The sequence below is a fragment of the Vombatus ursinus genome, unplaced genomic scaffold, assembly GCF_900497805.2.
Source record: "Vombatus ursinus unplaced genomic scaffold, bare-nosed wombat genome assembly UNPS02014797.1, whole genome shotgun sequence".
NCBI lineage: Eukaryota > Metazoa > Chordata > Mammalia > Diprotodontia > Vombatidae > Vombatus > Vombatus ursinus.
Window position 1 is genome coordinate 3,001,316 of NW_020954575.1, and position 71,618 is coordinate 3,072,933.

The following is a 71,618-nucleotide window of genomic DNA, read 5'->3' on the forward strand; positions in this document are numbered from 1 at the left end:
AGCTTTAGGGCAGTGTCTTCCATAATGTCAGTGTCTCTCTGAAGAACTTTGGAGTCAATCGTGAAACATGGGAGACACTGGCACAGGACAGCCAGCGTGGTGTGCCTGCATCAAAGAAGGTGCTGTGCACTATGAGCAAAGCAGAATTGCAGTAGCTCAAAAGAAACACGAGATGTGCAGATTGAGAAACATCTCTGCTCCAAATGTTCGTATGGACTATTTGTGCCTGACCTGTGGTAGAGTCTTCTGAGCTCATAATTGGTCTGATCAGCCAAAGTCGGACACACTGTACCTTGACCCCATTACAGTGAAGTCATTCATGAGCATGAAGGACAAGAGCCACCAACCAGCCCCCCCCCCCATAGACCATGTCCTGTGAATCTAGGACAGTCTATGGTAGTGTAGCCTGGTAGTTAGTCAGGACAAAAGAGACTTGCTTATGGCTGTGTTCTATGACCTTAGGAAAATCATCTAACTTCTTTGGGGCTCAATATCACTGCCTGCCAAAAGAAAAGATTACTGCTTGTTCCCTGGTGCTCAGAGGGGGAGACAGAATCAGAACGGGATGGGAGATTGATCTGTGTATGTGCTAAATCCTAGGGAGGGGCATTAGACACAGATGATGGAAGGGAGTCTTCGTGGGACTAATCCTCCAAGACCTTTTCCTGAGGGGAAGCCAAACGGAAACATATCCAGACTCCCAGAGCCCACCACTATCTGTGGAGCCTAGCTGAGGTTAAGCCCCCAAGATGACCAATGGTGACCACTCAAGGGTGTGATTTTCAGATAAGTCCAAAACCAGTACAGCCAAGGTACCTACAATCCTTGCATGCCTTACTCTCCTTAGCATGGTGACATTGTCCTCCTCTGACCCATGGTTCGTCGATCAGAGGGTGCTTGAATTCCTGGAAGATCCAAACTAGGGAGAAAACAAGTGGATTCAGAAGTGGTACCTCTCAGCAGGAGGATGATAAAGGTTCTGAGAATGGACTAGAAACTAAACTTGTTCCTAAGGAAAGAGACCCTGGACTGCCTCTCTCTCTAACTACTGCCCCTGTGGGTGGAGGAGGTAGGGTGAAGGGAAGAAATTTCTGAATTATCTGAAAAGGAAAATATATAAATAATATTAAATAAACATTAAAATAGAAATATAAAAGTAAAATTTTAAAAAATAAATAAATACCCCCCCATCAATGATCACACTCCTAAATGGTAGGGGATCCTGGGACCTGAACCCCTCAGACCTCTGCTTGGTACTCCATCTTACAGTCTTATCCCTCCAACACCCCCAAGGCTTCCTGGTGCTCCTAGATATAAAAGATACCTGTCCTGGTCATTTAAACTTTACATCTCCCCAAGCATCTACACACAGTAGGTGCTTAATAAATATCTGTTATTCTATGTTATATTTATGTCCTCCGGGTGCTTAGTGTGTGTGCTTGGCTGAGGAAGGGGAAAGAATGCCCATTTCCATTCATGAGAAACACCTTATAAACCAGATCTCAGCAGATCTGGGGGGAAGAGACTTCCCCAAAAGGCAATAGAGGAGGAAGCAGTAGCATTCTGACCACTTAAACACTGGCCAGTCTGGTCTGTCCTGTGGGGCTTGAGGAAAGGCTCCATCTCTGTTGCAAAAACTAAGGAAAAGTCTGGAAATGGAGCATGGCAGGGTAAGAGATGCAAATACACTCCTTTGTTTGATGCACCTGTGTGTATAATGACAGCCAGGGACCATGCTAAGCCTGAGATCCCTGCCACTACCAAGGGCCGCCTCTCTGTGCTATATTGGGACCAGAGGACCCAGATATTTCCACTCCAGCTAACAAGGTAAAGGAGCCAAGCCTTCCCCCTTCCTTTCAGTCTTGAGACTATGGGGACAGTGTGAAGGTGGGAAGGGCACAATTTTCTTTGGAGTTTCTTTAGGGCATTATCTCCCAACTGTGTGTAAATCAAAAGGGAAAATGAGCAGAAAGCTCATACTTTGTCACCTGCCTTTAGGGACAGGGCTTTACACATAGATTTGAAAAAGCCTTAATGTCAATAGTGTGCCAGCTCCACCCACTAACAGAGACTTCTAGCCCAGGTGTAGGGGAAAGCTTGCTGAATGTGGACTGAAGAATCCCACCTCTAACACTTTTTAACTGTGGGATTATGGACAAGTCCTTTTATCTCTCTGAGACTCCATTTCTTCCTCAGTAAAATAACAAAGTCTATAGTACGAGAAGCAGCATAGGGGTAGTAGCAGATTAGATCACAACTTGGAGACAGCAAAACCTGGGTTCAAATCTGTTCTCCTACACACACTGGCTGTGTGAGCTTGGACAAATCAAACTCTCAGCGCACCCAGACAATTCTCTGAAACTAGAAAGGAAGCGTCGTGCAAAGAGGACCTGAATTAAAATCCTGCCTCTAATATTCGTTATTTGTGTGACCTTGAGCAAGTTACTTAATATTCTGGTGCCTCAGTTTCCTTAACTTTAAAATGAGGGGGTTGGTGGTCCTTTCCCTGGAATTGCAGAATTGCAGAGCAGCCTCATTGGTAGAAAGAATTCTCCATACTAGTGAAATCACAGGTCCCAACAATAACAACAAAAAAATACCTCTGTTACCTATCCCCACGGGGCTATTGTGAGGTTCAAAGGATTGAAGGTATGTAATGTGCCTTGCATAATTTAAATGGTCATAAAAATGTCAGTGTGGCATAGTGGATAGAGAGTTGGCCCCAAACCCAGGAAAACCTGGGTCCAAGTCCACCTCACCTCTGACACATACTGGCTATGTGACCTTTAACCTCTCAATGCTCTAGGCAACTCTTAAGTTTTTATATTGGAGTGAAAGTGCCTATCTTCTCTCATGGAGGGAGTTTCTTCATTTGGGAGTTTCCTACTGCCAATGAAATCATATGTTCAGTCACTATCCTATTACTATTTGACAGTGTTCATGACTTGCCGAGGGAAAAAACAACAACAACAACACATTACCCAGCATCCAAAGTGGTAATGGCCTCTGAGCTCAGCTAGTTTAATAGATTCTCAAAGATCAGTCATGGATTTAAAGCTGGAAGCAAATTTAGGTGTAATTGATGTACAACCCTCTCATTTTCCAAATGAGAAAACTGAGACCCAGAGAGAGGTCTCAGTCTAGTCTCCATATCTCTCTCCCTCCTTCCTTCCTTCCCTTTATTTCTCTATGTCTCTTCCTCTTTCTCTTTTGTCTTTCCCTCCCTTTCCCTCTCTCTTTTGTCTCTCTTCCTCCCTTTTTCTCCATTTCTATTGTTTTTCCTCTCTCATCTATCTCTTCCTCCCTTTCTCTCTTCTCTCTCCCTTCTTTCTCTCTCTCTTTTTCCCTCTCTCTTGTCTCTTTCTTTCTTCCTCCCCCCCTTATCTCCCATCTCTTCTCTCCCATCTCTTTCTCTCCCACCCTCCCTTTGTCTCTCTTGTCTCTGTCTTCCTGTCTTTCTCTTTCTCTTGTCTCTCATCTCTCTGTCTCTCTTTCCCCCCTTTCTCTCTTCTTTTTTCCATCTCTTTGTGTCTGTCTCTCTCTGTGTCTCTGTCTCTCCCACACTTGGAAAGAGAGAGAGAGACAGAGACAGAGACAGATAGAGACAGAGATGAAGGAGCAGAGGTAGCTTTTGAACCCAAGGTTTTCTGACCCTAAATTCAGTGCATCTTCCCCTTCCTCCCTCTATCCAGTACCAGCAGTAATCAAAATCTTTCCATTTTGGTAGGACTTTCCAGAACTTAGCAGCCAGTGGTTCTGCCTTGGAGACCCTCAGGCTCACTTCCATACCATCCTAAGGTTAAAGGAGGATTTTAGTGGAGTTCCCCACCTCCCTCAACATATTTGGTTATGTTTCCATGTTTAAGACAGATTTTTAAAGAATGAGTCCCTAATGCTTTGTTCTCCTTCTCCCCATCCCTCCACTTCCTACAGAAACTTAGGAACGGAAATCTGGGTTCAGAATCCATCTCTGATACACCTATGTGATTTAGGACAAGCCACTTAGCCTCCCTGGGCCTCAGATTCCTCAGCTAAAAAAGAAAGGAGTTGGACTAGAATAGCGTCTGAAGTCCCTTCTAGCTTTCGTTCTAAAATCCTATATGCCAACCTCCTTCCCACCTAAGTTTTCTGAGTCTCAGTTTCCTTACCTGTAAAATAGAAGCAATAACATTTTCACTACCTGCATCAAAGGGCTGGTGGCGGGATCAAATGAACCACATTCATGGAATGAGAATGGGGCTTCTTAGGGCCGAATGCCCTAAGTAATGTGGTCCACCTGGAAACATTTCAGTTAGGTTCAGTTAGCTCCGTGTGCCTATATCCAGTTATACCCAGGGGCAGTTACTAACTCAGTCTCCTCAAGAGTGAAGTGGGCCAGTGAGGACACCCAGAGAGGCCCCTCCCTACAATCCTCCTCTCCCACCTTCTCAACGTGTGTGTATGTGTGTGTATGGGGGACGGGAGTTGATTTATTTCTTTTTGGAGCTTTAAGTGGAAAGAGATTACGAGTAAAAGGCAAAACGTCGGGTCTCCGAGGCCTCAGCAGGAACATTTTGAATTTGCTGATACGGGACAGCCCCACCAGCTCGTCTGCTTTGCGCCTCCTCTCCCTTCAGGCCCACAGAAGGCTTCCCTTTCCTCACTCTTCACGGCTTCGAGGTGTCTCTTCTGGCGCGGGGTGGGATTGAGGGGAACCTTGCTGGACAAAGAGAGAAAGAGGTTGTTTGTTTTTCTGGACCCCCAATTTTTTGCCGGTCGCGTCTGGGACGGGTCCCTCTCCACCGTTCACCTCCTTTCACCAGGTTTTCGTTGGAAGGTCACCCCTTCGGGTAACGGCGCAGGGAACAAAGGCAGAAGCATAGCCGCAGCCCCCGCCTGCAGCAGGTGTGTGGGCGCAGGGCCTCCTAAGCTCAGACTGCTCCCCCCAGCCACTGAGCGACCAGAAGGGAGGCTGGAACAGAACTGGGAGAAGAACCCGAATGCTAATGAAAACGGGAGAAGGAATTGTAAGGGGTAAAGGAAGAACGAAGTGGGGCCAAAAAAATTTTTTTTTAACCTCCACTTTAAAAGCTTTTCTAAAACGAAGCAAATATTCGGGACGAGGGTGGAAAGACCAGCTTTCCTGCCCTTCCCATGCTGGTTCCTGGGGCTCCTTCCTTCTCTACTCTCTTATTCGAGGCAACCCTTTCCCAGCCCTTCATTGCCCCTGTCTCTCATCTCTTAACCTTCTCTGATTCTTGGTTCTCTCATTCTGGTCTTATTCTCCATCCCTCTCCCCTACACTCTGCATCTTACTCTCCTCTCCTTGTATTTTCGTCTCTTATTCGTCTCTGCCTCTTTCTTCTCAGTTGTCTCCCTAATCCTCAACCCTCTTCCTGGTCGTGAGATCAGAGCTGTAGAGATGAAGAGGAACTTAAAAGTCATCTTGTCCAAGCCTTTGGAGAACATCAAGTCCTGGAGAGGCGAAATATCTTTCCCGAGGTCACACAGGTAGTTAGATGGAAGAGCTGAACTTGAACCCGGGTTCTTCGATTCCAAAGAAAGCGCTCCTTCCTCACTGCACCACCTCTATCTTTCTCTAATATCTCTGGGATCCTCATTTTCTCTCCCCCCATTCTTACTCCAGGGTTTCTCCCCCACTGTCTCTCATTCCTCTCGTTGTCCTTTTCTGTGTCTGGATCTCTAGCGTTATCTCCCAATCTCTGCCCACATTCCTGTCTCTCTCTATGTCTTTCCCTCTTTCTGTCTCCCTTCTCTCCTCTCCTCCTCCTTCCCCTTCTCTCCTCCCCCTTTCCTGTCTATCTCCAAGTCTCCCGGTTTACTCAACTTCCCCCAGGTATGGGGAGGGAAAGCCTACAGGTGGTAAGAAGAAACTGCGACTGCCCCGCATCCACCGCCACCATCTCCGAACCCCAAAACTGCACACAGCTCCTGTAGTCGCTTCCCGGGAAGAAAGTTTCATTGGCCTTCCTTGAAGAGGTGACGCCTCGACACTGGGGGCTCAGACAGAAAAAACGGTTCTGTCCGCCTCGTTGCCTTTTTCTCCCTCTATTTTTTTTTTTCCTCCTCGGCCTTCTCCTTCATCTCTCACGCTTCCTTCACCCTTTTTCAATAACCTTCGGGTTCTTCTCCCAGTGTCCCAGACGCCTTCCTGGTAATTCAGTGGCCCTGGACCGCGCTCGGGGCACTAGAGGCCGTATGTCCACACACCTGCTGCAGGAGAGGGCTGTGGCTGTGCGCCTGACTTTGGTCCTTGGATCAAATTACCCGAGGGGATGACCCTCCAACGAATCCCAGGTGAATGTGGAAGCTGGAGGGAGACCACATGGGACCCATGCAGACGGGGCATGGTGGGGAAAGCTGAGGAACATGGCCCTGATCCTGGGGGCGGCAGCCTATGGAAACTGGGGCTCAGGGCACACTTTTAAGCTGTGTTCACGAGGACTAAGGATAAAGCAGAGTTCTGAACTACCCCGGAGGATACAAGTCCGGGAGGACATCCCACAAACCCGTTATCATATTTTTTCCCCCTGAATACTCTGTCCTTATAGACTCAGCCTCCGACCCCTGAAGGTGGAGTGGGAACCGTTGTACCTTGGGTCTTGCCTCAAATGTGACGAAGTTTTCCACATTGAGAACGAAAAGCTCTTCGGCCCCAAAGAAAGGACGGAAATACACACCCTTTTCATCTTTGCAGAGGTAGGGAGCTAAGGAGGTAGATCTGGGCATAAACTCATACTTAGTTGACGTGTCAGTTTTATTGCACTGCTCTCTGACCCCCCCTTAATTCTTCATTGTAAGTGGTGGCTCTTTCTGCAGAGGAGGGGGAGTGATACAATGAGAAATAAAGGCGATGTAAAAACAAAAGATTTCAGTGAAACTTAAAAAAAATAATTCAAAGCTGCATCTATGGGGAGAGGGGCGCTACGGAGGAGAGGAAAGGTCACTGGGAGAATTCTCCGGATAGGGACTTGTCTGAGAATCCTATAAATGGAAAAAGAACCGGCGATCTGAGTGGTGGATGACTTCGATTTCCACTAGTGCAAGCCTCCGCTTTGCAATGGGCAGTGAAGACTCGGATCTGAGCTGGAGGCTCGGGGCTGGGGCAGAGGCAGAGCGAGAGTCTGCTGAGATCCTCAACCTTCATGTACCCATTGACATTAGTGGTGGAGACAGGAAGGGTAAGACGGGGAAGGTGAGAGAAGGAAGTTTTCTGTTACACTCAGGTCCCCAGTACACACACACACACACACACACACACACACAACCTGAATTCTAGTGCCTTGCCTCTATTGATTATCTCCAATTTATCCCGTATTCTAGATTATTTGCACACACTTGTTTGCATATTATCTCCCCCATTAGATTGTAAGCTTAAGAGCTGGGCTGGTTTTTTTTGTTGTTGTTGTTGCTGTTTTTGCCTTTCTTTGTATCCCCAGTGCTTAACACAGTACCTGGCACATAGTAGCCACCTAATAAATGCTTGCTGACTGACTGGCGTTCACGCACACATTCCACCACGCCACGCTACACCATGCCTGCACTCAATATGCCGAGACTGAAAATAGCCACAGGGGAAAATTTGTACCAGAAAGTTGAAGAATGGCAGGACCCGCGCAATCCTAGAGGACTTCCTGGAGGAGGCAGAGAGATACTAGCTCTGGAGAAGGAGCCAGTCTCATTATAAAAGTCGGAAGCGAAAAATCGATTTAAAACAAAACAGAACAAAACAAAACACCACCATTATACAGAGGGTGGTGTTGGCGGTCGTGGGAATGGCGACGGACAGGGACAATTTCTGTCTCTGGCCCTGTCTCCTTCCTCATTTCGGCCTCAGGATCATAGATTTAGAACTGGAAGGCACCTCAGACGCCGTCTAGTTCAACCCCCTTATTTTGCAAATAGTGCAATTTAGAGAGATTAAGTGTCTTCCAGAAGGTTCCACAGGTAGCGAGCAGCAGCCTTCTTTGGATCTCTCAGAGCTGTGCATTGGGGATCCGCTGTCACTCCCCGTTTCTCACGGAGGTAATTAAGGTACTGGGGGTGATAACGAGGGGCCGGCCAGCTCCTTTCTGAGAGTGGGGCTTTTAAAGCCATCACGGACGATTTGCCTAAGTGGTCGGGACAGGACCCAGCAGTTGTAGTGCCCAGGGTCACTGAGTGTCCCTCTTTCCCCCTGCCGAGGACAGAGACACAGAGACAGCAGGAGAGACAGAGACAGAGACAGACACCCATAGCGCTGGGCCCTAGGCTCTGTCTGCCTGAGGCTGGCGCCTCGGGCAACTTGGCTTGCGGCTAAAAATAGTAAGGGGAAAGCAGAGGGGCTAGAAGAGAGAGATAGCTGGAAAGTCGGATAACCGGGGTGGGTGGGGAGCAGCACGGGAGCTGTGGGGAGGGATCTAGGAGCAAATATTTGCGATCACATTGAGGGATTCAACCCGGCAGAGAGAGGCCCTGGGGTACACATTTGTCCTAGAGTCCCTAACCGCCTACGCTCCTCCAGTCCCTCGAGGGGTAGATAAATGCCGCGCTGGGTTCTGGGTAGAGGAAAGAAAGGGTCAGCAATAGGACTTCCCATCCCTCCGCCCGATTTCGTTGTTCGGGGGTGGGGGTGGGGGTGAAGCGCTAAACCAGAAAGGGCAAGAGAGCGGATTATCCGCAAACTGGGAACTCTCACGATTAGGTGCCGGGAATGGGAAGGAAGAGTTCTGGCTCACAGGGAAGACGGTCCCTAAAAGTCGAGAAATAAGAAAAGGAAGTGGGGGTAGGGAGTTGCGAAAGGGAAGAAAGAGGGACAAACGCATTTCCTCTCCTTAAAACAAGAACCTAGCCTCAGGTCGTAACTCGCCCTCTTGCATGACCAATCTCTTGCCAGCAAAGCGAGGAGAACTCAGCTCTTTAGCCCCCTCGTCCTCTCCCCTCGCCCTGGGGCCATCAGAGCCTTTCTCTCGGCCGCCTTCCTCCCTCCCAGGCAGTTGATGGGCGAGAAACTTGGGTGTCTCGGTCAATCTTTTGCCTCCAGCTCTCTGGCAAAGGGACATAGAACCAGGAGAACTGGGAATGGACCCAGTGATCCGTCGGTGTTCGGGGAAAGGGATGGTGGAAGTAATTCAGTTATGGAGGAAGCTCTGACTCCCCCCACCCCTTCTCCGCCTCCCAATCCCACCTAGGCTTGGCGCCTGAGTTGGTGTGTGAGTCCTCAGGAGGGGGCCGAAGGGAGGGGTCCCTACAGTCTGGGCGGGTTCGACGCGCGTCCCCCCGCCCTTCTGCGGGTGCAGGCCAAATGCGAAGTGACAGGGGCCGGAGCTTTGTTGTGGAGTAGCAGCCGCCTGGCGCCAGCCACCCCCGCCCCTACCCCCCCTTCGGGCCCCCCAGCCCCATGAAGGAAGAGCTGCGCCACCCCCGCCCCAGCCTCTTAAAGGGACATGCACTCGCTGCCCCCCGGGACCCACCCGGGTCTGCAGTTTTTTCCCTCCTCCCAGCCTCTCCCCACTCTCAGCTCTCAGCCCTCATTGCATTCGGGCAGAAGTAGTGCCTGGGCTCCAGGGAAACCAGAGGTGGAGAAAGAGATGCGAAGAACCCAAGGCTGGCCAGGGCTGGTCTGCTATTTCGCGTCGTTCTCCAGGGCTGGTTTTCGATGCCCTGTCGGATCTCCCTATAGAGCGTTCTCTCAGAGCACTGGCTGGATCAAGTGTGCCCTAAAAAGTGACCTGAGAGATGCAAGCAGGACTTTGAGGTGGGAAGTTGACAGCCACTGGGAAAGGAGAGAAGCACAGGTGGTGTACTGGGCTGGGGGCGGGAGTGCCGATTTAGGGGAGCAAAATAATTTAAAGAAGAGCTGGGAATAATTCTGGGGAGGGGGTGCACGGGATGGGGGAGCTTACACAACCACTGGACAGTGCCCTGAGGAGAAACACAAAACAGCCCGGGCTCTATGTGGTTTTTTTTTTTTAGTTCCCAAGTGTGCACACACAGAATTTGGGGTCCAGGAGCTGGCCTGCAGAAGATGCAGGCACTTAGGCTCTGGTCACTAATCCTGGTGTCCTAAAAGATCCCTGAAGGAGAGACCACATCCTGCTCAGGCCGCAGGCACTTGTGCTCGTCCTGTCCCTAGCTTCCTGTGTCTTTCACGGAGGTTCAGACATAGAGGTGGCACACGGTGTAGACAGGGCTTTACAGAACCTGGCAAGGCGATTATTGCACTGGATGCCTGCTGGGCGGGCGGGAGCACCCACGGGGAAGATAGCAAAAGGCAGAACCGAAGGCGTCAAGTCAAAGAGCCTGGCCTAGGGTCGAATCCAGCCCCCACGGCTTCAGGCATCAGGTCAGTGCAGCTATTGAGAGGGTGCCTGTAATCCTGGGAGGCTGGAGGGTTCCCAGGACTGCCTGTGAGAGCTGCGTGTGAGGGAGTACAATGCTCAGTCTTAGTCTGCCAGGGAGGGTTTGTACAGCCCAATGAGAATCCTTAGGCACCTTACCAGACCTGTGTATGTTCTATGTGCAGCTGTACATATGTACTTGGCCTGAGCCTGGGTTTACAAAGTACATATGCAGTGTACAGGGCATTAAAAAAAAAAAATCATCACTTCGAAGAGTCTAGTGGACTTGGAACAGACAGAATTATCTGCCTGACAGGTTGTTATTACTAGGTACTTTGATACTAAGTACAACGTATAGACCTTAGAATTTTAAAATATTTCCATCTGTGTTAATACTTTATATTTTGTGTTAGTACATGTCTGAGGGACCATAAACAATATGGATTTTTTAAAATGGAATGGAGACAACGCTGTCTTCCAAATTCTACCCCCCAAGGTGCAGATACACACTACAAAGAATGGAGACTCCATTGTACCAGGTGTATTCGTTCTCTACTCCACCTTTGTGTGTGTAACCAGGTGCCCGACAAGCGGCGGATAGCTATGGACAGTTACGGGTGGGCACAACCTATTGCCCAGGACCTGCAGACAACGACATGGAGACATCAACATACAAACACACGCACACTCTGGTCTGTCTTTAACGCTGACCTACCTGCGGCTGCCCCGGGTGTGAGCAAAGCACAAACACACACACACACACACACACACACACACACACACCTTACTATTCTTCTGGCCCACGTCAAATCCAAACACTACGTAGATTAAGGAATAAACACTGCATGGAAAGTCCCACCACCACCATCACCACCGTGGTGCCCATATTTAGGCGGCTCTGATAAAGTCTACTCCGCACCGGATGAGGCGAATAGATGTTTGCCCGGCGTTTAGAAGGTACACTAACCTAGCAAATTAAAACTAGTCATAATGTGTGGCTACTGCGTTCAACCATAACCTGCCGGAGGAGACGGCATGGCCAGATAGAGTCCGGTTCTACTCAGAGAGTTGAGAGAGCCTGGGAAGCCCCCGAGGTTTCCTGGGAAATTTCTGTCTCAGGTTGAGATATTAAGGGAATGGGGAGGATAGAAGTCTGCTGTACCATTTGTGCTTGCCCCGACTCCTTGCCGCCGCTGTCACCCCCAAGAACATCCTCTCATTTTCCCGATCTGAAGCTGGAGACCCCTCCTCTTTTTCCCAGGGACCCCAGTACTTTCTCTCACCCAACCTCCTGCTCTAGCCCTGAGCAATTACGGGGGGCTGGGTTCCCCGGCTGGGCTCAGCTTGGCTCGCAGCCTGGCACCACTCACCTGGTTTGGATGGGGTGTTGTAGACTCAGCTCTGCTCCTGTGGTGCCTGCAGCCCTTCAGCGCCCAGCGCTCTCGGCCTTGGAGACGTGCTTGCTGATGCTCCGGCCAGCCTGGGTCCCAGGCTTGGGGAAGCAGAGGCGGATCTCGGACAGTGAAGCCGCGCGGGACAGTACATCGATCTCGGCTGTCCTCGTCTGGTTCTAAACTGTCACTAAGCCATTGCCTAGCTTCCCACGCCCTGGGGAACCCGAGTGGAAACCGAGGGGACAGCCCTCTGCCCGAGAACATCGGTGATTATCCTTGTCTCCCCCTCCCCCGCAAAAAAAAAAAGTAAGAGAAAAGGTGAAGGATGACAGACTTTGAATGAGATGACAGTTCCCCCACACCCAGCTAGGGCGCGGAGAGGAGGGACACCCCTTTCCTCTCCAGGACCCCAAGTTCTCCCTGGCCTGTGTGAATGCTTTGAACTTGAGCCTGGGAGAGGAAAGGTTTCCATTTCGGAAGGCCGCGGGGCCCTGGCAACCCATGTCCCCTGTCCCTTGCCTCTCGGCCCTCGACTCCCCCCACCCCACCCCCTCAGTCCCTCCCTCTCCTTGGGCTCCAGCTCCCGGAGCCGGGCTGGGCTGCGCTGCGCTGCCCTGCCAAGGCGGCTGTGCAGAGAGGAGCCGGAGGTGGGGGCCAGGGCAGGGGGTGGGGTCTCAGGGCCCCGCCGGTTCGTCATTGGTTAACATTTTATTCTGTTGACATGTTTTCTTACTGCCGAGGCTTCCGACACCTTCTCCCCTGCCCCCCTTTTCCCGGCCAGAGCTTGGCCAGAGCTGTCAAAACCCCGCCCCCGGAGACCCACAATTGGTCCAAAAAGCGTAAAATCAGCAATCAAGGGGGGCCTGGCTCGTTAGCGAAGGGGGATCAGAGAAGGGAAGGACATGTGAGATAGTCACAGTTTTCCAGAGATCACGACAAGATCTAACCACTCGCGCGTGGTCCCCGGCGCCGCGCCGGAGCCGGCCAGCCCCAGCCCGGAGCCCGGAGCCCCCCGTTCGGCTGCCCCCCCCCCCCCCCCGAGCCCCGAGCCGGGCCCCGACCGCGGGAACAGGGAGGAGCAGCGGCGGGAGGGTGGGCCCGAGCCCGGAGAGGAGCCGGCAGCCGGAGGAGGAGGAGGAAGAAGAGGAGGAGGGCTCAGCTTAGCACAGCTCAGCGGGAAGCCCCCGGCTCGGCGGCTCCGCCCGTCCCGGCGCTATCCCGGGGTCCCGGGCACAAAGGACTGATCGTCGTCCCCACCCCCAGTCTCCTCGTTGAGCTCTCGGGGTCGCGCCCCCTCCCCTCCCCCGACACCCCCCAACCCCTTTCGGATGCACCGATGAGAGATACGGCGTTTGCGGGGACCGTCATGGCATACCACCCCTTCCACCCTCCGCGCCCAGCTGACTTCCCCATGTCCGCCTTCCTGGCCGCAGCTCAGCCTTCCTTCTTCCCGGCGCTGGCGCTGCCGCCCGCGGCACTCGCCAAGCCCCTGCCTGACCCGGGCCTGGCCGGAGCGGCGGCGGCGGCGGCTGCCGCGGCAGCCGCGGCCGAGGCGGGGCTGCACGTCTCAGCGCTGGGCCACCACCCCCAGGCGGCCCATCTTCGCTCTCTCAAGAGCCTGGAGCCAGAGGACGAGGTGGAGGACGACCCCAAGGTGACGCTGGAGGCCAAAGAGTTGTGGGACCAGTTCCACAAACTGGGCACCGAGATGGTCATTACCAAGTCCGGGAGGTAGGGGCCGGGCCCCGGGCCGGGAGGGGGCTCTCAGCGGGCCGCGGCCGCGCACGGCCCCGGGCACCTGGGTCAGCCCCCACTTGCCTCCCTTCCCTCTTCGGCGGGCTCTCCCCGCGCCTCACCAGCCTCTCGTCCCCTACTCCGGGGAAGAACCGAGGATGCTGTGGAGACAGGGAAGCCGAACCGCCCCAGCAGTCTCTCGCTGCCTCCCCAGCATTCCCCCCGGACTGGCCCGGGTCCGAGCCGAGCCGAGCCCCTACTCCCTTGGGCTCCCGCTTCAGTCCTCCTGGCCCCTCAGCCCGGATGGCCTCTGCCTATCCCTCTCCGGCCCCTGGCCTCCTCTGGCTATCCCTCGGGGGCCGTTTGGGCATTTTATTCGTTTGCTCCGATGACGAGTTGACAATTTGTCCGCTAGAAATAAGAAGGAAACAAACCGCTGGGGTTTTGGTGGGGTTTTTCCCCCCTTCGTTTAGCGAAGAAGGGAATTTTTTTCTTAATCGGAAAAAAACCCAAACGAATAAAATAAAAAGAAAATAACCGCCCAAACAAGGAAGGAAACAACAACCGTAACAAAGCCCACCAAACACTATCCCCTTCCAGTCTCAACACGCCCGGAGGCCACTTCCGAATGGGTTCACCTCTTCCTCCAGCACACTGAGAGAACCTAGAACCCATCCTTCCAACAGTAGGGCTGGGGTGCGCCCCAGGAGTCGGAGCTCACTGCCTCTGGTTTCTTCCTCCTGGTCCTACTCGGCCCCTTCTCTCACCGCTCTGTCTCCCACAACTCCAGGGGCTATTCGCTGTTCCCGGGAGATTTGGGCGCTTCTCTGAACTCAACTTCTTCCACTTGGGCCAAGGGACTAGGATGGGGGTCCCTGGTTGGGTTATCTTCATAGACTTGGGGGTGGGAGTGGGAGGTGACGGCCTAGTCCTCCACCCTAAGACTCCCCTAAGGGGGAATACTCGGGCCAAAGGGCCTCTGGGCAAAGGCGCCTCTGGCGCCTGGCCGGACCAGGACAGAGCCCTCTGAACTCGTATCAGAGCCTTCTGGCCAGCTCCAATCAGCTCCTCAGGCTAGAGCCTTCCTCTTTCCTTCCCAGTTCCCTCTCCGGATCCTGCAGCCATCACCCCAGGGCTCCCCCAACTTCTCTCAGACTTGCACCTCAGGACTTGAGGCAGACTCAGGGCGCTCTTCCCCGACACTGGAAATCTCGAACTTCTACAAATATCCAGCGAGTTCAGACCTAAAAAGAAAATCCCAAACCCGGTTTCTACTGGGAGTAAAGGGGGAATTAGTTCAGGTCCCAAACCTACCCGCCTCTTCCCCAATTGCCCAGGTCATCTTCTCTTTCTTTTGCCAACATAAACTCCCCAAACGGGACTCTTCTGGATTTTATCTGGATAATTTGGGCCAAAGCGGGTATTGTCCTGGAATTAATTGCCCGGATAATTGGGGGAGAAGCTGGTATGTTTTTAAAGGGAGGATTAATCACTACATTCCTGGGAGCTTCGTAGACCTAGTGTGAGACAACGGGTTTGGCCTTGATCGTTTCCAGGGCTTGTGAAGAGGAGAGAGAGGAAGGGGTCTTTGATGCTGGGGGGCTGGGGCAGAAATGGGGGTAGGCCTGGTGGGGGATTCTGAGACTTGGCCCAAGGGGACCAAGCCGACGTCCCAGTCCTAGTGTCTCCCCCTCCCCCTCCCAGGCGGATGTTCCCCCCGTTCAAGGTGCGGGTCAGCGGGCTGGACAAGAAGGCCAAGTACATTCTGCTCATGGACATCGTGGCCGCGGACGACTGTCGCTACAAGTTTCATAATTCACGCTGGATGGTGGCGGGCAAGGCTGATCCCGAGATGCCCAAACGCATGTACATCCACCCGGATAGCCCAGCCACTGGGGAGCAGTGGATGGCCAAGCCAGTGGCCTTCCATAAACTCAAGCTTACCAACAACATATCGGACAAGCATGGCTTCGTGAGTACCCTCTTCCAGACTGCCTGCCCGGGGCTAAGTGTATGTGTTGCGGGGGAGGGGGGCGGTGGGGGGGGGCGAGAATGAGGCAGGCAACCAAGAGTCAGGGCATAGGCTCCAGGCTCCCGGCACCCTCCCTAAGCCCAGACTAGACCAGCCCAAGTTTGTGACTGAGAATCTAGGACTTTACAACTTTACTTAAAACCACTGCTAGATTACGGGAAATCTAGTGGATCCCGCTTGGGAGAGCATGTTGCCCACCACCAGTTGCAAAGAGATCCCTTTCTTTCCATCTGAGGCCTGTGTTTTGCCTGGAGATGTCCTTTTCCTGGGCAAGAAACCCAGATTGGGCTGGATCCTGACAGGGCCCGAAGCAGCCACACCACTCCAGGCTTTCTTAGTCTACAGTAGGGCCTCTGTTTCCCCAAGCCGAGTTGCTTCAGGGAGCAGGCCATTGCCAGAGGGGGCCCGAGGACTGTGTGGTCTATTAGATCTCCAAGCAGGAGATTCTTTCAGGGCCCGAGGAGGGGCTGGGGGTTAGGGCAGTGATCTCAAGGTCCCAGGGTCTTAACTCTGGTCACTGGGATTCCTAAGAGGGTCAGTCAGAAGTGGAACAGAAGGGCTACGGAATAGAAGAGAATGGAAATGCCTCCATGCTCAGCTGCTGAATTCCAACCTGGTAGCTCCTTCCCCTTCTGACTAAGAGATGGATGATTCTTTCCATGGCCTCAACTTCCCACTGGACTCTTTCAGGGGTCCCCAGGCTAGTGGCTCCACTGGGTGGTGAGGAAGGACTGGGACCTTGCCTCTCACCCAACCAAGCTGGAGATGTCCTAAAGGCCAGGGACAGGCAAAACATGGGACAAATGTATTCTGTTGAGAGTTTTTCCCTGTTTCTCTGTCTCCTTACCGTCCCCCTCCCTTGCATCCAACCCAATACCCAGGGCTTGGAATCAGTTTCAAGAAGGGGAAGGAACTGGGGAGGAAATCTGAGACTGGGGGCTTTAATGTCTCTCCTCCCCCCTTTCCTCTCCTGCATAAAGTTGGGTACCTTTAGGACCCAGACTCCTTCACTTCTATAAATCTGTTTGGGAAGAAAGAAAAGCAACTCTTTCGGGTGCTGTACTCCTACATCCCAACTTTCTGGCCCTAGGAGCTTATCTTTTGCTCACTCCGACCAGTCTTCCCACACTCTGGCCCCTGTATCATATCCCCACTGCTCCCAATCCCTCTTGAGAGGGTCTCTTTCGGTGGGGATTTATTCGCTAAATCAGATGCCCCCACTTTCCCTTGGGTGACTCTAGGGAAAGCCTATGAGCTTCCCCCCAGTTGGAGTTCGACCCTAAATTGAGTCTTATATCTCTAGGTTCGCCCCAGACTACCAAGGAGAAAGGGTTTTGTTTCGTGGGGAGCTTTCTTTAACTAACTCTTCTTTCTCCTTTCCGCTCATCTAAATTCAAATAAATGCCCCACATCTTCGGAAAATAAGGGAAATTCACTCACACCTGAAGAGATGAGTGCAAAAGAGTGACTGTCCATTCTGTCCTGTCCTGAAGGGCAGAAGGGGAATCCGATCATTGGGGTAATTTGTTTACAAGAGAGTCGGAGTAGAAAGGGGTTTCTGGGTACCGGTGGAGATGATCTTACAGAGCGTGAGCTTGGCTGGTCGTTACGTTCTCCATTTTTCTGTCCTTTCTAAAGGGCTAACAATTAATAACAACAATACTCTCCCTCCTCTTTTCTGCCTCCTGGCTTCCCTGACTTTTTTCAACTCTCAGCTGAAGTCGTACCGTTTGCAAGAAGCCTTTCCCAATTTTCCTTAATCTTAGGGACTTCCCACTGAATTTACTCCCAATTTATCCTCTCTATATGTTTGTACACAGTTGTTACCTGTTGTTTTCCCCATTAGTTGTGAGAACTCCTTGAGAATAAGGATTGTTTTTTTGCCTTTCTTTGTATCCCCAGTGCTTAGCACAGTGCCTGGCACATAGTAGGAGCCTAATAAATGGTAATTTAGTGACTGGCTAATAACAATAATAATCAATCATAGTAATAAAACGGGAACAGAGCCCCCAGCTCAGAGGACAGCAATGAAGAAGTATCGGATTAACTGTAGACTTGGGTAGGGAAGGGGAAAGCCCGACTGGATACTGGAGAGAATATGTGGTTGGCAAGAAGCCTGCCTAGTTGAGTAGGTAGGTAGGTCAGGAGTGCGTTCCTAACCTGCCTTTCTCCGCACTCCTACACCCACAGACCATCCTGAACTCCATGCACAAGTATCAACCTCGCTTCCACATTGTGAGAGCCAACGACATTCTGAAACTTCCCTACAGTACATTTCGCACTTACGTGTTCCCGGAGACCGATTTCATCGCAGTCACCGCCTACCAGAACGACAAGGTGGGACCTTCGGGAGGGCGGGAGGCCCGGAGGGTTGCACTCTTCTTTTCTTTATCTTACCGACGCCTGTACCGATTCCCCCTTGGTCTTCCTTGGTGGAGAGCAGGGAGAAAGAGTTGGGCCCTCCCAGGTGGAGCTGTTTGCCTAGTTATTAACAAAGAATTTAGGGATCTTTTTTGACATCGCCCACTCCTATTTTTGCTCCAGGGCCTAATTTAAACTTACCTGCTAGGAGCAGGTGAGGGTGGGGGCCCCCGGAAAAGCTGCCCGGGGACTTTCTGATTAACTGTTCCTAAGCCCATTAAAATTTCGGGGAACCCTTGATGTTTTGGAGGTAGCAGATGTAAGAGGATAAAAGTAATTTTTCACCGGGGAGAGGATGTGTTAGGATATCTGAAGCCTGGGTCTAGGTAAAGCAACAGAGCTAGGAGATTTCAGACTGCTTTTATTAAGTTTTTTAAGAACCTTCTTTCTATTAAACGGTTTTCTGTGGGACGCCCCTTCACCCCAATAAAAGTGGGGAGAGGCAGCTGCCTGCTGCAAAAGAGAGAGCACAAGGGCGTGTGTATTTGGTGGGGAGGATTTGCTTTCAGAACAAAGTTTATGGTATAGTGGAGTTAAGTTATTAAGGAAGGCCCAGCACCTCTCATCCTCATCGCAAGCCTCAACTTCTTCGTCCGGATCCCATAATCCCGCTCTGTCCACCTTTGGGGGGGGAGGGCAGCCAGAAGAATTTTCTATTGTCCTCTTTTACCACAGCCATTAACCAATTGTTAGGGGTGGCCTCGGCCTGGAAGGTCAAAACCTCAGGTCCTATCCTCTTCCCATCCTTAGGGCCCTGGAATTAGGTAGCTCTTTCCCCATGCTCTGTATTCAAAATCCGCAGTAGGAGGAGGCAAGAACACCAGACTTTGGGGGACAAGAACTTTGGGGGAGCGAGAAGGGTCACCACTCCAAGTGTAGTTCCTAAAATGAGCAAGGTCAGGGACAAGATGGGGAAAGCCAAGGAGGCTATGGTTGCATACGAAGGGGCGGATAGTAACTCTTCCGTGTCCCCACCCCACCGTGACGATTCCACTTGTCCGTCTTCTCCCCTCCTTAGATCACGCAGCTGAAAATAGACAACAATCCCTTTGCAAAAGGTTTCCGAGACACAGGAAATGGCCGGCGGGAGAAAAGGTGAGAAAATGGGGAGAGGGAGTGAAATAATTTGGGGAATCGCCACTCTCCTACAATCTTTTTGACTGGGAGATTGCTTCAAGGGGATAGTTCCCAGGCCCTTCACCTGTTCCCAAACCCGTTCTGAGGAGTATGGGAACTTTGCAGGGACTAGTGTTTTGCAGTTTAAGGGCCCTGCCCATGGGGTAAGGGCAAGCATTGTTGCCAGGAACCCAAGAGAAGGTTCTCCCGTCCTTCCCCTCCAGCTTCCACTTCTAATGCCTCCTACTCACCCTCCTCTTCCCAGGAAGCAATTGACCCTCCCGTCCCTTCGAATGTACGAAGAGCAATGTAAGCCCGAGAGGGACGGGGCCGAATCAGATGCCTCCTCCTGCGATCCACCTCCAGCCCGAGAGCCGCCTTCCTCCCCAGGCACGGACCCCAGCCCCCTGCGTCTGCATCGCACTCGAGGTGAGGGACATGTGTCGAGAATGGCAAGTATGAACGGGGAGAGGGAGGGACAGAGGGATAAAAAGGGGGAACTAAAGAGGAGTCCCGAGATGGGGGAGAGGAGTAGGAATACGATTGCTTATCATGCTAGCATTATGTTGCTCTTGATCACTGAACTTTTAGAATACAAATAAAAGCAGTATTTATGCGAGTGGCGTCGGAGGTAGGCAGGACTGTAGAGAGGAGGGAGGGTGACTTTTGTTTGTGAGATGTCTGGGGTGTGGAGAACTAAGGAGCTCTGAGGCCTGGGAAAAGACACCCCTACATATACACCCGGTTTCCCTTCCCAAGTCTAAGACGGGAGTACTCCACTCAGCCCCAGAAACTCCAGAAGGGAACGCTTTCCCCACATCTACACTTTGGGCTTCGTTGATCCTCAATTCCCTTCCTTTTCCCGTCCCCGCTGCCTCTCTGCAGTCGACGAGAAGCTGTGCGCTGCGGACAGCGACCCGGAGCCAGAGAGACTTGGGGATGAGCGACCTGGGGGCACAATAGGGCGCAGCCCCGGCCTGGAGTCGGCCAGTCCCCCGCGCCTGGTTGAGTCCGAGCGTGTCCGGGAAAGGCGCAGCCCCGACCGGGGTAAAGAGCCAGGGGAAGGCGGCGGCTGCCTAGACGGCCCCTTCAGCCTGAGGGGCTTGGAGAAGGACAAGGCGGAGGGCAGGAGGAAGGATGAGGCGCGGAAGGAGGGCAGCGAGGTCAAGGAGGCTGGCTTGGCGCCCCTCGTGGTACAAACGGACAGCGCCTCGCCTCTCAGCGCAGGCCACCTGCAGGGTCTGGCGCTGTCGGGCCACCTGCATGGTCAGCAGTTCTTCGGACCCCTGGGCGCTGGGCAGCCGCTCTTTCTGCACCCAGGACAGTTCGCCATGGGTCCCGGGGCCTTCTCGGCCATGGGCATGGGCCACCTGCTGGCCTCAGTGACTGGCGGAGGCAGCGGAGGCGGCGGCGGGGCCGGGGCGGCCACAGCAGGGCTAGACGGCGGAGCTGGTCTGGGCTCGGCGGCCGGAGCGACTGGAGCTGCTGCCCCCTTTCCTTTCCACCTCTCACAGCACATGCTGGCATCTCAGGTAAATGAGAGGCCAGCCTGGGGCCAGAACTGGGCGGGGGGGGGGGGGGGGGGGGGGGCAGGGGGCGGGGGCTGAGATGAAGGGAACAAGCAGTGAACCTTGGCCTTTGCAAAGAGCCTTAAGGGTCAGCCAGCCAACTACTTTGCAGTGTGGGAGGCTAGAACTTCAAGGCCTTGCGATAGGCAGCGTAGAGAGTATTGTAGGGGCAGAGACCAGAGCCTCTTCAGCCTCCAGAGCAAACAGGCCTGCCTGCTCTAGCCCAGTAGCTCTCTTCCCAGTTCCTAGATCGGGTGGCCTGTCTAGTTAAGATTAGTTTGCCACCGTGAAAGGGAGGGACGTTAGGAACATTACCTAAAACCAAACACAGGAGTATGTGTCTGAGTTGCAATTGGCTTCCGAGTGCCTGGGATTAACACTTAGCTGTTTGCCTCAGGGTAGAGGCAGGCCACCCCGCTCCCACACAGTGGGGCATAGACCAGGTTTCTATTCTACAGTAGGCAAAGCGAAGAGGAAGCTAGCTGAGTGTTTCTTTTCTGAATAACAGAGACCCAAAGATGTTCCTTCTCCATGCCCATTCTCTCCCCCATCTCAACTGCTTATTTTCTCAACTGCTGGTGTGTTCTGGTCTGCCCCTCCAATCTCAGTATAGAAAGAAAAGGGAGAAAGGGAAATCTCTCTTCTTCAATTCTGACCCCCCCAAACACACACACACCCTTAGGGTTAAAGCAAGGGCAGCCAGCACAGTTTCCTTTTGGGTTTGTGTAATTTTTTGTATTACAATATCTGGGATTTCGTTTGAGTAGGAAGTTCTCAGTGAAGGCTTCCATAACCATTACATATCAGCAACTTCTCCCTGATTTGTAGTCTTAGCCTGGGCCAGTGAGAGGTTAAAAGACTTGTCCAGGGTCTAACATCTAGTACCTGACAGAAGCATGATTTAAACCCAGAAATCCTGGTCTTGAGAGTAACTCTGTGTCTACTATGTGGTGCTGGCCCGTTAATACTTTGAATTTAAATTCTAGCCCCCTCCAGCTAAAATTTCTGAAAGTCTCCCACTTTTGCCTTATATTAATGAAAAGTTAAGAACAGATCTAAAGCAGGAGGTGTGATACTCATTTCTGGTCAGGTAGTGTTGGCCAGTTTGGAAGCATTTTCAAATCTCCTTCATTCATTACTGCCACCTTCTGGTCCAGCAGAGGCTGGGGCAGATTTGGCCCAACATTTTATCTGTCTCCCTTTTCCATCTCGTGGGGAGTTCAGATCTCCACTAAGGAAAGCACCCAGCTGTAATTCTGAACAAAGTTAAAAAAATATCCCAAGCAGTCAAGAAATAAAGCTCGGTGTATTAGTGGAGTTGTGCCCATCTTAGAGATCTGCAAGGGGGAGAGATCCTCAGAAAATCTAGATGAGTATTTTAGGGGCATTAGGTTGGAGGGGGAGATCCCTTTTCAAGTGTTTGCTATGGGGTCTTGGACTTTATAATTGTTATTAATATGTACTTTGAGAGACAAAATGGCTTAGTAGATAGAGAGCTGGCATCATAAATATCTGTGTTCAAGTCCTGTTTCTGACATGTACAGACTGTGTGACCTTGGACAACTAACTTCTCTGTGATCCCAGGAAACTCATTAAGACTTTTAAGTTGCCAAAGAGGTGTCCACTTGCTTTGGTAAAGAGAATTTCCTCATGGAGAGTTAGTTCCCTATACCAATGAAATCATAGGCCCAATAACAAAAGTAATTTATTTTAAAAAAGTAATATTTAAAGCATTTGGGAAACACAAAACTGTGATATTAGTGGAGGGAGAATTATTATTCCCATTTTACAGATGAGGAAACAGAGCTCAGAGATTTCCCCAGTCATACAGCTGGTGAATGTCTTAGTCGGATTTAAACCCAGGTCTTTTCACTCCAAGTCAATTCTTTCCTTGATGGTATAATCCCCAAGCCCTCAACCACACAGTATGGTTGGTGCTGATCTCAGGATACTTACTAAGAATAACTTGCCTTAGTATCATAGACACCAGGTGGGAGAGGGGCAGTGGGGATTGGTCTCTAGAACTGAGTTAATGGTCAGGTGAAAGTCTTGCTTCCAGGCAAATTAGGTATTCAATAAATCCCTGCTTTTTTGTTTTGTTTTGTGATCTTGAATCAGCACTTTCATTCCAATTCATAGCCCCTACTTTTAGGTATAGCCAAATTTGCATACCCTTGAGGAATTTGATAGTTTCTCTCTTCTTCTCTTTTTCATCTCTTGATAACCAGCTTTGTAAAGAAGCACAAGGAATTCGATTTTCTCTTTTACCTCTCTCTCCCCTTGCCAGCCCGGGAAGCAGTCCACCTACCAATGGAAGGGAGGGAAAGATAATCGGAAAGTCCTAGCTACTTGGATTGAGAACATACAATGCAGTGTCAGTGTTAGACTTTGTCCTTGCAACTGTTTGAAGTTTTTTAGCCCTTTAGTACACATTAAATAGGAAGTGGGTAATTAACTATTAGATAATCGGGAGCTAATTGGTATTCCATTTACCTTCTGCATCATTCACCTGGCACAAATTCTCATGAAGCCTAGGCAAATGGATTATTAGATTTTATATCCCCCCCTCCACTCTTCTGAATGCACAGATTCTTTCTCCCCTTCTAGGATTTTTTTTTTTTTTTTTTTTTTTTTTTTGTGGGGAGAGAGAGTGAGGGTAGGAAAGAGAGGAAGAGAAAATACACATATATCTGGCATATATGGCTGAATATACAGCTTGGTCCAATAGGAAGAGCCCAGGACTTGGAGTCAGAGGAGCTGGGTCCTTATCCAGGCCCTGCCACTTACTATCTCTGTGACCGTGGGCAAGAACTTTAATTTCTCTGAGCCTCAACATCCTCCTCTGTAAAATGAGGTGTTGGATTAGATTAGGAATTCTTTAATCTGTGTGTGTGTGTGTGTGTGTGTGTATGTGTGTGTGTGTGTGTGTATGTGTGTGATAGATCCCTTTGGCATTCTGGAGAAGCCTTTGGATCTCTTCTCACAATCATTTTTTTTAATACTTCAAATAAAATTAATAGGAAAACGAAGGGAACCGATTATATTGAAAAAGGAAACAGGCAGACTGATCGTGTGAAATCCAGTAATTTCGAAGTAGTGATGAACATAAATGACATTTTGAGATAGGTGCAACAATTGTAATGTGATATGAAACGATCTGTGATTTATAGTGGGGAATTATACAGGTGTTGCTAACAACTATTGTGGTTTGTTTCCTACATTCAGAGTTGAAGGAAATGCTAAATTTCCGTTAGGGGTTCGTGGAAATAAAGATTTATTTTTTTCCCCATCCAAGTTCACGGACTCTTGTTCGTTCAGAACACTTAGACTGGATGATATCTAAACTATTCTACAGCTCTAATGTCCTACTGTTCTAGACTTCCCGCACGCTGTATCTCTCACCTGGCATTCCCTTCTCCTCCTCCCATCTTGACCTATCAAAAGTCTACCCATCTTCCAATGCACAGATTAAATTCCATCTTCTCCTAGAAGATTTACTTAATCACCTCAGCTAGAAGTGGTTTCCTCCCTCCCTCTGAAATCCTATTGGTCTCCCAGTCACATATACTCACGTGGCACATACCAAATGCTACCTTGTACATGTGGCTTCTACTCATCTAGACTGAAAATTCCCGAAAGGCACCGCCTATCTCTTTCCCTTCTTGAGTTCCATATGTCACCTTGCACATAGTATGTAATGATTTCATGTTGGTTGAACGAATTGATGTTGAATGAATCATTGACCTATTTCTTTGTTGATTTCAGGGGATCCCGATGCCCACATTTGGTGGGCTCTTTCCATATCCCTACACTTACATGGCAGCTGCCGCAGCCGCTGCCTCAGCCTTGCCAGCCACCAGTGCTGCCGCCGCTGCCGCTGCCGCTGCGGGCTCCCTATCCCGGAGCCCTTTCCTGGGCAGTGCCCGGCCTCGTCTTCGTTTCAGCCCTTACCAGATCCCTGTGACCATTCCTCCCAGCACCAACCTCCTCACCACGAGTCTGGCTCCTGATGGCTCCAAGGCTGCTGGCAGCAGCCGGGAGCCTAGTCCCCTGCCCGAGCTGGCGTTACCTAAGGTGGGAGGTTCACACCGAGGAACCCTGTCCCCCAAAGGCGCAGCCAAAGAGGCCGCCAGCGAACTACAGAATATCCAGAGACTGGTGAGCGGGTTGGAGAGCCAGAGGGACCTGTCCCCGGGACGAGAGTCGCCGAAATGAAGGATCAGTGTCGGCTAGGCCAGCCCCCCACCTACCCCACCCCAGTCTGCCTCCCATGCCCCAGCCCCACCCCGCCCCCACTGACCCCTGTGGCTCCAGGATTTTGTACAGCACGGTATGGGTATTTATTTAAATAAAGGAGCGATGGGGCAGCACCAGCCAGAGATGGGAAAGCTAGCCAGTACAGTCTGGGCCGTGGGCACTGGAGAGACGAGCTGGGGCATTTCAGCTCAACCCCCAACCTGCAGCGAACATGGATGGAATAGACTTGGAGCCTGCCTGGGTTCAATCCAGTAGAGCTCCTGAGTCAATATGGAGTCAATCCAGAGTCTATGTAGAGTCTTATCCTCACATCAGCCTTTGGGTGCTGGTTTGGGATTAAATAACGGGGAGTGCCCCTTCTAGGGGTGTGTTGGGAAGGGGGGAGGAATGAAGACCCTATATCCCTGGGCTCCCGGAAGGCTAGAGGGGGTCACGGGAAGGTCCCCAACATACAAAATCCCAGGTCGGGGAGGAGTAAGAGAATACGGAGGTTAGGATGATATGGGAATGGAGCTGGGGATGGAGGGTAAAGACAGAGACTTCCGCGAAGGAAGGAGGATGGAGCTGAGTTGGGGACACAGCTGCTCCTGTCTCCTCCCATCAACCTACTCCCAGCAAAGGGCGGGACACCCCAACCTTGGGAGTCCGGGGAGGAAGCTACCACCTCCACCCCTGACTCCCGGGGGGGGAGGGAGAAGATATTTATGAAATAAATGATAATTTGTGTAAATAAGCTTTAAGGTTCCCAGAATATGCAAATTGGTATTAATTTATTCAAAAGTGTACATTACCGTGTACATAATATTTAGAGTTTAACTCGTGGCATTTAATTTCGTTGGTTTTTTGTTTGTTTTGTTTTGTTTTCCGGGTTTTCCCCCTCTTTTACACGAACATATCTCTATTGTAAACGGTGGGGGAAGGGAGAGCTATTCAGCGCTTTGTGGCTGCCGGGGACTCGAGCTCCTGGAGGGAAGCGCCAATTGGAGCCATCCTCCACAACTCGCTGCTGGCCAAGGGGCCCCCAGAGCGCAGCCCTGACCCCACCCCCCTCCCGGGCCGGGGGCCACCTCAGGTTTTCTTTTTTTTTTTCACTCCTAAAAGAGAACGAAACAAACCGACAAGGAAAGAAAAGATTATTATTATTAATAATAATAAATAAAGAAATGAAGTGAGCTCTAAGCCAGGCTAGTGCGCTCTGTGGGCCGGGATGATGGAAGGGGGACCGCACGGGACTTGACCGCATGGAGTTAGCCAGCGAGTCTGGGGAGAGGGAGGGGACTAGATTCTCCAACTTGGGCCGGAGTGGGATGAGGGGGGGCTCCGGGGAGTCGGGGGGTGCGGGGGTGCCCGGCCGGCACTAGGGCCTCCCTCGTCCCCAGCAGCTGTTCCCCGGGCCGCTTTCCATTTATCATGTCGCCAATTAGCCAGGGCTTGGGGGAGGGGGTCAGGCGGGCTCCTTAGAGGGATAATGAGGGAACGGGACCCTGGAGACGTCGCCCTCCCTCCCCCGCCGGGTCCCTCCTCAGGCGGCGCCGGCTCCGGCTCAGCCCGCGGTCTGGGGACTGAGAGCCGGAGCCTCACCCCACCCCCAGCCCAGCCCACTGGAGCTGGGGAAAGCAGCCATTCCTCCTCCCCCTCTCCTTTCTTCCCTCCTCCAAGTCCATTCGTCCAGGTCGGGCCCGGGGCTCCCTCTGCCGGTCAGCACGAGCCGATGCCCACTCCAGGACTTTTTCAGGTTGCCAAGGCTCGAACGCCCCCGAGCGAAGTTATGCAGCACAGCTGGATCCAGCCCAGAGTGAGCCCAGCCAGCTGTGCAGGGGTTGTGGCCAAAGGTTCAGCCGGCCCCTCCACGCTCCCACACCTTTTCCCTTCAAAGCCAAGTCTTTGGGGTCCAGCCAAAAGTTTCAAAGAAAGATCCAGCCCTGAGGGACTTTTTTTTTTCTTTCTTTTTTTTTTCTTTTTTGGCTGGGGAGAGCAGGGTGAAGGGTTGTCCCTGGACCCTGCTTGCCTGTTTATAGGAGAGCATGGTCTCTGCCCCAGTCCCTTCACTTCCATCCCTTCCCTATCGCTGGACACGGGCGAGGAAGGGGGGCACGTCAAGAGGGAGAAGGAAGGCAGAAGTAGGTGGAGAAAGACAGGGGTGGGGGCAGCGGAATTTACTCGTAGACCTATTGAAATTGCTCAGAAGGAAGGGACTTCTAGAAAGAACCCCATCTATTTCTGTGCCTTGAGGTCAGAGAAAGACTCTGGTTTCCTCCATTCTTAAAAATCTTGAAGAGGACTCGAAGCCTCTAAGCAAGGTATGCTTCGAAAGGACATTTTCGGAGGTCTCATCCAGGAAGTTCTTCTTTGTGTTTATCTACATTTTAAATTAAGCAGCTCAGGGCTATTTCTCATCATCTCCACCCCCCCCCCCCCAACACACACACATACACACCAGCACAGTTTATGTGAAAGAAATCTCCCTCTCCTGTCCTTGCCTTTTAAACTCCCAAGTCCAAATGTGTCCTGCTTCTCTCATCCTAATATGATTTAGAACCTAGGAGGTAAGTGGAACTCTGGGATTATTACAGGACTGAGTCAAACCTATAGCACCTGGAAACATTGGTGATAGCATCCTCACCCCACCCCTCTTATCTTTCTTTTTTCTCACTTTGCTTTCTCCCGTTTTCTTCTATTCATCCTTCTCCTTTCCCCCTTTCTCCTGACTCTGCTCTGTCTATACCTTAAGTCTGTCCACAGAGTTCACGATGTTTGCTGGATGGGAGAATAGGGGGAAACCATTCAGTGAGCAAGAGTGAGCTAGGGAGCAGAGAGGGTGGTATTGCAAAAATCAGGCTTACAGTGTTCAGCTCCTGACTCCAGGCTTCATCCCTTGCATGACACTCCAGGTTCTGTCCAGATATATTTTGAGATGGCATCTCTCTGAATGTCTGGTACCAGTGACTCTGATTTGACTGATGGCTGCTTTCTCAAGGGTAGGGCCTGAAAAATCAAAGTTCTACAGCTCCTAGAAGGCTTATCTATAGGCTCATAGATTTTAAGCTGGAGGTCCCTTTGACATCATCTAGTCCTTCCTCCCCTACCCCCATTTTACAGATTTGAAAACCGAGGTTCAGAGAAGGGAAGTGACTTACCCAAGGTTACACAGTGGCAGTGTCAGGATTTGAACTCCGATCCTCAGGTCCCAAATCCAGCATTCTTTTGTAAAGGGGCCTATGCCCTATGCCTCTTTCTACCCCCAACCTCCATTTTTTCTGGGTCAAATACCTTCCAGTGGGGGTGAGGAGGAGTTAGGGGTTGTACATAACTTAGTATAAATGGAGCAGGAGGTGGTGGGGATTTGGGTGTGATTTGGAAACATTAAATCCTAATAGGGAAGCCAGACTTCTAGGTAGGGGTTGGCTTGGAACAATTTTGGACAAGCAGAAGACAATGTAAACAGGAGACAACAGATTAGAGGAAAGAGAATCCAGAAAGCAGAGGAGGGCAGGGAAAGTGGGAGGCTGCCAAAGACAAACCTTGCCTGTCTTGCACTCTGCTCGTCACCCCCAGCCTGGCACCTGCAGGTTTGGGGCACTAGTAGGAGGTTCCTTTAGCTTAAAACACTGTTTTTCAAACTGTGAAGGGTCCCTGAAACACCCTATGGTTGTTGTTGTGGTTGTTAATGAATGGTAGTTTGTTAATAGGCATTAAAGTAATAATTTAGAGGATTTTACTACAAAGGTTCTGCCAGTTGTGTTTAAACTGAAGAGTTCTATCACTGTGGAAAAGTTTTGAGAAACACTGGCTTAGACCAAAAAGGGTCCCCCCCAACACCACCGGAGGGGGCTTCAAGATGGGAAGGTCCAAGGTCATGTGTATCCTGGGAGGGCTGCACCTGAGCTGAAGGTCATCAGAACTGAGACTTGAACTCTCTCCCTCCCAACCTAATTATCCTGCCCCCTCCCCTTCTCCAGGAGCTGTTGGGTTGGCACTCAGCCCTGGCATGGTGGCAGAAGTTAAGGCTGTCTGGGAAGGGGCTAAGCAGACATACTGACGCCTATTTCCCCCCGATAAAGGGCAATGAGCACTCCCCTTAGTGTCCAATTAGACCACCCCCCACCAGAGCTCTGTCCCTTGCCCCCCTGCCTTCCTGCCCCTCAGCCCCCATTGTCCTGCTCTTCTGTCGATTAGTCAGGCTCCTTTAGAAATATAAATCGAAGCACTGCAAATAATCCTGGAACTACAGCTCTGGAAGGACCTCAGAGCTGGTCCAATCCCCTCATTTTAAAGGAGGAAATACACTCCTTCTTTCGTAATACACCTCTTCCCAAAGTCCTTCTTAATCATTTAGGATCTAGGCACTTCATGCCCTGAAAGTAGAGAAGTGGGGGTGGGGGTTAGGTATAGGAATGGGGTGAGACAGAGACAGTCACACAGATGTGCCTGTGACCTGGTATGTGCTGATCTTTTTTTTTTTCTTTTTTTCTTTTTTTTTTTTTTGCTTTAGTACTGTGTTTGATTGTGCACGTCAATGGAGAAACCTGTGTGTGAGAGAGGCAAAGATGACATCAGTGACAATGGGATTCTTTAAGATACCTTTGGTCCAATGGACAGAGCCCTCGTGCTTGATAAAGGCCTGGGCGATAGCATTGTTAGGTTTCCACTTCTCCCTTTGTGATGGGGGAAGGAGGAGACTTTTCTGAGTCTCCCCCTACTGTGTCTCACCTCCCTACCTTACCCTCATCTTCTTCTTCCCTGAACTCCAACTCAAAGGGAAAACTCCATCCAGGAGGGACAAGTGGCTCCTATCAAACCAATCAGCCAGGAAGCATTTATTATTAAATGCCTTCTATTTGCTAGCTGCGGGAGATACCAAGACAAAAGTAAGACAGTGTTTCCCACAAAGAATTTTCCAACTGTCACACAGGTAAGTAAATGCAGGATGAACAGAGAATAAATAAATAGCGATGGTAGCAACTGGGGAATGAGAAGAGGTCTGAAAGAAGGTGGCACACCTGAACTGAGCCCAGAAGGCAACTGACATAGGTATAGAGCTTGCCATGAAAGGAGGCCAGGCTGTGTAAAGCGGGGTGGGGGGAGACGGAATGTCCCAACTCAGAGAATAAGCATGAGGAGGAGGAAACGTGCATGCACTGCCATAAAAGGCTGAATTTGAGAGCTCACGGGGGTGCACAGGCACACATCTATCAAATCAATCAGCAAGCATTTACTAATTGCTTGCTTTGGCACTATGTACACGTACACACACAACTTCACAATCCTTTGTGCACTCTCAGGAACCGCACGTAACACTTCGCTTACACATTTTTTATTTTCTGAGAAGACAGAGCCGAGGCGAGAAGGTAAGAGAAATTCGGGGGCTCGAGCCTTGAGTCCTCCAACCCTAGTCCTCAGGTCCACATCCTTTCGTGCTTTAAGACATCTGAAGACATTAAACACAAATAAAGCCCTGCCCCCAAACAAAACTGGGCACAGATGTTTGGGGGAACAAATGTGACTTAGGCACCGCCCAGAATGCCAGGGGATATTTGCGTAGGGTAGGGCCTTTGAAGTCTGAAAATTCCCTTAGGTCAGAGGAGAAGGGGTGGTGGGATGTCGGAAAGGCCTCATCTCAATGGAATGTACTATCCCCCTCCTTCTGACCCCACCCCCACCCCGGAACAGCAGCACATGAAACAAGAATGTGGCTTTTTAAGAAAGACAGAGGGGACGAAACTCCAAACTGGGCACCTGTACGGAATGGGGGCGGAAGGGATAGGACTCCTGAGTGTGTGTGTGGGGGGGGTCGGGTGTTGGGTGGGGAGAGTGACATGCCCACCCCGTCAAAGTATCTGTTTGCCTAAAGGAATATTCTTTCTTTAGAACCTTATTTCCAGCCTCTTTAGAGTTTGAGCTTCGATAGGCAATCTCCTCCCCTTTACCCCCCATACCCCACACCCCTCGCCGCCTCCCACTGTGGTATTTTGAACTCAGGACACCCCATGTGCACCCTCCCAGGCCTAGGGGTGCCCCCTCTTCTTCCAGTCCTGTGACTGAAGCCCCCGCCCCGTGAGCTCCCTGGTCCTTGTCCTCTCCCGCACCCTCCCTTAGGGGTTGCGCAGCTTTGGGCCAGACAGCACGCAGGACTCGAAAAATGAAATTCAGCCCTGGCGGCCCGGGACAATCCTGCATTTGGCCACTAGATGGTGCTCCAGGGCAGAGGCCGGAGCCGCTGACCATCAAGTGCGCCTAAGGCTGGAGCGCGCACCTGCTCTGGGCTGTGTCCGCCACGCGGGGACAAGCCGGCGGCCTTCGGACTCCCCGAGCTCCGAGGGAACGGACGCCGGGACGATCCAGCGGCACCACAGAGGCAAGAGACCCCAAAATCTGGAGGCTCAGCGAAGGGACCGGAGAGAGGACCTAGAAGGGTCTGAAGCCCCGCTGAGGCTTGCGTGGATCTCGGGAAGACTTTACTCGTGACCGTGGCCTTCCTCCTCGCTCCGGGGCTGCTCTAACTCCTGGGACCCGGCGGTCCCTGGCCGAAGAACTCAGTGTCTACCCGCTAAAGGAGGGCTGGGACGGTCAAGCTCCGGCTCATCTGCGCTGAGCTTGAAAATCCCATCGCTAGATGGGGTTGGCGGAGCCCAGATCTCCGGGCGGAGCCCAGATCTCCGAGCTGAGCCCGGCTCCCAGCCCACCCGGGTGATCTTAGGCAGCCTTGCTGCCCTCTCTGCGTCTGAAGCCCGCAGACTCCCCGGCACCAGCGTGCTGATCTGCCCTGCCCCCACTGTGGGGGAATTCAGCCAGAGGGAGGGGTGGGGATGGACCTCACTTAAGAAACACCCACCCCCAGCTTGCTAAAGCCTTGAACTTGCTGACTTCAAGTTAATCAAGCGCCGTGTAGTGGAAAAGAAAATCACTGGATTTGGAGTTTTAGGGCCTAGCTCAAATCCCATAGCTTACTACCTGCGTGACCATGGATATGGGTTATTTAACCTCCTTGGGCCTAACCTTTAAGGCTCTAAATTTATATTTCTACCAAGGGATTTTAAATTTTTGGACAAGCCCTGAGTCAGCCACTGAACTCGTGGACCTCACCTTGCCTATCTGTAAAATGTCAGTGTCCGTGCCTGCCTCAGGGGGGTTAGGAAGAGAAACAGGGCAACTCAGAATTATGGTCATTGGCCTCTTCTAGGGATAAAGAGATGACTTCGAAGACGTCTTAGAGACAATCAGTTATTGTGTTGTAGTGAGCTGGGTGGTGGATTGAAATCTGGAAGACCTGGGTTCAAATCCCATCTCCAGACACTCCTCCTAACCCTGGACAAACTCTCTTAACCTCTCTATGCCTCAGTTTCCTCGTCTGTAAAATGAGGTCCCATAGTCTCTGAGGTCCCTCCACCTTCTAAATCCTTTGAAACAACTTGGCAAGAAGGTGAAATCTGAGGGCAGAGGACTTCTGCTTTCTTCCTTACACCTTTTAAAGTTAAAATACCCCTCTGGCCTCCTCTCTTGGTGAACATTATGCTTTGGGGTAAAGGGACAGTAAAGAATGATTATGAGGGGTGGAAAAGGGACTGGTTGCCTCTTTCTCTGTCACATTAAGTCTAAACACTGATAGTCTGTGAAGCTACATCAGAAGATGTCCTCAAATATCTTTACTTCAATGGGCCTTTTCTAGACTCATCTTCCTTAGTTCAAATCCAGCCTCAGACTCATACTAGCTGTGTGATCTTGAGCAAATCACTTAACCCTGTTTGCCTCAGTCTCCTCATCTGTAAAATGAGCTGGAGAAGGAAATGGCAGCCCACTCCAGTATTTTTTCGAAGAAAACCCCAAATGGGGTCACAAAGGACAGGACTGAGATTACCTGACAACAACAAAAACTCCAAATTGTTTTCATTTAACTCAGCAGATACCTCTCGCATATAAGGGACTGCACCAAGTACACCACGAGAGATACCAAGAAAGTAAAAGGTACAAACATTGCCTCAGAACAACACATTTCTTATCTGTCAGCTATGTGCCCATCCCTGCTTTATTTAGCTATGTAGTACATTTGTTAATTCTAGAGGAGAGGCTGGGCAGAGTGCCCTCTCCTGCAAGGATAGATGTAGTCTAGTCAGTGGAGTGGGAGGACAACCTCGAAGATGAATTTCACCGCCCAAGAATGAGGAAAGGTCTCCTCAAAGGTGGACGGAACCAGGAAGAAAGGTCCTTCCAGAAATGGCCATTTTACAGATGAGGATAGACGCTGGTGCCCAGGGGGAGAGAGCGACAGTGTAGTGATGGCTTTTTGGGGGGGGGCGGGGATCCAGATTAAATCACTGACAGAGGCAGAAGAAATGAGCTAAGGAATGAAGCTCTGGGATCTGCTTCATTAGGAGCCAATGACTTCAGTATTATGTAAGCATACTTTAGGGCAGGGACTGTCTTGGTTTTGCCTTGTTATTCCCCAGCACCAAATACAGTGTCTTCCATATAACAGGCACTTAGTAAATATTTGCGAGTTGCATTTTTTGTCTTCGAGACAGAGTCTCTAACACCAGCCTGGAAGTCCAGCAGCCACTCTGTAATATTGCCAATATTGAATGGCAGGAATGTTTAATCTGCTACATTTTACTGATCTGGGCTAGTTTATCTCTCCTTAGGTAGTCTAGAATTCAATGTCCCATCCTAGGGGCTCGCCATATTGGCACTGGACTTAGTGCAGGCACCTGATGAGCTTTAGTTCTACTGTAACTCAGAGCTCCCAAACTCAAGCAATCCATGAGCCTCAGTATCCTCCATGAGGGATTATGGAGTGTGCACCTGGCACATAAGAAGCAATTAAATGGTTGTTTCATTCCTTCCTTCCTGTGCCTGGCTTGAATTTTAAAAAATATACATTAAAATTTTTTATTTTGTCTTTAATCCCTTACATTTTCCTCTGTATCCCTTGTGACCTGCCCAACCTGTAACAGGTAATAAGATTAAGATCTGTAAAGAGCCTTAAAATTTATGTAATATAATCATCTCATTTTACAGATGATGAAGCTGAGGCCCAGAGGCCCAAAGAGGTTAAATGACTTACCCAAGGTCACACAGCTACTAAGTGGCTGAGCCTGGATTTGAACCCAGGGCCTCTGATTCCAAATCCATGATACTTTCCATAAAATCCACCAGGATTTCTTGTGCTTTGTTTTTATATATGTTCTGAACCTTCCTCTTATAAGTAATCCTTTCTTATGACCATTGGGTCTCTTTGACGTAAAGGTGTAGGTACTAGAGTGAGAAACAGCTGATGGCACAGTAGAGCCAGCCATTCAAATGGATTTGAGTTTAGAACTGGTCACACCCTTGGAGCAGACTGACAGGGTATGAGCTCAGGGCCCATGTCAAGTCCTGTGGTAAGAACAGTAGGGGGTTCTGTGTGCTGCCCAGATACAACCTTGAAGAACTGGGAGAAAGGGGAATAGGGAAGGCAGATTGATTCATTAAAAGGAGGGGGGAAGATTTTGGAAATGCTGAGTAATTTATTCATTTAAGTCCTAGTCCATGAAGGCAGACTAGGTAGCTCAATGGATAGAGTGCTGAGCTTACAGTCAAGAAGACCTGAGTTTAAATCTGGCCTCAGACACTCACTAGCTGTGTAAGTCCCTTAACTTCTGTTTGCCTTAATCCGCTAGAGAAGGAAATGGCAAACCATTCCAGTGTCTTTGCCAAGAAAACCCCAAATGGGGTCAGACACAACTGAACAACAGCAAATAAATCCTATTCTGGTGGCCCAACATGACATGGAGCTGAGTCTAAGCCTAAACCAGTAGAAAGCAATCTCCATCTAATTCCTAACAAGCTAGAAAGACAGTGCAGGTAAACCTGAGAATGGAGCCACTCCTGGGCTTTGACAGACCAGTTTTGGCCTTATTTTGCTCAAATCCAGGCCTCCACATGCACTTCACAAATATATCTACCCATACCTCCCTGAAGCCTTTCCTCTGACATTCCAGGTCCCTTTTACGCCTTGTCTTCCTAAATTAAAATGTTAGTTCCTTGAGGGCAGTACTACCTTGCTTTTATATGTATCCTCAGGATAGTGCCAGGCACATAGAAAGTATGTAATAAATACTCCATCATCTATCAATATCAATCTATATATCTATATCTATCTATCTATCTATCTGTCTATCTGTCTATATGTACACACACATACATGAATATCTTTGTATCTCTTTCTCTAGGATCGGTCTCTTTTTCTTTCTTTTTAGAGTCAGCTAGTTGGTACAGTAAATAGAGTGCTAGACTTAGGAAGACTTCATTTCAAATCTGTCTCATACACTAGGTGTGTTACCCTGGGCAAATCACATCATTTCTGTTTGCCTTAGTTTCCTCAGCTGCAAAATGGGGATAATAATAGCACCTTCCAGGGTTGTTATGAGGATAAAATAAGATGCTGTTTGTCAAGCACTTTGGAACCTTCAAAACATGACATCAATGCTAGCTATTTTATTTATTTCTCTTTTTCTTCCTTCCGTCCTTCTATCTTTCCCTTTCCATCTTTCCCTTCCTTTTCTCCCTCCTTCTTTCTTTTCTCTTTCTTTCTACCTTCCTTCCTTCTTTTCTTTCTCCCTCCTTTCTTTCTTCACTTCCTCCCTCCCTTCCTTTCTTCATTTCTCTTTCCTTCTTTTCTTTCTCTACCTTCCTTCATTTCTCTTTCTTTCCTCTCCTTTCTTTCAATCACCCCCCCCCCAAAATCAACACCTCCTCACTCCCAAAACAAGCCTATCCAATCAATAGACTGGCTCCCAGTGATGAATTTTAGGGTCATAATAACTCACAAACAGTGGGGGAGGGCTATAATTTTGGAACGGAAGGACTACTCACATACTTCTTCTCAGTTAATGTTCTCACCTTTCCCAAATTATGTATCCAACCCTCGTAGAATATAAGTTCTCTAAGGGCAGGGATTATTTTTGGTTTTGGTTTTGTATATTCAATACCCAGTGTATTCTCTGAGAGGCAGTATTGTGGACTGAAGAGAGGAAGACCTTGGGTCAAAAAGACCCAGGTTCAAATCAATTTCTGCCTTACTGCTCTGTGTGACCCTAGGCAAGTCATTTAACTTCTGAGAGTTCCCTAAACCATTGAAATCACAGATTCAATAAAAAGAAAAAAAAAGTCTTTAGGGCTTTACACAATTAGTAAGAACAATCAAATTTATTTGCTGGATTGAACTGATGAAAGCCTAGGTCTTTCTAGTATTGGGAATAATGATTCTATAGGAAAAGAAGTTTGGAAAGGAACACAAATATTTTGTTACTTCTGTATTAAATCTGATACGTGGATAGGGACTGAAGCTATGTGTAGCAAGCTCCCAGGGTGTAGGCCCAGTTCTGCCCAATACATTGTGTGACCTTGGTCAAGTTACTTCCTCTTTCCTCCTTTCATCCCTCGAGTCTCAGTTTTCTCTTTTATCAAATGAGAATGTTAGAGTAAATGACGCACAAGATCTCACCTTCCTCTATTTTTTTACCCTGGATCAAGAATGTATATGAAGAAACTCCATATGAACAAACTGATTTTTGCATAGAGAACTCCCATAATAAAGAAACTACCTCATTTTAATTACATTGAATTGGGAGGTTTGGGGGCAGGCATAACCAATGAGGCCAGGATTGGAGGGAAAGCAGAAAGCTGGGAAGAGTTTTCTATTGTGAGTTTCTCTGATGAAGGTCTCATTTCTCAAGTGTATAGAGATCAGAGTCAAGTTTATTGTAGTACAAGTGATTCCCCAGTTGATAAATGGTCAAAGGATATAAATAGGTAGTTTTCGAGAGGAAATTGGGGCTATCTGTGATCAAGTGAAAAAATACTCTGGATTACTATTGATTGGACAGATGAAAACCGGAACAGCTTTGGGTACCACCTCATACCTATCAGATTGACTAATGTGACAGAGGGGGAGGATGGCAGATGTTGGAGGGGATGTGGGAAAACTGGGGATACTGGTGCACTGTTGGTGGAGCTGGGAACTGGTACAGCTCTTCTGGAGGGCAATTTTGAACTGTACCCAAGGGGCTGTAGAACTGTGCATACCCTATGACTCAGTAGTGGCACTGCTGGGTCTGTATACCAAGGAATTTTTTTTTAAATGGAAAAGGATGTGTACATCCAAAGATGTTTGTGGCAGTTCTTTTTGTGGGGGTGGGGAATTGGAGGTTGGGGAGATGTCCATCAGCTGGGGAGTGGTTGAGTGAGTTGTGGTGTGTGGTTGTGATGGGGTGCTATTGTGCTGTGGGAGGTGATAAGCAAAATGCTTTCAGAGGGAGCTGGAAAGACTTGCATGAACTGATTCAGGATGGGGTATGTAGAACCAGGAGAACATTGTACACAGTAACAGCAATGTTGTACAATGATAGCTGTGAATGGCTTAGCTATTCTCAGCAATACAAAGATCCAAGACAGTTCCAAAAGACTTGTCCACCTCCAGAGAAACAACTGATGGAATCTGAATGCAGATCAAAGCATACTATTCTTTACTTTTTTTTCATGGTGTTTTTTTTGGGGGGGTCTTTTTGCTTTCCTTCACAACATGACTAATACGGAGATATGTTTTGTATGACTGCACATATATGACCTATATCAAATTGCTTGCCATCTTAAGGAGGGAAGAGGGGTGGAAAGGAGGGGGGGAGAATTTGGAACTCAAAATTTAAAAAAAATGAATGTTGAGGGTTGTTTTTGCAAGTTGGAAAAAATATATGTAAAAAAGAAACTCCTTCTATAAGCCTGCAATTTCTCTGTCACATATAGTTTTATTAATGTTGCCTAGGGCACTGAGGAATTAAGTAACTTGCCCAGGGTGATATTGCCAGTATGTGTCAGAGGTAGGACTTTTGTATTCCCATCTGCCTGACACCTGGGCCACCTCTCTATCTACCATACCACACTGCCTTTCAAACGAGAGATTTAACATAACATTTAAAAAAAAAAACAACTGAAGTAAGAGAAGTTCATGGTTCATATGCAATTTTTTTATATTGGAATGTTTATGTTGGTTGGTGATTTCTTTGTTATTTGCTATTCATTCGTTTTAATCCTATCTGACTCTTTGTGACCCCATTTGTGTGGGGTTTTTTTTGTTTGTTTCTTTTGGCAAAGATACTGGAATAGTTTGCCATTTCCTTCTCCAGCTCATTCTATAGATGAGGAAACTGAAAGCAAACAAGGTTAAGTGACTTGACCAAGGTCACACAGTTAATGTCTGAGGCCAAATTTGAACTCAGGTCTTCTTGACTCTAGGCCTAGCACTCTATCCATTGCACCGCCTAGCTACCCTAGTGATTGCTAGGTTCATAATAAAAATGAAAAAAAAAGTTTAAGAAAGACTAACTTGGTAGTAACATTCTCCCAAACATATTGCCCAAACTATGGTACAGGAGATGATCTGCTTACAGAAATTGACTAGCCCACCTTAGCAAATATCCTTCTGTAAGAGAGCTCAAGGCACTTTATATATAACTCACTTCAAACCCAATCCCCTTCTTCACTTTCTAAAAGCAGGGTAATCATACCCATATTTTGCAGATGGTAGAACTGAGCCCCTAGCCATGGGTGGGAAACCTGTGGCCTCAAGGTCACGTGTGGCCCTCTAGGTCCTCAAGTGCAGCCCTTTCTTGAAGCCACAGATTCCCAACCCCTACAGATGTTTCCAGGGTCATTCAATGAGTCTGCATTATAGCCAGGAATAATGCAAGACAGGGGTGGGTCCTGACCTCCAGCCCCAGGACCTGGACCTTTTTAGCTATTTTTTGTTATCATTGGGTTTGGGGTTTGAGGTTATGGTCCTGGTAGAATTCACAATTGGGAAATCACATTCCAGGTCCTGAAATACCCTTAGGAAAACAGCTGGCCCCAGCTGCCTCTTCTTCCTCTTCTATGCTGAGCATGGCTCCCTATAGCCTCTGTTTTCCATTCCAGAGCCAGCTGCATTTCCAAGGGTTGGGTGTTGGGGTGGGGATTGGCTGCACTGTTGGGAACTAAAGAGGGTCAGGAGCTTTGATTCCAAGCACGGGGACCATCTATCTGATTGTGACAGAGACTCTTCCTCCAAAGATGTAAAAGGTTACCAATATAGGGCAATCAGGGCACTCTGTGTTTAGAGGAGGGGTGCTCCCCTATCTCAGGATGCTAATACAAAGTCTGGCACGAGGCCTTATAGTGGCTTTATGTTTAGTGAAAAGAGCCCAGGACTGGAAATCAGGAGACCTGGGTCTAATCCCAGCTCTGCTTAATACACTGTGTTACCTTAGGTAGGTTACCCACCCCCACCCCCCTCCTCTGAGTCTCAGTTTTCTCATTTATCAAATGCGAATGTTGGACTAAAGAACCCATGAATCCCACCCACCTCTAACTTTTGACCCTAGATTGAGAAGTCCAGTAAATGAGGATGCTATCAGTAATGGGCAGAGGGTCGAGGGCTCTGGCTCTTCTGTTCCTTTTTTTCCTCTGGAAAATGGGGCAGGTTAGATTACAGATATCTGGGCAATACCTCATGACTCCCCAGGTGAGTACCACAGCTTGGCACACATTAGTGGGCAGAGTGCCTGAAGTCCCCGAAGGACCTGCGTGTCAGAGAATGTGGGCCATGTTAGTGACACATCAAAGACAGCCAGAAATCCCAAGTCTGGATCTTGGCTTGCAGTTGGCAAGGCCTTTTTTTCTCTGCAACAAGACGAATGAAACATTAAACAAGGGACTGACCATATACGGACAGAGAGGATCTGTACCTTGGTGTTTGGAGTCAAAGTGGGCAATGTGCCAGCCTCCACTCTCATGAATAGTATGCCCTCTCTGACATCTTATCAGGTTGTTGTTTTTCGGGGGGTTCTCCCTCATCAGCTGACAGAGGGCAGAGGAGGTACCCTGGTCTCCTATACCCTGTGCCCCACTCCACAGCCCCTTGGGAAGGTCAGATATCTGAGTGTTTGCATGTTGTTTTTATAATGGAGTTCTTTACTGCTAAGCACAGGGGCTTCATAAGGAACCAGCCGGGGCACCATGAGTCCAGCCTGTCAGAGGGATCCCACTCCATGTGTGAATGCCCTCAGCATCTGTGACAGGTGGCTACCCAGCTTTTGCTTGAAGGCTTCTAATGACAGCAAGCTCAGTACCTCATGAGGTAGACCCTTCTGTTATTAGAGAGTACTGATTGGTAGCAAGTTACATAGAGCTGAACTATGATACTCATTGGTTCAAACTCTGTTCTCTAAGGCTATACCTGATATGAGAAAGAAAGGGCTAGGGAGAATGCTATCAGTAAAGGGGGAGAGAAGCACAGAAAGAGGTAGGAGACTGGGCACCAAATGACACGCTGGAAATAATGCTAAGTTTGTAGACAGAACACCTGGGCGAGAATCTCTACTCTGATACTTTTTGTGTTGTTCAGTTATTTTTCAGTTGTGTCTGACTCTTTGTGACCCTTTTTGAGGTTTTCTTGGCTAAAAAATGAAAACAAAAACAAAAAACTTTGTCATTTTCTTCTCCAGCTCATTTTACAGGTGACAAAACTGAGGCAAACAGGGTTAAATGACTTTCCCAGAGTCACACAGCTAATAAGGATCTGAAGCCAGATTTGAACTCAGAAAGATGAGCCTTCCTGACTCCAGGGCTGGCACTCTATCAATTTTATTTGTTTTTTTGTTTTGGTTAGGCAATGGGGTTAAGTGACTTGCCCAGGGTCACACAGCTAGTAAGTGTTATGTGTCTGAGGCTGGATTTGAACTCAGGCCCTCCTGAATCCAGGGCTGGTGCTCTATCCACTGTGCCACCTAGCTGCCCCCACTCTACCCATTTTAACACCTAGCTCTTCCTTGATGTGTGACATCAAGCAAGCCACAGTTTCTGCACCTGTAAAATGCAAAGGTGGGACCAGATGATTTCAAAATTTCATTCCAACTCCAAATCAAGCTCAGGGGCAGCTTGTGGTACAGTGAATAGAGCGCTGGAACTGTAGTTAGGAAGATCTGAGTTCAAATCCAGCCTGAAATACTTCGCTGTGTGACTCTGGGCAAATCACTTTGTTTGCCTCAGTTTCTTCAATTGTAAAATTTGGATTATAATAGCACTTACTTCAAAGGGTTGTTGTGAAGACCAAATAAATACTATTTATAAAAAGTGCTTCCCTTCCTCAAATCCTATCACCAGCAAAAAAATGTCACCAATTTTACAATCTGGAGCTTCCCTCCTCTGTTACCCCTTCCCTCCTATTGGCCGCAAGAGCGTCAAACTGCTTGAGAGGATGAAGGGTGAGTGGAGGCAGAGTCTAGTCCTTGCCAAAGAATTGGAAACAAAGTAGACACTTGTCAATTGGGAAATGGTTAAAGAAATTGTGGGAAATGATGGTATGTAAATGTGATGGCACTTTACTGTTCTGGAAGAAATGATCCATACAGCGAATACAGAGAAGCACGGAAAGACTTAGTGACCTGATGAAGAACAAAGTAAGCAGAGCCAGGAAAACAATATAAACAATGACTTCAACGATACAATTGGAAAGAACGACTACAAAGCAACCCCAATTGAAGGTCGGGAAATTATAAAGAACCAGCAGGGCTCCTAAGAAGGGACATAAGAAGACACCTTCCTCCCGGCTACTTTGCAATGGTGGGAAGGGCCATAGGTGTGCAACATTAAATAACACCAGATTTTTAAAAAGTTATTACTTGGTTTTACTGATCTTTTTATTCTTTCCTTTTTTCTTAAAAAAAAAAAAGTTTGTCCTAAGCATGGCTTTCTGGGAGAGAGGAGGAGGGAGTAATACAGGGAAATCTAGGCAATGTAAAAACAAAAGATGTCAATAAAAATCCATTTTTGTAAATATTTCCTTGCCAGATGCCAACCTGAGTCCCCATCCTCGGGCCAAGTGTCCCTTTTTTTGTTTGTTTAGTCATTTTTCAGTCATGTCTGACTCTTCATGACCCCTTTTGGGGGTTTTCTTGGCAGAGTTACGGGAGTGGTTTGTCATTTCCTTCTCCAGCCTCATTTTACAGATGAGGAAACTGAGGTAAACAGGGTTAAGTGACTTGCCTACGGTCACACAGCTAATAAGTGTCTGAGGCCAGATTTGTACTCAGGAAGATGAGTCATCCTAACTCTGGGCACAGTGCTCTATCTACTTCACCACCTAGCTGCTATAATCAAGTGTCCAGCATTCATATACGTGGATCCCTTCCCTGCTCAGCTTCCTACAAAAGACACTGCAAACCAATGTTTGCTGTCATGCCTACCCAAACCTGGGCAAGGTCCTATGAGGAACAGGCTCGTGGGGTTGGCATGCTTCCCCAGGGCAAAAAAGCTCCCTCTTCTCAGCTCATTAACCTAACGGCTTTTACTTCTACAGCCTTTCTTCCCAAGAGGAGTCAGCCGAGAGAGTCCAGAGCCTGTATCAATGTAAAGGGGCCAGTAGAGGGAGGTCTGAGAAAAGAGACAACAGCCAGCCTCACGCTTCCGCAGCAGCCTCCTCTGAAGCCCTGGACACCCAGCCTAATATCAGGATGCCCAGTCTGGGAGAACCTCCCAAGAATTCAGCCCCAGGAAGCCAGGGCACAGGGACAGCGTCAAAGGGCTTGGACCCCTGCTGATCTTGTCTTTTGGAAAAGAAAACAAGTCAGGCTTCTCTCCTCCCGACGACTTAACTTACCCCTCTCTCAGGGCTTGGAGCTTGCCCTATTTCAGAATTGTGATTAGCAAATGGAAAAATGGGGTTTTTCCCTGGGGCACTGACATAGGTGGAGGTCCAGGACAACCAACCCCAGAGGGATCCTCTGGAGGAAGCTGAGGGAAAGGCATAAACTGCTATCAGGCCACCTTCCCCTCCACCAGGGTCATACCTCTTTCCCTAGGCCTTATCTTTTCCCCTAACCCAGGGGACAAGGCTGTTCCCTTCTCTTGTGTAGTTCTCTATAGGACTGTCCCCTTGGTCACTTTCACTTGGTCATTTTCCAATAGAAATGGGGACCACTAACAACAATCCCCATGGGCCACATATCAACTTAGTTTTAAAATGTAATATTATCTATGTTTTATTGCATTTTTTGTTTATTTTGTTACATATTTTCCAATTACATTTTAATCTGGCTGGGCTGCACTAGAGTGTTATAGGTCACATGCAGCCCCGGGCTGTGTGTTTCACAGCATTGCTCCAGGTCACCATCCCCTCAAATGAATTTACCCTGGTCAGTTATAGCTGGTTCCCATTCTGCCCCATTGGGAATTAGATTAGATCTAGGACCATAGATTCAGAGCCAGAAGGGACAAGAGAGAATATCTCATCCAACCCCCTGACTTTTCAGAGAAGGAAACTGAGGATCAAGGAGGTTAAGGCTTGGTATTTGGACCTAGGACTTCATGAATGCAACTCCCACTGTTGTTCAGTCGTGTCTGACTCTTTGTGATCTTGTGGACCAACTGTCCATGGGGTTTTCTTGGCAAAGATACTGGAGTGGTTTACCATTTCCCTCTCTAGTTTTATACAGGCAGGGGTTAAGTGATTTGCCCAGGGTCACACAGCTAGTAAATATCTGATGTCAGATTTGATCTCTGGTCTTTCTGACTCCAGTTCTAACATACCACCTAGCTGCTTGCTCTACCCACTCACTGTTCTATGATGTTTCTGAGGCTGTTGTTCGTCCTTCATTCTCAAAGGGGACCAATGACATCAAGAGGTGGTGTCTTGACTTGCTCATGAATTGGATTTAAGTGAGGCAGAACTGTGCACAGCTATCCAGGTCTCACTCTGAGGCTGTGTGTGTGTGTGTGTGTGTGTATGTAGTAGGAAGGGCATTTGATTTGTCACATACAGCTGGGTGTGAATCCTGCTTCTGGTGTTTGAACCTGTGCAATCTGAACCTTTGTTACTAAGTATATTTATATTAGATGTCTGTGTCTGGTAATTGCTTGCAATCCTAGGGAAAAGGTCTCTGTGACATTTTTATACAGCATAAATAATTATTATTAATGAAATTATATTGTTTTGCCCTCTCAAGTTAATGACCTGTACGTGAAGGTTCCACATCAGAGCGGTACCCTTAAAGTCACCATATCTATTTAAACTTCGGAGGCTGTGAGCCCTCATTTCTCATCAGCAGGAGGCATCAACCCAGGCAGCCTTCAGAGACCAGCTGTTCCTTCTAACTGCAGTGACTTTCAGATGCATTGAAATGGGAAACTGATTTAGATGTTTAAAAACGTTCCCTCTCCCCCGAAATATGCTCCTTTCTCCTCTTCTTCTCTTGCCTTTGTTAAAAACTGAATGATAATGAAGAACTCATAGAAATGTGGAAAGAATGTGGAAAATAAAGTGCACAAAGAATGACATTTTAATTAAATTCTGACTTTGTCATACAGAAAAAAAAACAGGTCTTCTCCTGGCCTCAGTTTCCACATCTGCCTAATGAGGTAATTGGATTACATTATCTTGAAAGTCCCTCTCAGATCTATATTCTGTGGATGAAATAAAGCAATTTTGGAGTCTGGTGGCACATTAAAGGAGAATAAGCTTGGTAGGGTCTTGAAATTGGGAGCTTTGGCCAGCATGATAGCACCAGGGGCCTGAAAGGCCAGGGACCAGGAGATGCAGAGAGAGCCACAAAAAGGGAGGTTGGAAGGATCATAGCTTCATAGAACATAGATTTAGAACTGAGGGGCTCTCAGAAGCCAAACCTCTCATTTGGCAAATGGGGAAACCGAGGCCCAGAAAGGTAGAATTTGAACTCAAGTCCACTTGATACAAGTTCACTGCACTTTCCATTGCACCTACTAAAGTCTACTTTTAAGTCTTCCCCTGGGGCCCTAGGTCCAGCTAGGTGGCACAGTGAATAGAACACTGGACCTGGAGTTGGGAAGACCTGAATTCAAATGTGACTTCAGATACTTATTAGCTGTATGGCTTCTCTGTGTGCCTCAGTTTTCTCATTTTTAAAATAATAGCACCTACCTCTCAGGGTTACTTTGAGGAACAAATGAGATAATATTTGTTAAGTGCTTAGCACAGTGCCCAGCACATAGTAGGTGTTTAATAAATGCTTGATTCCTTTCCCTCCTTCCTTCAATCTGCTGGGGGCAGTGGAAATCCCCACAGAGGACTCTTTCATTGCTATAATGATAATAGAAGATTGATGCCTGCTCTGGGGTCTAGAGTTCTCAAACAGAGATCTCAAATAAGAAGACTCTGGCCTAGGTGGGTTCTCCCTCCCTCCTATTCCCCACCAGAATGATGTCCAGAGATATGAGGGAAGGGGGAGGGACCTCTGGTAACACTCCTCTGGGGTATACCTGTCCACTTGGCCCAAGATCTGTTCATACGTAGCATGAAGCTATATGGAATCTGGCTTTGAAACAAGAGAAGGAATTACTCTCTAGGACCTCAGCCTGGGCCACCTCATCTTTTGGTGTCTGCATCTCAGCGAGGATGAAGGAGCTGGTCTCTTGCCAGCTCCTGCCCTGAGTCATGAGCAGGCTGGGATGGGGTGGGGGAAACCAAAGGCTGGTTGTGATTTTGAATGGCCCCCAGTGAGTAAGTGCCTTTACTTTGATCATCTCTTGCCTCAGCCCATCTGTAAACAGATGTTGATGGAGACAAACAGCCCATAAAGGCAGGAGTGATGGGAGAAGTCTAAAGGCACATGTCCCCTTCACTAACCCCACCCCCCTCCAAAGCTGCTACCCTGGAAAGGAGAAGAGTGGAAGGATGGAGAGAAGGCTGGTGAGCAGATCGAGATTCCCCTCGAGGGCAGTGGCAAGGTGGGGTGCAGGCGGATGCTGTCTATGTTTGAGAAGCTGGGAGGAGGGACAGGACGTGCTGGCTTTGTTAAGTCTTCTTTCCAGGGGAACTGGGAGCTGCAAAGGTAAATCCCTTCAGGGCGGCAGAATATTCAAAGGCTCAGGCTTCACTCTCACACTTCCAGAGTCATGGAAGTCCAATGGAAAGACAAAAGTGGACGTGACTGGCGATGGCTTGCGATGCAGTGGATGACCTGGGTGTCTCTGATGCCTGATCAAGCTCTATGCACTCCATAGCGCCTATTTCAACCGCTTCCATGGCCATTGGAACAAATATTCTCATCTGCCCATTCTGCGGGGGGGAATCTTCACCTGCTTGAGGTAGACATCCCCTAACTCACTGATGGGTTTGAGGTCTGTCAGTTACCCTCAACTTGGTGTAGCCTGTCTGCTGAGACAGTTTTATGGAAGTGTGGCCACTGCATGTTCTAGAGCTTCTTGGAGCCACATATGAGAGTTGAGTGCCAAGTGGACACCAAAGATGGGTGAGCAGCTCTGAAAAGGGTTTGGAAAGCTCTCATATCAAAAGTGCTAGTCCTCCTTGAAACCCCCCCATACACCCCAAAGTTTTTATTGTTCTTGTTGTTCAGTTGTTTCAGTCACGTCCAACTCTTTGTGACCCCATTCGGGATTTTCTTGGCAAAGATACTGAAGCAGTTTGTCATTTCCTTCTCTAGCTCACTTTACAGATGAGGAAACTGAGGCAAACAGGGTAAGTGACTTGGCCAGGGTCACATAGCTAGTAAATGAGTGAGGCCAGATTTTAACTCAGGTCCTTCTGACTCCAGCTGAGCCCGATGCTCTGTCCATTGAGCCACTCACCTACTTTGAAGATAGCCAGCGGAATAGATAAGGAGGAAAAGCATTTCAAGAATGGGGAACATTCTTGAATGTTCACACACCTTAGAAAGGCCAGCAAAGACAATGAACTTGCTTCAGGTCAGAGAAGCCATCCTTACATTCCATTCTAACCACTTATTTACATAAGACCCCAATAGGAATCTGGGAAGTGTAACTGGCTGATCCCCATAAGTAAGAGTAGAGACCTTCACTGAAATAACTGGCTCTGAATGGGGAAGAATTATTCAACAAAAGAGGCTAGACCTCTCCCACATGCCTGGAGATGAACGGCTTCCTCCAGTCCTAGGCTAAGAGGTTTCTAGTCCTCACTGGAAGAGTGCAGCCAACCCACACTGTTCTCCTTCATACTCCTTTGTTCACATTCCTCATTCTCTCCGAAATGACCTTTCCCCTTTCTCTGTCATCCAAAAACTACCTGTCTTTATGCTGCTATTCAAAAGCCACCACTTAATGCCACCACTTAAAGAGGCTGTCTGAGTGTAGTGGAAGAAGCCCAGAATTGGGAGTCAGCTCACCTGAGCGAAGCTACTACTTCACAAATTGGCTTGTTCAAGTGACCTTGAAGGAGCCACTTGACCTTTTTTGCCCTAGTTATCTCATCCTTAAAATCAGGGGGATTGGAGTTGGAGCTTGCTTCTGGCTCCTTGATTCCTCTGAATCTCAAGGGTACTTTGCCTCTGTCTGATGGCTCATTCTACCTGACATCATCATTATCCTTGCACATGTCTTCTCTCCCATGGGAGGCTATAAGCCCTTTGAGGGAAGTGAAGAAAGAGAAAACCAGTATGCTTCAGACTGTGTTAAGGGGCTACCAGTTCTTTCTCTGGAGGCAGATAGCATTTTTTCATCATGAGTCTTTTGGGATTGACTTGGACCATTGTATTGCTGAGAATAGCTGAGTCATCCCCAATTGTTCATTGTATAACATTGCTGTTACTGTGTACAATGTTCTCCTGGTTCTGTTCACTTTACTCTGCATCAGTTCATGTAAGTCCAGGTTTTTCTGAAAGCATCCTGCTCATCATTTCTTTTTTAATTATTTTTAAAATAGTATTTAATTTTTTTCCAATTACATGCAAAGAAAGTTTTCAGTATTCACTTTTATAAGATTTTGAGTTCCAAACATTTTTCTCCCTCCTTCCCCAAGATGGCAAGCAATCTGATATAGGTTATACATGTATGATCATATTGAATGTATTTCCACATTAGTCATGTTGTGAAAGAAGAATCAGAACAAAAGGGAAAAACCAAGAGAAAGAAAAAACAAACCAAAAAAAGGTGAAAATAGAATGCTTCGATCTAGATTCAGACTCCATAGTTCTTTCTTTGGATGTGGATAGCATTTTCCATCATGAGTCTTTTGGAATTGTCTTAGATCATTGTATCACTGGCTAAGAAGGGCAAAGTCTATCAAATTTGATCATCGCACAATGTTGCTGTTATTGTGTACAATGTTCTCCTGGTTCTGCTCATTTCATTCTGCATCAGTTCATGTAAGTCTTTCCAGGTTTTTCTGAAAGCATCCTGCTCATCATTTCTTTTTTCTTTTTTCTTTTTACTTTTTTTGGCTAGGCAATGGGGTTAAGGTCACACAGAGAGTAAGTGTTATGTGTCTGAGCCCAGACTGCTCATCATCTCTTATAGCACAATATTATTCCATTACAATCACATACCACAACTTGTTCAACCATTTCCCAATTGATGGACATCTCCTCAATTTCCAATTTCTTTACCAGCACAAAAAGAGCTGCTATAAGTATTTTTGTACAATAGTTCCTTCCCCCTACCTTTTTTTTTAAAAAAAAATCTCTTTGGGAAACAGATCTAGTAGTGGTATTGCTGGATCAAAAAGTATGAACAGTTTTATAGCCTTTTGGGCATAGTTCCAAATTGCTCTCCAGAATGGCTGGATGAGTTCACAACTCTACCAACAATGCATTAGTGTCCCAATTTTCCCACATCCCTTCCAACATTTATCATTTTCCTTTTCTGTAATGTTAGCCAATCTGATAGGTGTGAGGTAGTATCTCAGAGTTGTTATAATTTGCTTTCTCTATTCAATAGTAATTTAGAGCATTTTTTTATATGGCTGTAGATAGCTTTGATTTCTTTGTCTGAAAATTGTCTGTTCATATCCTCTGACCATTTATCAATTGGGTAGTGACTTGTATTCTTATAAATTTGAGTCAATTCTCTATATGTTTGAGAAATGAGGCCTTCATCAGAGATACCTACTGTAAAAATTGTTGCCCATCTTTCTGCTTTCCTTCCGATTTTGGTTGCATTGGTTTTGAAACCAGGTCTCTCTTGGCTTTAAGTCCCATTTGCTGCTGCCTTCATTCCTTCCTGTGCTTTTTCCTTTTTTCATTCCTGCCTTCCTTCCTCTTTCTTCCAATGTTTTACTAATGCCTTTCATATGCCAGTAATTTCCTGATTTACCCTCCTAATTGAACTTTCTCCTGTAACAAAGAAAAACAATTAAACAAAACCAACAGACAAATTGGCTTCACAGGACAATGTATTAAACATTCTGAACCTGTAGTTCCCCACATCTCTGCAGAGAGAGGGTAAGGGAGTTTCATCTTGTGTACTGCTGGAATAAGACAGATCCTTGCAATGAATCTGCAATGAACTCTTCCCACAGTGCATGGCTGTCTCTAACAAAATCATATCTGAGGTTTCTATAGCGTTTCTATTTTCAGAATTTCCCCCACGTCAACATATTATCATTAACATCTTCCTGGGAGAAAAGCCCCACTCCTGCATCCCCCCATGACCTTCCCAGGAATGGTTAAGTTTGAGTCCATCCCAAAGAAGAAATCTTGTTCTGGGTCTATTCTCTTTACTCCTAATCATTCATTCAAATCTATACCTATAGTTCTGTTCTCTGAAGCCCCAAAATATGAGTTCCTGATTTTTAATTTAAATTTTATAAGTTTATGTAAGGTTTTACATATTCATAAGTTATAGACATATAAGTTTATATATGTCATATATATGTTTAAACAATCATCAATAAACACACATTTTAAAATGCACAAACAAGAACAACAACAAGGAGCAGCTGGGTGGTGCAGGGGATAGGGCATGGGCCCTGGAGTCAGGAGGACCTGAGTTCAAATCAGGCCTCAGACACATAATAAATACTTCCTAGCTGTGTGACTCTGGGCAAGTCACTTAACCCCAATTGCCTCTCTTAAAAAAAATGACAAAAAGATTGCACATGAAACCATAAACAATATTTACTATTTGGTTTTTAAAACATATATTAATTTTTAACAAAATGGTACCCAAATCATCCTATTTGTTTTTACTGTCACTTCTGAATTCCCCTCTTCTGTGTATTTTTATGGATTTTGTTGCTGTTGTTATTATTATCTAATAGCTATCAATAATAATAACTAACATTTATATAGCACTTTGAAGGCTTGCAAAGCATTTACATGTATTATCTCATTTGACCTTCACAACAAACCTTTGAGGTAATTTCTATTACTATTTCCATTTTAAAGATGAGAAAACTGAATCTGAGAGAGGTCCAATGACTTACCTAGGATCACAAATCTAATAAGTGTCTGAGGCTAGAGTTGCACCAATTTCTTCCTGACTCCCAGTTGAATCAGTGCTCTGTCTACAACAAAACATTGCCTTCCAGGAGTGGTCATTGCATGTAATATGCTCTCAATTTCAACTTTCTTCAATTGGAATCCCTTCATTCAAATTTTCCCATATTTCTTTGTACTTGTCATATTGTCAAGGATTTCTCTTAGGATTTCCATAGTTTGGAAATTCTCTACAATAAAGTAGTTCCCTTAGTGGGTAGCTTCAAGAACTGCCAGAGACTTGGAGAGTATCAATGATTTCCTTGGGGTCAGAAAGCTAGTAAGAGTGAAAGGCAGACTTCCAATTCAGATCTTCCTGATGCTAGGTTCTGTACCCAATGCCCTATGGCACTATAACTTTTTTGGGTAATTCTTTTTTTCTTCCTTTCAGGCTGGACCCATGATTTCACTGGTGTAGGAAACTTCCAGTGAAGAAATTCTTAGGGAATTAGCCATCTGGGAAACTGAGAGGTTAAGTAACTTGAACAGGGTTACAGCCAATATATGTCAGAAGTAGGATTGGACCCAGGTCTTTCTGCCTATGAGGCTAGCTCTCAATTGTATTGTACTTTGTATTTTTAAAAATTATTTTATTTTTAAAAATAACAAGATTTCTCCCTTTCACTTCCCTCCTGGGGGCAGAATGGGGAAACAAAAAAAAGCCCCCATAATAAACCTGCAGTCAAATAAAACAAATTCCCACTTTGCTCGTGTCCAAAAATGTATTTTTCATTCTTTATCTTGAGTCCATTGGCCTTCCTGTGAAGAGGTGGCTAGCAGGCTTCATCATCAGTCCTTTGGTATGATGGTTGCTTGCTGCTTTAATCAGAGTTGTCTAGTCCTCCAAAGTTGCTTGACTTGGTATTTCTTACAGTGTTATACTGTTCGTTTCATTCACATACCCCAGTCTGCTCAGCCATTCCCTAGTGGCTGGATACATGAATTGTTTCCGTCTTTTTGCCATTTGGAACAAGGTTGCTAGGGACAGTTTTGCACAGATTGGTTTGTTTCCTCCCATCAATTATCTCCTTAGGATACCTATCATCCAATAGTGGAGTCACTAGGTCAAAGGGCATGAACAGTTCTGTAGCTCTTATGGTAAAATTCCATCTTGCTTTCCAAACAGATTGGCATGGCTTCTGGATGCCCTGGCTCCAGCCTCCACCATACTCCCTTTCCCTTCTCTCTCTGCCAACACATTCTTGAGTCACTGAACACAATTTTTTCAGGGTTATATTCAAAACATAAAATAGAAAATTCAGAAATAGTAATAATGAAAACGGCATATTCTGTGTTTATACAAATCAGTCAGTAAATCCTCTCACCAGTCTTTGAGAGGCAGTATGTTGTCACGGAAAGAACACTGGACAGTATTGGGTATGCTACTCAAGATCTGGGTCAGCTTCATTCTTGTCATTGCATACCCCATACAGTGTTTAAAACATAGTAAGGATAAGTATAGGGGATGGGCCTGTAATTTCACTGGTATAGGGAACTCCCTGGAGAAGAAACTTCCTCTCCCATTATAGGGTGGCACCTCTTCTACAACTTATAGTCTTAAAGAATTGCCTAGAGCACTGAGAAGTTAAGTGACTTACCTAGGGTCACGCAGCCAGTATGTTTTAGAGGCAGGACTCAAACCCAGGTCTTCTTGAGGGGAAGGGAAGTGTTCATCATCCTCCAGCCAACCTGTTGATGAATCTTCCTGATCTCAGCTATGCTGGTCCTCAGACAATAGTCCATCCTTATGTCTACATCAAAGCTAGGTTTACCAGGGACCCAAACCAGAAAACAATAATTTGAATAACTTTAAAATTCACTATGTGTATGGGGCAGCTAAGTGGTGTGCTGAACCTGGAGTCTGAAAGACTCATCTTTCTGAGTTTGGACACTAGCTGTGTGACACTGGGCAAGTCACTTCACCCTGTTTGCTTCAGTTTTCTCATCTGTAAAATGAACTGGAGAAGGAAATGTCAAATCTCTCTAAAATGGGGTCACAAAGAGTCGAACACAACTGAAAAAGACTGAACAACAACAAAATTCACTATGTTCTATAATATATATAATATGTAGTATGTATACTATATATAATAATATGGTATATATACATAATATAGAAGTATTATTTTCTCCCTTGATCCCTCCCTCACTCCAGACTTGATTGGTATCTCAGGTTATGTAGTAATACCTGCGGTCATCAATATTCACAAGCATCATGTTCCTTTTCTCAGACTCCAGTGAGAATGTAGAATATCCTTCCTGTCACTCTCTACCCTGAGTTGGTTCCACCCAAATTCTGGCTCCTTGTCAGGCTTTTAAAACTGAGGCCCAACCTTAGCCAGCTGAGTCAAGCCACTGCTCAGTCAGGCCTTGGCACCCCACCCAGCTAGTTCTGCCTGAACCCCACCTGTTTCCTCCACCTCTATCCCTAGTCCCTTCACTTTCACCCAAAGAATATTGCATCAGTTTAACAGTTTCCCATCACCCACAAAAGGCATCATTTATCCAGAGCCTAAATTCTTCACACTCACCATTTTATAGCTGGGAAAGTGAAGCCAGGAGTTCAACGACTGGCCTAAGGTCACAGAGCAGAGAAAGTTCCAAAGAGCCGGCTGAGTATACAAACCAAGTCTCTTTACTCATGGCCTAGGGCTCTGGCATAGGCCAGCCCTCAGCAAAATCATTAAATCATTGAGATTTATCCAGAGAGGGATGAGAGTAGAGTAGAGAGAGTCTCATGATACCATGGGTTAGACTTGTAGTCTGGCCCTTGGAAGGCACATTTCACCAGAAACATGTAAAGAGGCATAGTGTCCAGAATGAGGGACGGAGGGTAAGAGAGACAAAGAGACAGACACAGACAGACAGAGACACAGAGAGAGAAAAACACAGAGAGAGAGACAGAGACTGAGTGAGACGTAAACACAGAAAGAAAGCAAAAAAGACAGAGAGATGGGAGACAGAGGGAAGCAGAGAGACAGAGACAGAGACAGAGAGATGGGGAGAGAAATAAAGGATTTTTAGAACACATTCTGTGTGCCAGACACCGGGATTGAAATAAAAAAATATTAGGAGCTTATATTATAATGATAATATTAAGTTTTAATTTCTAATATGGTAAATGTCAACAGATACATATAATGCACTTACATAAGAGCTCTCTGGGGGTGGTCCTTAATAATTTTTAAGAGAGTAAAGGGGTCCTGAAACTAGAAAGTTTCAGGACCACTGTCTTTGAGAGGTGCCTGGGGCACTGAAGCACCATGTGACTTGTTCAGCCAGTATGTATCAGTTGGGAATTGACCTCAATGCCTCTGCAAATATTTTTATGCCCACTTTAGCAATCAGGGTGATCAGGAAAGGGCTTGTAGAAGATGTGGTGCCTAAGTACCACAAACATTTAATCATGTCCAAGGCACAGTAAAAGTCCATTCTTCCCCAATGGAAACAAGAGGGCAGCTACCCATTCATCCAAAATGTTGCTTCTTAGTGCTCTGAGAAGGAGCCATTAAAGAGGATAATCTGGGCTCCTAATTGAACTTAATATATACATGGAGTTTCCCACCAAGTTTTGTAGAGCAGTGTCATATCTTGAAGAGGTTATCTTTGAGGTCACCCTAAAGAACAGAGATAAGGCTTTGAAAAAAATCCAATTAAAACCTTTAGATGTTTCATCTTCTACTCTTCTGGCTCTGTCATTTATTTTTTTCTGTGATTGCAGACCTCAGTGTCTTGGTCTCAGATTTTCCATCTGTCAAATGGGAGAGAAGACAGTTATCACTTCACTACTATTCAGGGCTGATGGATGGTGCCTGAGGATTCACATTCATGTCATCAGAATAAGCGGTCAGCTACTGGTATGATCTGAAAGGTCCTTAAAAACTTAATAAATTTGCTTCCTATCAGACCCAAGGAAAATAAGAGACCGCCTCTCTCCATTGTGAGGCTGGTAGTCAGAAGCTCTGGATTTGAATTCTAATCCATCCCTTACCTCCAACTAGTCCCTAACTTCCTGGGTCTCGTTTCCTCTTCTGTCAAATGAAGATAATAATGTCAAGTTGAACCTCTAATCCATACTGACTGTGTGACCCTGGGCAAGTCATTTAACCTCTCAGTGCTCTGGGCAACTCTTTAAGATGATGGGTTGCAGAGAAGATGCTAACCTGCATTGGTAGAAGGAATTTCCTCACCTGGATCTGAAATCACAGGCCCAGGTTCAGTCCCTAAAGTGTGAATGTGAATGTGAGCCAGTGTTGTTCTTATGTCCTATGTAAGCGAGAGCATACGGGACTGAGGCTTGGAGTACAAGACTGGGAGGCAGGTATTGGTCATAGGGCAAGAAAACCCTGTTTTGAAAGGACACACTCTGAAGCCTTGAAGTCCTGGCAAGGGGAAGGGGAGAATAATAAGAAGGAAGGAAGGAAAGAAGGAAGGAAAGAAGGCAGGAAGAAGGGAAGGAAGGAAGGAAGGAAGAGGAGATTGACTTGAAGTCTTGAAGTAGAGCAAGATATGGATAAGACGCTGCTGCCAGGCTGCTTCTCTCTGAGAATCCTAGTTAAACAGATGGAAACAGGAAGGGAGGAGATGAGGAATAACTAGGGTCACTGACTTGGAGAGCTAGTAAATAATTCAATTCAAATTAACAAACATTTATTAAATTCGAAGCACTTTGCTACACAGTGGAGATATGAAGACAAAAGTGAAAACAGTGGGGCCCTAGATAAGCTTGTATTCTACTGTGGGGAGGGGCAATAGGATAGACACACAAGTAAATACAAACTCTATATGGAATCATACAGAAACTTCAAGAGGGAGAGAAAGTGCTGATAAATGGGGAGATCAGGAAAGACCACATGGACGAGGTGGCCCCCGAGTTATGCTTTGAAGACCTGCTGGCCACTTGGGATGTGGTTGGGGCTCTTTGAGCCAAAGGCTGCTCCCTCCCCACAAGGTCAAGGGGTGGGATCAAGGTCAAAGGGAGAGGGAAGGGACAGCAGGACAAGAAACACCTTCCTTCTACCAGCAGTCAAAGCTAAACCCTGGCCTCAGCTCCCTTGCCTCTCGCCTGCTCTCTCATAGTCCCAAATATTCATTTTCACATGGGCTGCTTAGCAAGGGAAATGGTAGGGTTGGGGTAGGGGGAAGGGAGGAAAGATGCTTTATGCTTTCAATCTATTTCCAATTTGCTATTATGATTCTTAGGTCAGTGACACTAACACTTTTTCATAAGAGGTTCTAGCTAGCAATAACCAGATAAGGCTGGGGCTTCCCTTGTTAAAAAAAACAAAAACAAACCCTGGATGACTGGGGGTGGGGAGGGAGACACACCAATGGGATCTGTCAGCCATGCATAGGGCTAGTTACAGCCCATGCCAAGAACTAGGATGAAACACCTAAGCAGAAAGAGTAGTCTACACAGCTTCCCAATCTGTCCTGCCTGCCCTGGGATGCTGCCAGTTTGCCTTGGGAGGTGACTATGAAAAGCATATTTTACACCTTTCCTCCAACATTTTTAATAAATACTGGTAAGATCCTTTTTAAAAGGAGCATGGAATAGGGGAGATGTAATGGCCTCAGGGGTCTTGAACACCAGCATGAAGTTTGCTGTGTGATCTTGGATCAGTGAGTTAACCTTTCTGGGTTTCTTCTTCTGAAAAACAGAAATAGAGACTACCCCCAAAAGGAACTCAAATAACACACCAGTTTGTCTCAATTCCATCCCATCCCACCATCAGGAAGAAATGATTCACAAGTTCCTAAATACGTTGTTTACCTGTGTAGGGATGGGAGGGGGTAAGGGAGATAAAAACTTATAATGATTGATCTGGAATTTAGAGCTTCTCTTTCTCCTCCCTTGTGGCCCAGATATGTGTTCATGCAGGTGTGAGAGGAGAGGGGAGAGTCTCCAAAGATTGGTCCCCAGTTTTTTTCTCTTTTTTCCTCTAAACTCTCTTCCTTGACAAGCTTAAGCTTGTGGCCTCAGCTACCATCTCTATGTAGACTTTATCTCTATTTTTAGCTCTAACTTCAACTTCTTTCCTGAAGACTAGGCCCAGTTTCCATGATGGTTTCACCCAAATGTCTCACAAGAATCATAGACGTGGAGCTGTAACAGATCTCAAAGGTCATCCAATTCAACCTCTCCTTTTATAGATGAGGAAACACACAGCATCACACAGGTATCGAGCAGCAGAAGCAGGATTTGAATCCAGAACCACTGATCCATTGTATCACACCACCTCCCAACTCAACATGCCCAAACTGAGCTCATCTTTCCCCCTAAATCTGGTCCTTTGGATTTCATTATCTCTGCCTCCCCAGTCTCTCAAGTTAATAACTATAGTGGTTATCTTTGACTTTTCCCTTTTCCCAGACATTTCAGAATAGGATCTGCTAATAACATCTCTATTCCATCTATTGAACACATCACTTATGGCTCAATTCCTTTTGCCACAATTCATTGACACTAATGAATCCAAGCCCTCCTTAACTACCATATGGGCTATGGCAGCATGGAGTAATGTAATGGAGAGAATGGACTTGTTCTAACCTTTAAGCCTCTGTCCTGGACACTTTTCACTTTTACCTCCAGACTACCTCATTTGGTGATCTTATCAGCTCCCATGGTTTCAATTATCATCTCTATGCATATAATTCTGAGATTGAATTATCCAATCCAAACCTCTCTCTTCACCTCCAATCTAGCATTATCAACTGCCTCTTGAATTTTATGTCCTGTAGTCATGAACTCAACATTTCCAGAACAAAACTCATTATCTTTCTCCCTAAACCCAAGCTTCTCTTCCAAACTTTCCTATAACTGTTGACGGTACTACCATACTTGGCAATTTAGATATCATTCTTGACTTCCCACTCACACTCCCATCACATATTCAATTTGTTGCCAAGTCTTACTGTTGGTGCCTTCTCGAAATGGAGCAGGCCCTCGTCACCTCTCACCTGGATCATGGCAACAGCCTCCTGGCTTATTCTCTCTGCTTTGAGTGTCTCTCCGCTCCAGTCCATCCTTCACTCAGCTGCCAAAATGATCTTCCTAAAGCACAGACCTGGCCATGTTGCCACCACCCCTACCTCCCCGCTTAATAAACTCCCACGACTCCTCAAGATCAAGTATAAAATACTCTGTTTGGTTTTTAAAGCCTTTTACAATCTGGCCCTTCTCCTTTTTCCAGTCTTCTTACACTTTATCCCCTTCTTTACAGAGACACTGGCCTCCTGGCTGTTCCTAGAATATGATACTCTATCTCCAGACCGAGTCTTTTCATTGGCTGTCCCCCATGCCTGGAATGCTCTCCCTCCTCACCTCTGCCTCCTAGCCTCCCTAGATTCCTTGAAGACTCTCCTCAAATCCGTTTTTCTGCAAGAAGTATCCTTCTCTGCCAGTACCTTCCTTCTGAATTTACCATCCAGTTGTACTATGTACACCTTGTATGTCCATAGTTATTTGCATATAGTTTCCCCCATTAGAATGAGATTCCCTGAAGGCAAGGAATTTGCTTTTGCCTTTTTTTGTATCCCCAGCACATAGAACAGTGCCTGGGAAAGAGTAAGTGCTTAGTAAATGCTTGTTGTGTGACTCATTGACTATCAATCAGTTATCTCTGAGATGCAATGAAGGATAGGTTATTTTCGGGAAGAGTCTTACACATAGTGAATTCCATCCAGGGCTGTGCTGGAAGCAGCTCAAATAAGCTAAGAAGAACCAATTGTTAAACTTTTGTGGAGCATTTACACCTTGAAAATGAAAAAAAATCAGGGCTTGATATATTGCTTTATCCATTGTTTGGACTTAATAAAGTGAAGGAGAAAATGTTAATAATTCAGATTAAGCTTAAAAGTGTGGTCATATTCTGGAAAGTAATTTATTAAACATTTACCAGCACAATGATTCCATCCATTGTATCTTGGTTCTTGTACAGCACTTTTATTTTTAGATACAGCTTACTTTTTTCTAGTTCTCAAAATTTTTTTGACATTAATTTCAAAAAATTTTTGAGTTTCAAGTTGTCTCCCTCCTTTCCTACCCTCCCCACTCCTTGAGAAGGCAAACGATTTGATATAGACTATACATGTGCAATTATGTAAAATATTTCCATATTGGCCATGTTGTAAAAGAAAACACAGACCTGTCCCCCCACAAAAAAAAAAGGAAAACAGATAAAATTTTTTTGAAATGCTTCAATCTGCATTCAGACTCCATAAGTTCTTTCATTGGAGGTAGATAACATTTTTTCAATTTATCAGTTGGGTAATCACTAGTATTTTTATAACCTTGACTCAATTCTTTATGTATTTGAGAAATGAGGCCTTTATCAGAGAAATTTGTTATAAAAAAATTTCTTCCCAGTTTCCTGCTTTCCTTCTAATCTTGGTTGCATTGGTTTTGTTTGTGGGAAAAAAAATTAATGTAGTGTAATCAAAATTATCCCTTTTACATACCTTACTACTCTCTGTCTGGTGCTTGGTCATTAATTCTTCACTTATTCATAGATCTGACAGGTAAAATTATCCATGTGCCTCTAATTTGTTTTCCCTTAATTTGATATCACCCTTTATGTTTAAATCATGATCCCATTTTGACCTCATATTGGTATATGGTGTGAGATGTTGGTCTATGCCTAATTTCTGCCAAACTACTTTCCAATTTTCCTGGTATTTTTAATAGGAATGAGTATTGCATTTTGCCAAAGACTTTTTCTGTATTTATTGAGTTAATCATATGGGGGATTTTTTGTTTTTGTTATTGATATGATCAATTATGCTGATAGTTTTCCTAATAATTTTCCTGTCCTACATTCCTGGTATAAATTTCACCCTGGTCATAGTATAATGATTTTTGTGACATATTGCTGAAATCTACTTGCTAGCATTTTATTTTAAAAATTTGCATAGATATTAATAGGGAAATTGGGTATAGTTTTCTTTCTCTGTTTTTGCTCTTCTTAATTTAGGTATCAAAACTATATTTGTATCATAAAAGGAATTTGGTAGGACTCCTTCTTTGTCTATTTTTTTCAAATAGTTTATATAATATTGGAATTAATTGTTCTTTGAATGTTTGATATAATTCACTTGTGAATCCATCTAGTCCTGGAGACTTTTTGTCAAGGAGCTCATTGATGGCTCATTTAATTTCTTTTTACAAGATCAGATTATTTATATCCTCTTCTATTAATCTGAGCAATTTATATCTAGAGATAATTGAATGGTAATAGGAAGGAATACACCTTTTCCTTAGTGATATGTGGTACCTTTACAAAAATTGGCCATATATTAGGGCATAAAAACTTAAATGCATGAAAGCAAAAATGTTAAATTCAGGCTTCTTAAAGACACCCCCTACTGACTCACTTAAATACAATTCACTTGCAAGTCAGGACATCACTCTCCTGATGTCATTGGTCCTCTTCCAGAACAAAGGACAAATAACAACATTTTCTACTGGGCTGAACACATTTTGAACTTTTTGGGGTCTCAACTTCTCCAGCTGTACTCATTTTGGATTTCTTTGATTTCTCCACCATATTCCCCCACCCCTGGGCACCTTTCCCTCCACTTTTTCATTTTTCTTTTGTGCCTTGTTTTCCCCATTAGATTGTGAGCGCTATTTGTAACCCCAATAATTAGCACAGCACCTGGAACATAGTGGGTGCTTAAAAAATGTCTATTGATTAGAGAGTCAATAAAACAATAAATCAAACCCCAGTCTATATCATTTGATGATTTCCAAGGAGTAAATATTCACACTGAAAATTTACCAATTGGTTCTCCAGAGCCTATAGGAACTACCTTCAGCACCTTCTTGGGTGGAGTAGACTCTGGGTTTAGAACTACGTAAGAAGGAGACCAAGAAGGGCCCAAGAAGAGAAGGGGTACAATTTGAAACCTTCATCAAACCACCAGAAGCCTGAGCTAAAACCCAGGAATTCATGTACCGGCTGGGTCCTACTCTTAACTGCATTCAGGATCAAACAGGGTCTTTCCACACTATCCAAGAGAATGAGAAAACCTGAAAGAGTGGGGCCAGAGTCAACCATGTGACATGTCAACATAATAAAAATGATAATACCATACTACCTACATTAATTTACTTATTCAATATCATGCCAATCAAACTAACAAAGGATTATTTTATAAAGTTAGAAAAAATAATAAAATTCATCTGGAAGAGCAAAGGATCAAGAATCTTAAGAGAAATAATGAAAAAAAGTGGGAAGGGAGGGGACCTAGAAGTACTATCTCTATCCTTCAAAATAGTAATCTCAAAAATCATTTGGTATTAGTTAAAAAATAAGGTTCAATCAGTGAAAGAGATTAGGAATAAAGCATATAGAAACAAATGAACATAGCAGTACAAATATTCAAGAAACCCCCAAACTCTAACTACTATGGTTAGTATTCACTATTTGACAAAAACTGCTGGGGAAAAAATGGAAAGCAAGCTGGTAGAAATTGGGCATAGACCAACATCTCACACCATATAACAAGATAAACTTCAAATGGAAAAATGATAGATATAGAAGGTCACATCATAAATAACTTGGAGACTTAGGAAAGAAAATACCTTTCACAACTATGGAGATGTGAAGAGTTCATGACCAACCAAGGAACACAAAGGATCACACAAGATAAAATGGATAATTTTGTTTACAACAAAAAGTTGTAAAAAAAAGTTTTAGTGCAAGTGAAACCAATGCAGGGAAAATGAGAAGAGAAATAACTAATTAGGAAGAAATATCTGTGATAAATAATTCACTAAGAGATCTCACATCCAACATATATAAGGAAGTGATAAAAATTTTTTAAAAAAGAGCAAATCCCCCATATTTAGTTTGTCAAAGGATATGAACAGGAAGTTTTCAAAGGAAGAAATCCAAGCTGTAATAACCATAAAGAAAGAGTTCCAAATCAGTAATAATTAGATAAATATAAATTAAGGCAATTCTGAGGTTCCATCTGACACTCATAAGATTGGCAAAGATGACCAAAAAAAAAAAAAAAAGGATGACAAATACTAGAAAACCTACAGAAAAATAGGCACACTAATGCAATGTTGGTGGAGCTGTAAATTGACCCAGCCATTCTGGAAAGCAATTTGGAACTATTTACAAAAAGCTCACTAAGCTGTGCATGGCTGTTGGCTCAGCTATACCACCAACCTGCCTAGACATTAAAATGATCAAAGAGGGAAAGGAACCATATGTGCAAAAATATTTACAATAAGTCTTTTTGAAAAAGTTAAGACCTGGAAACTAAGGGGATTTAGTTTCCCCATTGTTTGGGGAATAGATGAATTAAGGTATGTGAACATAATGTAATATTTGTGCTATAAGAAATTACAAAAGGGACAGTTTTGAGAAACCTGGGAAGACTTGTATGAACTGATGCTTCTCCCATTCTCAAGCATTTGAGAACCTCTGACTGCTGCTAACTTCAAGTAGTCTATCTGGCATGGGATGAGTGAGGTAAGCAGCCAGCCCCAACAAGGAGGAGTACTGCCATCGAGTCTTGCCATTCCTTCTTTCTCCAACCTTGATTGCATTTCCTTCACTCTGTAGCTTCATCTCTCCATACTTTCTCTTGGTACCAATTCCTATTGTTCCTTGTAGCATGGTTAGGGAGAGGCAGGCAGTGATAACGGAGCTAAGAAGTTTGATCTGGTGATGTTAGTGAGTGGAATGGACTAACTGGTTGGGTGGGGGGGAGGAGAGAAGAGGATGGAGACAAAGAAACCAGTTAGAAAGTTATTACAATACTTAGATTCCTTTCCAGGCTCCACACTGGACTTCCTCTCCTACGTCCTGGCTCTTCAACCTGAAGCCATGGAATTCACACATGGGAAGTATCCTCTGCTCTTTCAGCCTCTCTCCCTCAGATTGGATGGGAGTTTCCTCCCAGAACCTCCACTCAAGGAGAGTACTCAGGCCAACCAAGTCTCATTCCTCTCCAGGTTGCCCACTTGACTTCCTCTACCTTTTGCCAAGTACCGTTGTCTCCCCTCTGCCCATCTTCAGCTTCCTTTTAATGTATTGTCTCTCTCCATTAGGCACTGTCTTTCTACTTATATTTGTATACCCAGAGCTTAGTACAGTGCTTGGCACATAACAAGTAGCTAATAAATGAATGTTGACTGACTACTCAGGGAACAGGCAAATGAGGTATCCTTATCATTCCATTCTAGTTGTGGCACTGATTTGCATGGTACAGTGAGAAGAGTACTCACTAACTTTGAAGTTAAAGCACCTGGATTCAAATCCTGCCTTTGATGCTTATGGCATATATGGTCATAGGAAAGTCACTTAACTTCCTTTTGACCTCAGTTCCCTCCTCTATAAAATGATGGTGCTCCACTAGATGGGTTCCCTTTCAATTTTAGATCCATGATCCTATGTAAATCTCTGGGCTTCGAGGGTTTGGTTTCCTGGTCTGTGAAATGGTAGTGTAAGCTCCAGGAGCTAGATCAATTGTGAGTGGAGTGAATTTCTAGAAGGAGGGGATGAGATTGGAGATTCCAGAACTCCTTCCCAAAGGTTCATGGCTAACTATGCTGGTGGCTTCCAAGCACAATTCTCTCCTCCCTAGAAATACTCACAAGCCACAGGGAGGGGAGCACTGCTCTCAGTGATGCTGGACTTGACTGACTGGTCAACTTTTACTGACTGGGGACTTTTCCTAAAGAAAATGACAACTACTTATTTTCTCTCTGCTTTGGAGAAAGCAATAGACAATAGGCTCAAACTATAGCTGTAAAGGTGTTGGTTGGTCATTATGTTTTGTGACAAAGGGGACATGACTGATAGATTCTCTATCTTTTAGAAACTCTCCTCTTGATCTGAACTAGATGAGGAGAAATCTTGCTGGGAGACAGAGGAATGGACAAGAGTGGCCTGTGAAGAGTCCTATAAAGGATTCATAGAGAGCAGAGGACAATGCCAGGTGCCAACTGTTCCAGTAAGCACGGGGTGAGGGGTGTTGGAAGGAGGCCAGCACTTAATAATTGAGCCCATGTTTATGAATGAATATAAGACTAATGAGCTTCCCTCATCCCATGCCACCTCCACATGGAGAAACAGCCTGTTTCCCTGTTTATTGACCGTATGGAGATCATTAATGCCTCCTGACACCAGGGGTCACTCCCCAGGTCAATCCCTGAGCCATTCCTGCAAACTGAGGGGAAATGAACTTCCCAGTGACATATGGCTCAGACCCTTGAGCTTCAGAACCTGGGCAAAACAGGATTCTGCCCCACCCCCCACCCCCAACCCTGGGAATTGATTCCTACCTAATGCCCAAATGGGTTAGGACCCCCAAGAACTTGATGCATTTTGGGAAGATGTGGGGAGAAGGAAATAGTGTAGCTTTGGTATAGATGAATAAAGGGAGAGGGTCTTGTCTTTCTGCATCTTTACCAGGAGGGTCCCAGTTGATAGACTGATATTAATCCCCTGGCAACTGGCTGGGGTGATGTCTGGTAGCTGCAGCTGCAGTTTACTAGGAGGAAAAGCCGCCCTTCTACACGTGGCCAAGGGAGGCAAAAGCAGGGCTTGAGGTGGCCATGTGGCCATGTGGCCCTTCTCTCTGCTTCCTCCCTCCTTCCCTTTCCTGTTCCCTTCTTTCCCTGTCCAAAGGCCCTCAGGGAATCTCGTTTTGAAAATCACAATATTCCTCCCTTGTCCAGGTTGAATTCAAGATGGCAATCATGGGTGGGTTTGAGGAACAATAGGAGCTGCCGATTGGTGCAATACCATGCCCTCCAAGCTGATAGACAACCAAATAAGCCACTCAAAGGACCATTCTGGGATTGCACCACCAAGTCAGTTTATTCCAACCATTAATGGGCAGATTTTGCTGCCATCAGAACTTTAGGTTGGCAGAGAGCTCCTGCCAGGCCCTAGACTCAAGTGCCTGAGAATGCCCGTGTTGGCAGAACCAGGAAGTAATCCAGCAGTCTGGGCTGATGTGCCAGACCTCTAACCAGGCCCTGGCTTCCTGGGGCAACAGCTCCTTGGTAATGAATGGAGCTGGGAATAAATCCCACACGCCTGGGGAAGAAGGGGAGAAAACAACCAGGAGGAAATCAATAGGATTATAAGGTTAATACCAGAGCAGCCCCGAGTGACAGTTACCAAATAAATGATCTCAGGAGGACATGGCCAAGGTTAAATGAAACCCAATAAATAAAAGGGAGCATTCAAAGGAGAAAATGCAGAATAGAATGTACAAGGATGGAAGGTGAGGCGGGGCCAGCGGGAGCCAACCTCCAAGTCTCTGCCCTGGATCCTGGGGGCTGCCTTCCCCCTCTCCTTTGTGGAGGGGGTGGGGAATTCTCCTTCTAGGGTCATTTATCTTTGCAGCTTATGGCCACAAGCCCTGTCCTGCCTCTGGCATGGAGGCTCAAATGCTCAGTGGGCCTCCCATTCTTTGTCCAGACAAAACTTCCAAGGGAATCTTGTTTGGACCAGGAAATGGAGGGGTGATCTCTGACTCTGGATGGCTGTGGACCTGGTGTTTATCTCTGTTTCTATTGATGATGGGATTAGATGGCCAGTTGGTGCCCAAACCAAAGGGATTGAGTCTAGATACTAGGAGGCACTACCCAAGCATCAGGAAACTTGATTGGAGCTCTGGAGCAGAGCCATAGCCAGGAATTATTGCTCCCAGGGCAAATTCAGTATCCCAGGGGGTGGCACAGAGGACAGAGAATTCTGAATGTATAGACATAGTTGGAGAGGAATGGCCTGTTCCCTATTTAGTCTTGGCTGTACTTCTGTAGCATAATCTATAGATTTCTACCCCCCATTAGGAGGTGACAAGCAGGAGATGGAAAGTGAAGGGGGGTGAAGCTGTCAAGGAAGGCTGGTCTCAGTAGACCAGCACCTCGAATGCCCCAAGGTTAGCAGCCAAGAGATGGACAATCTATGGAGGATATCAGGACAAGTAGGTTTTTAATTCACTTGCTTGTGGATTAATTGATTGATTGATTGATTGATTGACAGACTGTCCTGGAGACAAAACAAGCCCCCTAGGATGTTGACACCTTGGAACAAAAGGCCTCCCACTAGTGATGGCTCTGCTCTGGAACTGGTGGTTAAGGACCCTCAGTAGCAATGTTTCCTCTAAAGAATTTTAAGAAACTTAAAGCGGCTATCTGACTGGAGGCAAGGAGCAAATTAGGTGACTTCTCAAAGCATCAAAGGAATGATGTGGGATAGCGAACAAGAGCACAAGATTTAGAATCAATAAGAGCTGGGTTGGAATCCCATCTCAGACTCTAGCTGTCTGTTGTTGGGAAATGTCATTTTAATTCTCTTATCCTCAGTTTTCTTGTCTGCAAAATGGGAATAATAACACCTGCAGCACTTACTTTACAGAGTTGTTTTTATGTTCAAATGAGATAATGCAAGTGAAGTGTCAATAGTCAATAAAATGTATTAAGCACATACTATGTACCAGGCACTGTGCTAAGCTCTGAGTATATATACATTTATACACACACACATACACACATATGTGTGTATGTATACATACATGCATGCATGTATGTATGTATGATATGGGTTTTGAAGTTTTTCAAGCCTTAAAGTGCAATATACATGTCAGTCATTATTATGTTTCATTTTCTCTAATTATCATGTTTCATTTTCTTCTTCATTTCCTTGGTTGTAATCTAAAGGTTTCATTTCCCCTGCCCATATCAGCATGAAAATAATTCACCAAGTGGAAAATAATAGGCTTCCTCCACCCCAATTAGGCTAACTCTAATCCTAATTCTTCCAACTTCTCACTACCATCTCTGTCTCAAAACCTGGGAAGCCCACTTCCTTTATTGGGATCTGCTTGTGTAGAATCACTTTTGCCTTTTAGAGGCTTTGGAGTGGGGGTAAAGAATAATAAGTTTAGTTTTAGAATTAAAATGTCTATGGAATCTCCCTGAGTTCAAATCTGGCCTCAGACACTTATCTGTGTGACCCTGGGCAAGTCACTTAACCCCAATTGCCTAAAAAACAGTCTATGGAACATTCAGTACAAGATGTCCAATAAGCAATTGGAGATGTGAGACCGAAGATCAGCAATGAGGTTAGGGTTGGATAAGTATAGCCGAGAATCATCAGCATAAAGATGATAATTGAATCCATTGGAGCTGATGAGCTCCCCAAGTGAAACAATATAGAGGGAGAAGAAAAGAGAATCCAGGACAGAGCCTTGTGGGGCACTCATGGTTAGTGGACAAGGCCTGGACAATGATTCAGCAAAAGGAGACTGAGAAGGAACCAACAGACAGGTGGGAGGAGAACCAGGAAAGTGTTCCAGGTATTCCAAAAACCTAGAGAAAAGAGAGTACCAAGGTGATCAGCAATGTCCAAGGCTGCAGAGAGGCCAAGGATGAGGTTTGAGAAAAGACCATTAAACTGGCAATTAACAGTGTTAGTAACTGTGGAGGGAGGAGTTTTGATTGAATGATGAGACCAGAAGGCAATCTATATAGAGAAATACCAGAGCCATGCTGTCTGGGACTTCCTGTAGACTCCCTCACACGTGGCACTTCATCTTCAGTGTCTGGAATGCATTCCAGCCTCACCTCTACTTCCAAGAATGCCCTACATCCTTCAAGATTGTACTCAGGTACCATCTTATGCATAAAGACTTTCTTAACCCTTTTCTCTGACCATTGGTATCCCTCTCCCTATCTACCTTGTCACTGTTTTACCTATATTCTATAAATGCCTATAGATGTACATGCTTTCTCCTATTATAGAATATAAGCTCCTTGAGGGCAGGAATGATTTCATTTTTTGTATTTCAATTCCCAGGGTTTAACACATACTATAGTGTTACTAAATGTTTATGGATTGATTACTTCATGAAATCACAGATCTTCCTTTATTTCTGCATCAACTAAAATCAACCTATTCATGTGTTTGCCTTGGGTTGTTTGCAGTGTCCATTCCAATGCAACAATGAGTGTAACTAGTAATTTGTCATAGTTCAAATTTGTCTGACTCTTCATGACCCTGTAGACCATAATGTGCAGGGATTTTCTTGGCAAAGATACTGGAGTGGTTTGCCATTTCCTTCTCCAGTGGATTAAGGCAAACATAGGTTAAGTGACTTGCCCAGAGTCATACAACTAGTAAGTCTTTGAGGGCAGGTTTGAACTCAGGTCTTTCTGATGCCAGACCCAGCTCTCTATCCCCTGAGTTATCCAGTTGCCTAACTAGTAACTCTACTGTTGTGCAAACAGTGTTGTAATGGGAAGTACTGATGAAAATCCCTTAGACATATAACACTAAGCTTATAATTGTCCTGAGAGTCAGCTGGGATGGTCTGTAGCCATCAGAAAGGTGAGGTGCTGGGAAAAATGCCATCTTTCCTCTCTTCCTTTCTTTCTTTCCTCCCTCTCTCTTCCTTTCCCTTCCTCCCTCCTTTTTTCCCTCCCCCTTTCTTCTTTCCTTCCCTTCTCTCTGCTCCTCCTTTCTTTCCCTCTGTTCCCTCACTCTCTCCTCTCCAATTCCTTCCTCTGATCATCCTTCTAGTCTCATTTGGGGAGACAAGTAGTCTGTGTTTCAATGGGTTGTCAATTTTGAATTATAGAATCATAAATTGTCAGATCTGAAAGAGATAATCTAGTGGTCCCAACCTAGAGTATACATACCCCCACGGGCTACAGGGAGCTTGTGGGGAGGGGTATAGGGAATACTTTTATTTTACCTTTTAAAAGTTATCTATAATCAACAAAGTTGCTTTTGAAGTAGCTTTGGAAGAACATTATCCCATTCTTATTACACATTCTAGGCAAACACACAAATTCTACTTATACATTAATCTTTATTTTGTTTCTTATGTGCATTTGCTCAGTAAATTCTAGAATTTCTTCCCCCTTTTTTTTAATTAAACAGGGAGTAGGGGAATGTTTACTGAGAGCCAAGGGTTACAGGGAACTCCTGATCTAGTCCAATTAGTGTCCATATCTATCTAGTCCATCCTCCACACAGGAAACTGAGGGCTAGTGAGGGGAAGTTGCTTACCCAAGATTACACAGCATGCCAATAGAGTTGAGATTAGAACCCAGATATCTAGATTTCCAATCCAGTGCTCCCTTAATTAATTAACCAGCAAACATTTATTAAGTGCCTATTAAATGCCAGGCACTGTGCTAAGCACCCAGGATACAAATACAAAATGGAAAGAGTTACTGTCCTCAAGGAATTCATGTTCTATGAGCAGGGTTCCAGCACCATCCACAGAAAAAGACAAGTGTTAAGTCATTTGGGAACATCACAAACTGTAGGAGATAGTAAATATGTTTTGGAAGAAACACAGAGAATAAAAAGGACCTGGGTTTTAATCCCAGCCCTACCACTTAGGACTTAGGTGGTCTTGGACAAAGCTCTAAGCTGCTCTGGGCCTCAATTTCCTTATCTGTAAAATAAGGAGGTTTAACTAGATGGACTTCAAGCTCCCTTTCAGCTCTAAATCTATGGTCCTATATGATCTTGTGAAGGAAGGGGAACCTGAGCTTGACCTTTAAGTGAATTAGAGGTTCCTAGAGGCAGAGATGAGGTGGGTAGGGCAGTGAGGTATATAGTAGAGAGAGATCAAATACCTGAATTCAACCCTGGTTCTTCCCTTTACTACCTACATGTATGATCTCAAGCAAATCTTAACCCTGCTAGGCCTTAGTCTCCTCATCTATTTCTACAGATGATGAGGGTGCTGGATTACGTGACTTCTTCAGTACTTTCCAGCTCTAAATCTGTAATCCTAACATCTATGATTTTATGAAAGCATTCCAGACATGGAGAACACAGACGCATGTAGACCAGAGGCGGAATGTTGTATGTATATAACAGAGAGTAATCCAGTTTGACTAGAGTGTGGAGTAAATGTGGGGTAGTAATATGAATAGCCTGGAAAGATGCTGGAGCCAGGTTGTGTGTAGGGTTTTAAATGTCAAAGAGATGAGATTATGCTGTTACCCAGAGAAGACAGGGAGCCCCTGAAGTTTCTTGATCCAGGGAGGGACATAGCCAGACATTTTCTTAAGGAATATCACTTGGGCAGCTGTGCGGAGGATGGACTAGATAGAGGAGAGACTGGAGGAAGGGAGACACATTCCAAGCTGCTGGAGATCATCCACAAAGTGGACAATTAGTGAAGGTAGCTAATTAAGTGCAGCTGATCCCTAGGTTTACAAGCAAACTTATGCAAAGTGAACCCAAATCATTTCACATTGACTCCTATTTTGCAGATGAGGAAAGTACTAGATGAGCAAATCACTTGCCTAAACTCACCTGTCATGTAAGTGAGACTTGAAAGCCATTCCCCCACTCCACCATCCATATGGTGGTCTTTCTGATATACAGGACTCCTAAGTACTCAGCCTTCCTGCACTCTAGATCTTGAGCACCTCAGATAAGCTTATTTCCTTGGCTCAGCTCTGGGAAAACTGATGAAACCATCAACCACTCTGCCTCTCCAGGCCTTCAGATACTTCATTCCTCATATGCATCTTTGGGGATCTCCTAGGTTAAGTGTGGGTGCCTGAGGGAAAAGCAAGATGGGAAGTTAGGGGTTTGAGAAGTCAGCAGTGAGAAAACAGGAGCTGAGAGGAGAAGGGAAAGCACCTACAGGATCAGTAGATGCCCTTCCTTCAAAAATCCTACATTAGCTTCCCAAGCATGGAAAAATCATATCCAGCAGTCCTTCTAAACAAGGCCTCCTCCTCCACCATGCCAGCCTCCCCTTGCTCTCATTGCCCCACTCCCCCTCCAGGTGAGCCCAGCAGGACATAAGCTAGGGAGCCTGGAGACGATTGGGGGCAGCTGGGTAATCATGAGCCCCAGTGGGAGGTAGTAAGTTTCTTGCCCTTACTACCCCCTCCCGTGGGGACTCAAGGTGGATTTCAAAGCTCAGATCAAAACACATACGTAGTCCTGTCAAGAATGGTCAGGTAATTAGGAATTCTGGTTTTCAGAATTCCAGAGTATGTTCATTGTTGAACATTAGACATTGTTCTCTCTGTCTCTCTCGCTCGCTCCCTTGGTTGTCTCCCTCCCTCCTTTCTTCCCTGTCTCCAGTAATTCCGTAACTTGCTCATTTTGTGTTAAAGCAAAAATATTAAATTAAGACTTCCTTTCCAAATGCGATGGCATGCTTGGCATAGCAGGAGTATATTGCATGCTTTTCTATGCCCTGCAGCTTCATGCATCTGAATCTCATTCTTCTTCCAGCTCCTCTCTGTTATCCCTCCTCTCTTCCCACAATTCTCATTCATTTCTTATGTTATAGTCCCTATCTCCTTTGGCGTTGTTATTAAGTCTGTAGGTTTATCTAGTTGACCAGTTAATTGGCTGATTAATGGTAAAAATAATTAACTAGGAAGTGGCTTGGTTAGCAGAGGCCCTGCCTGGTATTTGAGGTCAACTGGTTGGTTGGTTGAGGATCTTTTGGGCATTCTAGGCTTCATGCCATAGCTTGGGACAAGAACTACCTCTCCCCTTCACCTCCTTCCCATCTCATCTCTCACATACCACCCTAACCAACACTTAAGAAGAAAATAATGCTAGCTGGGACTGTATCCTTTCTCTAAAGTAACAGTGTGGTGAAGTAAATATGACACTGATCTGGAGTCAGGATACCTGGATTTTAGTCCCAGCTCTGCCACTCACTTGCTGTGTGATGTTGTATGTTACTGAACCTCCCTGAGCACAAATTCCTTTTCCTTTCTACAGTAAAAATAAAAGCACACATCATACTGTGATGTCCTCCTTTCCACTGTTGTTTCCCCTAGCTCAAGAGGGGGAATCTGCTAGCCTCCAGAAAAAGAAGAAAACCCCACAACCCTACACTCCCAGAAAGATCAGTCTCCCCTTTCATAACTTCTAGGCAGCTCTTCCTGGGGTCTGGCCTAAATCTTCCCATCATACCAAAAAAGGTCTCATTTGTCTCATAATTTGTGGAATGGGAGAATGATCACTCACCTTCACACATGACACACCATCAGAGGATTCTTTCTCTGAACTGTGTGTGTGTGTGTGTGTGTGTGTGTGTGTGTGTGTGTGTGAGAGGGAGGGAGGGAGAGAGAGAGAGAGAGAGACAGAGAGACAGAGAGACAGAGAGACAGAGAGAGAGAGAGCGAACTGGAGAAGCTAAGGCCTGGATATGTGAGGCCCTAGTAAGTGTCACCAGGGAGACACAACTGCCTTTCCATGTTGTACCAAGCATAGTATCTCTGAGGCATATGGGATTAAATACTCTGTCAGATCTGGGGTCCTCTAAAATGGTTGTTCTCCCTCCCCTCAACAATTAGGGGAAAGATGCTGCTTCTCACTTACCTCAACAGGCATGCCTGGGCTTCTTAGGAATGGAGACAGGAAGGAGGATGGGGCTGGGACACTGGTGTTGTTCTGGGGGAGGTGAGGAGAGTTTTATACTGCTGGCTCATCTCTTAGCTAGTCCCTTAGCTTCCTTACAGGCAGGAAACTGAT

The 71,618-nt window shown here is 46.3% G+C and overlaps 1 protein-coding gene across 1 annotated transcript; it reads left to right on the forward strand.

Annotated features, from left to right (window-relative positions):
* Positions 1-12,872: 12,872 nt before the first annotated feature.
* TBX2 (T-box 2) lies at positions 12,873-25,666 on the forward strand. The gene is made up of 7 exons (XM_027870258.1): positions 12,873-13,444; positions 15,152-15,419; positions 17,670-17,816; positions 18,919-18,995; positions 19,282-19,445; positions 19,902-20,548; positions 24,350-25,666. The coding sequence occupies exons 1-7, from the start codon at positions 13,050-13,052 to the stop codon at positions 24,797-24,799; spliced, it is 2,148 nt and encodes a 715-aa protein (XP_027726059.1). The 5' UTR covers positions 12,873-13,049; the 3' UTR covers positions 24,800-25,666.
* Positions 25,667-71,618: the final 45,952 nt, after the last annotated feature.

What these genes read in the sequence shown, in the direction of transcription:
- TBX2 (XM_027870258.1), top strand. Translation starts at nt 13,050, where the DNA reads ATGAGAGATACGGCGTTTGCGGGGACCGTCATGGCATACCACCCCTTC. An exon ending in TATCGGACAAGCATGGCTTC is followed by an intron (nt 15,420 to 17,669) that starts GTGAGTACCCTC and finishes CTACACCCACAG; the next exon opens with ACCATCCTGAACTCCATGCA. An exon ending in AATGGCCGGCGGGAGAAAAG is followed by an intron (nt 18,996 to 19,281) that starts GTGAGAAAATGG and finishes TCCTCTTCCCAG; the next exon opens with GAAGCAATTGACCCTCCCGT.